At 39.3% G+C, this 72089-nt stretch overlaps 2 protein-coding genes across 5 annotated transcripts; one reads left to right on the forward strand and one right to left on the reverse strand.

Moving 5' to 3' along the window:
- The first annotated feature begins 12801 nt into the window (after window positions 1-12801).
- On the forward strand, window positions 12802-38164 carry PALS2 (protein associated with LIN7 2, MAGUK p55 family member). The gene is made up of 11 exons (XM_083884824.1): window positions 12802-12920; window positions 17563-17715; window positions 25928-26080; window positions 26591-26818; window positions 27981-28112; window positions 30090-30189; window positions 30704-30772; window positions 31790-31951; window positions 34499-34701; window positions 35130-35258; window positions 37575-38164. Exons 1-11 carry the CDS (start codon window positions 12804-12806, stop codon window positions 37749-37751), a joined length of 1623 nt encoding a protein of 540 aa, XP_083740950.1. The 5' UTR covers window positions 12802-12803; the 3' UTR covers window positions 37752-38164.
- A 7039-nt stretch (window positions 38165-45203) lies between these two features.
- On the reverse strand, window positions 45204-69184 carry GSDME (gasdermin E). 4 transcript variants are annotated; one of them, XM_083855807.1, is made up of 11 exons: window positions 68215-68314; window positions 67151-67285; window positions 66656-66886; window positions 65339-65531; window positions 57657-57789; window positions 56535-56655; window positions 51564-51752; window positions 49821-49948; window positions 49523-49709; window positions 48083-48156; window positions 45204-46852 (listed from the first exon to the last, which is right to left on the reverse strand). In XM_083855807.1, exons 3-11 carry the CDS (start codon window positions 66864-66866, stop codon window positions 46622-46624), a joined length of 1467 nt encoding a protein of 488 aa, XP_083711933.1. In that variant the 5' UTR covers window positions 66867-66886; window positions 67151-67285; window positions 68215-68314; the 3' UTR covers window positions 45204-46621. The 4 variants fall into 4 exon arrangements, with proteins under 4 accessions (XP_083711933.1, XP_083711930.1, XP_083711932.1 ...); XM_083855804.1 differs by having other exon boundaries at window positions 57618-57789; XM_083855806.1 differs by lacking the exons at window positions 67151-67285; window positions 68215-68314 and adding an exon at window positions 69085-69184 and having other exon boundaries at window positions 57618-57789.
- Window positions 69185-72089: the final 2905 nt, after the last annotated feature.

Consider the following 72089-nt stretch of genomic DNA (forward strand, 5'->3'; position numbering starts at 1 on the left):
CAATTCAGTAAGTGCTTACCAGGCTGCTGGGCTGGAGCCTTTTTTAGTGTGCCGCTGGATCTGTCCAGGGACAGGTGTTTGGGGGTCTACCTGCATGTGGTTTACTGTATTAGATCTCTTTCTTCAAGCTGTTTCCCCTTCCTGACTGGACTAAAAAGCAAGCTAAAGTCCAGCATGTGTCCTTGCAGCCCAGGAATCCTTACAACTTTGTACGCATGTGTAGCTGACTCTTAGAATGCACATAGCTGAGGTATCAGGATCTCGTGACTTAGGGAAGTGCAAGCCTGGGCTGCTTAAATGTATCAGCTGCTCTTTGAGTAGCGACAGTAAACCAGGTTCTCTCCCGAGTCCGGGACTCTTCCTCTACCACATGAGAAGTGGAATGTGCACAGATCTTCTGGGGGCCATGTTAAGAGGGTTTCTGATAAGTTGAAACAGAATCAAAATTCCATTTGGGTGTTTGGCACATCTTTGAGAAGAGTGTAGTGAAAAGTGAAAGAAATAGAGATGATTATTCGAAAAATAAGTAAGTAGGTTGATTTCCTTTCTGCAAATAGGAATTTATACTTCTGAAAATGCATTCCTAGGCTATGTTCCGTTTCAGACCTTTCAAAATCCTGAGGAAGAATGGGGCCATTTAACTTCAGTGTCAAGTTTGTAGGAGACAATGACTAGTCTGTCTATTTTTTACTACCTCTTGTGTTGTATAACCTGTCTGCTGAGATAGGACTTGGTTTTTTTTAATGACATTCATTAGTACTGGCAACAGTGGGATTTTGACCTTGTAACACCCAGAAAGTTATGGAAAAAGACATTTTTGCTCTTTCAGGTTTTCTTGGGAACTTAAAGGTAGTTTAATGCTAAATTATTCCACAATCTTAAAACTAGTTGCGTCCGAACAACCAATTTATCCATGGGAGATTACATTGCTCTCTTTTTGTATTGTTCTGAGGCCCAGTACTCTTCGGGGAAAGAGGAATTCAGTGGGGGGAGTAAGATAAGCAGAAAGAACCATGGATGGGACTGACTGCTCTGAGAATTCATTTGGTGTGAGGAGACAGTCCTCTCAACTGCCGCGCTGAAGGTGCCTGGCAAAGCAATTACTCTTTTCCAGGTCAGGACCTGGACTTCATAAAACCTTCTTGGGGAAAAGCTGATACTTGGAATTATTATTTATCTATTGCAGTGAAATTCCAGAGCTGAGGACAGAGACCCATGACCCCTAACCTACCGTTTGTGATTGTACATGGGAGGACTTCATTAGGCTGTTTTGGGAATCCTCTCCTTTTCTGTGGATGGCATTAGAAGTGGTTCTGGCTTCTGATACTCAGGTAACTGGGCTTTAAAAATTGTGCAGATCTGAGAGGTTTTATGGTCAGAACCCAACAAAGGTTGAACTAGTACTTGGTGTATACTAGTACTCTCCTCTCCTCTTTCTGAGACCCCTTAAGCAGTGTGGGAAACAACAGAACAAAGGACTTGAGTGAAAACTAAGATAATGCGGCTTTTATTGTTTCAGCAGAAATAGGTTTGCAGAGAGTAAGTCTATTGAGGATGTGTGTGAATGGCTTTTGAGAAACAGCAATTGCAGTTTAAAGTCAAGAAAGACATTATCTTACAACATTTTGGTTTTTTTCCCTCTGTAGACTTTCTTATGGTTCAGATGCAGTCAAAAAGCCAAGCTCCATCATGGTCTTATTTTTACAAGAGAAGCTATTATAAAAGAGATGATGTCATGTCGGTAAAAGTTTCAAACATCACTGCTTTCAGATTTACAGCAATTTGACTGTCTCAGAAAATGAGAAAAGCCTTGACAGATATTATACTTCACTAAGTTTTGCAGTGGTGTAAACTGTTCAAGAAGAAAAGTTCAACTGTCTTTGCATTTGCCAGTGGTTCTTTTGAAAAAACCCCACAAAACCAAAAAAAACCACCTCCCCCCTCAAAAAGAAAAAAACAAACCAAAACAAAAAACGAACAAACAAACAAAACCTCAAAAAACAACCCAAAAAAATCCCACCACCAAACAAAAAACAAGCCATAACACTTGAACTGAAAAATGTGCAAAATTTACTTAAAACCTCTCTGGTCTTGCTTCAGTTGGAGTGGTAGAGTACGTGACTGAAAATTGAGAAGTTCTTAGCAAAACTTAATGAAACCCATCTTGGTTTTCTGAGGAAATGGAGTAGAAAATTTCAAACATGTCAGTATGCATCACATACAGTTCTGAAGATACCCTTTGCTGTTTCACTGCCTGTGCCCACCTTATACAACACAGAACATTGTCATTCAGGGTTTACAGCAATAACTTGGAAATTGACTTGAAAGTGAAGATGGCAAACATTCAAAGAAAGCATTCAAAGTGGCAGTTTCCTTAAAAACATATAGTTCTTAATCCCAGCTGTCTCAAGACCACTAAAAATATTTTTTCTTTGTGTTATTGTGCCTAGATACTCTAAAATTGAAATTAGATTTCCCACTTTTCATTAAACACTTGGAATCATGAATAAATGCTGCTAAGAGAATGTGGGGAAGTAGTCCAGGAGGTAAAACACATGACTAAGGGCAGTGTGAGTAAAGTTTTTCAGTTCCCTTCAAAATACAAGTGTCAAGCTGATCTTTTTGTTCCTTTTCCAGGGTTCTTGAAAATACCCTTCAAAGGACTAAAGGAGCATAACTGTTGAGGGTCGTGAATAGGCAGTTGTGTAAATCTTGACTGCATTGAATTGAAAGAAAGGTTTAGAATTGAGTCTCTTCACTAGGGAAGTGACAGAGGTGTGCTTTGAGCATTCCTGAAGATCAAGTAAACCTTTAACATACCATATTTTGCCATTTCTTTATTAAAACACAATGGTTTTGTGTGGTATTTTTCACTGTTTAGAAACATAAGCAGTGTTATTCAGCAAACAAATTTGACAAAGCCATTTTCTATCCACTACATCACTATTAAACATTCCAACTGTGTTTTGGAAATTTTCTTTGTGGGTGAAGCTGTAGCTGTGTCTTTAAAATAAGCAAGAACTGTGTCATATGACAAAGGTGGGAGTTTTTTTTATTTTCCTGTTGCAAGTCACCCTGAACTAGAACATCATTAATTTAGTGAATTACTTTTACTACTTCCTAATAAGTTTGTTTGGGCAGAAATGGGGGTGTGTGCATAAGAGAGATTAGTTTAGTGGAAGTGGGAGCATTAGAGTTTAGGGATGAACTTCAAGTGAAGTTTTTTGGAAAATGTACTAGGTGATCAGGTAAAATTGAAAACTGAGGTCCTGGGACAGAGATAATTTCAGTTAAATGTTACAATTTTTGCAGATCCACTCCTGTTTGCAGATTCACTCCTGTCCTGAATTTTTTGCCTTCAAGGTAGTAGAAAATTGCGTGAAATTAAGTAGATGCTGAATTAACTGAACACTTCCCTGTGGAAGTGTTTCATGGTGGGTCGTTTCCTTTCTGTAGAAAAGTGGGCTAGATATAATAATAGTGTAATTAAATATCTCTTTCCTTTTTTATTAAAGAATATGTTGACGTAGTCTAAATATTTTCTAAAGCGGTTCAACTTACTTTGTCCTCCAAAAAGCTGTTTTGCTTTTCTGTTTTCTGCATATGATTTTACTGAGCAATTTTCAAATGCTTCTGTAGCATCCATAGTGGACCCTCAAAAATATTTTTAGGCCTGCACTGGTACAGTTCTAATTTAAATTGCCTAGTGTTTTAGCTTGGAAGGGATAATTCAATAAATACTTCACAGTGGCAGAGGCCTGAAACAGTGCATGCATGAAATGTTAACATATGGGTGTGGTTGTTAAAAGGGTAGAGGTGTAATTTTTAAAGTGGCTGCATTATAATGGAACAATCAGATTTTGAAAGTGCTGAGTTTGAATGCTATCATTTAAAAAAGCATTCTGCTGTTCTTACAGAATAATTCTGAAAATGTATTATGATACAGTGTTATTTCACTTGATATCAAAACTTTTCATCATAAAATTCTTAATTGTTAGAATTCCTCAGTGTCTCCTACACTTGTAGCTGTAAAAGGAAGTAATATTTAGAGCAACAATATTATCTGGATGATATGTGGTTTCTGGTGTGTTTTCTTGTCTAAGCATTTTCACTAAAGCAAAAGAGAACCAAAAACAAAGTGCCAAAAACTAATTTGAAACCAAGAGTAATAGCAGTGGGACAAAATATATATGTAGTGTTCTCACTGAAGAAAGAGGACATTTTGTTCAGTGACCGTTTGTAATTTTGGAGAAGAGTGAAGCTTGAAGTGATCCTTTGTACTGTTTTGTGACAGAGCAGTAGACTGAGCTGACAGTGTGACGTAACTGTAAGAAGGTCAAAATAGATCTCATTATCTCTCCGTGTCACTAGAGAGGGAATATTAATGGTGTCCTGCAAGGCACTCACGAGACTCTTGTCTGATATATTTTTCACACTTCTGACTGTCTGTATTGAAAAAAGATGCAGACTGGAAGAGGTACAGAGCAGTTATGCCAGGCCTGCTTCTTTCTCAGTTGGTATAGGAGAGGAGAAGCCTTCTGAAGGGCAGAAAATTGCCCTCTTTATGTTAGAGTAATGAAAACTGAGACATTGTTTGCCAGATGGAAAAAAAATTGGACTTTTTTTACAAAATGGGGGACCAGAAGGAATTGTTTAATCTAGAATTTCTATTAACTAAATTAAGGAAATGCCCAGGTATCTGAAGTGTAGGTTGGTTTTAATGATATCTTCCTGATACTGTGTTGAGTGATCAGGTGCCTTCAGACACAAGGATGCAGACACACCTGAGATGGACACTGCAGTGGAACCAACATCAGCTCTGGTAATCGGATTCATCATGGGTCTCTGGAGATGCAGTGCTGTTACTTTGCTACGCAGTGGAATATATCATTTTGTTTATTAAAAATACCTTGTTTTTTTGCGGACGTGCACAGACCACGCTACAGAACAGCTCTGTAGCCAATGTCCTGAACTATGGCATTTACACTGACAGTGGAGTAGGTTACAGTCCTTGTGAATTTTAGCTTGCTTTGAGAAAATGCTTGTCCAGTGTTCCGAGATGAAAGTGCAAATGGTTGGAAAAAGATGCTGATGGCCGAGCTTAGAGCAGTTGCTGCTGGGGTGCCTGGTCTCAGAAGTGGGGTACAACATGCAGCTCCCCTTATCCACTATGACACTGTGGATTGGGGACCAGCAATAAGATGAAAGTGTGTTCTTGGAGTGGAAGTCTGCTTTCCCTTTGGAAGAGTGTTCGTTTTCACTTCAGGTCTAATTTTTTTACTTGTGTGAAGAAGAGATCTAATTGAGGAAGAAATCTTAATTTCCTGCTGCCCCTAGGCTGAATAGGTGAATGGAATAAAACTGTAGATGGTTGTGCATGGCTTCCCCTCAAGTGTTTCACCAAGAAAAATGGTACAGTAAACTGATTCTTACATTTGCTGGGTTGGTTGGTTGGTTGGTTTGTTACACATAACTTCTTCCTGTGCTATATAACTGTCGTCTTTACTTATGTTAGCATTTTTTCAGTCCTGCTTTCTTCAGACTCTGTCTTACTGCAACAGATAAATAATACTGAATCCTGTGGCAGAAATGCAGATACAAAGCTTTGATTCATTTGTAAGAATGCACATTAGAGAAAGCAATACTTCAAAAGGTGTACTTAAGTTGTTGCATCTCTTTTGCTGGCATTTTCAGCTTCATAAAAACCGGCATTAATTACCAGAGGTACTGCAGAGAATGCAAGTCTCTTCATCCTGCTACTGTTTGCAAAATACCAGGGAGAATGATGGATGTGTGCAATAAGCTCAGCCTGTTGTATAACTTGAATGGAGTGCAGGATACATTCTGAAACTTTGTTGAATTTCTGTTATAACTTTTGAGTAAAAACTAGTATCTTAGACTGCCTGTCCCCTGAATGTTTTGCCTTCATTTAAAAACTTCGGATTCTCCAGTACCTGAACTACTAAAGTAGTTGAAGAACTAAGGGTAATACAGTCTTTCTTCACCAAAATTGAAATTTCTCCTGGGGCATGTCCTAGTATTCATTTAAAGTACAGTAGTCTTTACGTGACATCAATGTATACTTTCCTAATATCCATAGCTAAAAAGTAAAAACACACAAAAAAAAAAAAAAAAAAAAAATTCAGCCTTTTAAAAACTTCTGATTGACTTGCTTGTACATACTCTGGTTTGTGGGGTATGATGCTTGAAGATTGTCCTGCCTCAGTTAATCATTTCTGTGCCTGAAGCTTGCATCATTTTTTCTCTAAGTAAAAAAGGTCAGAAAACTTGGTAATATGTAACACTTATATAGGCTTATCTTCAAAGCATCTAGTTTAGTAAGTGAGCATCAAGTTAAGTTAATTGCCTGTGTACTTTATGAAATATTTTTCTTGGCAATCCTTTAAGAAAGAAAAGTCTGACATAATTTTCTTAATAGTAGATTTTAGTGTACCTGTCGTCAATATCTTGTTGTTGGTCATGATATATGTATTTAAATAAGACAGCCTTTTAATTCTGCTGGTTTAGGAGTTTTGATTTTTTTTCCCTTTTTTATCTTTGCTGAGATAACTTTTAAATAGTGCTTTTTTTCTTTTTTCAAAAGATGCAGCTGTGAGGTCCATCTGTTCGTCAGAAAATTTGTGCTTAGTCTTTTTTTAGACAAACTTTGCAGCCTGAAAGAAGTATGTCTGCAGTGTTCAAGCTGGGAAAGGGTTGTTGGCTCTTCCCTATAGCTTTTGTGACCTTCACAGTCATGAAAAATGGGCATGAACGATATAGTTGAGCCAGGTTTGATAAGGGTAGGGGCTGCTTGAGCTTCTATTTATAGCTATATTAAAATAGCTCCATCTTGGCTTGCCAGTAGACTTTGAGAAAATGAAGTTTAAAAATGAATTAACTTTTCTAAGCACTTATGTTATTTCTTTTCAGTGTGCAAAAATTCAGTGGGCAAAATTTGAATATCCAGAGGAACATTCATTCTTATCAATTAGGCTTTTCCTTCTTCCTTTAAAAATTCATTGCCATATGTGATTCTGCAGTCAGTAAAGTGTTCATGCTGCAGACAACAGCTTTCTTCATTAATCAATCTTACTGCCTTTTTAGAGGAGATCTGCTGTGTTTACTGGCTGAGGAAGAGGTCCCATTTAGAAAAGGTGCCTGAGGGATGGAATGCTGCCCAGGAATGTCTGAGTTAAGGTGTCTGTCCAGGGCTGGCCCAGCACTCCCTGCTTGGCAGTGTCTGTCCAATAGGAGGTGCAGAGTGTGTGTGTGGGTGTCACTGCCCCTGCTGCAGTCAGCAGCACGGGTGGAGTAGGTGACAGATTTGGGGAGGGGTGCAGGGCTGAACTGCAGAGCTGCACCACTGCTGCAGCACTCGCTGAGAGTGATCCTGCTCACTGCATGAGCTGCTGGCTGTGAAAACACAAACATGATGTTCTGTGTGCTCACTGCACAGTGCTTCCCCAGAGACTTTTATCTTAAAATATGGCTCCTGAAACTTGCTCCAGCAGTAGTAAGACAGCTTTGTCAGTCTTTCATATATTCTTGGTCAATATAGCCTGTTTGTGAATGAACTTGTGAAATATTCTTGGAATGTTAACTTGTTCATCTACTCCTTTTCTCTGTTCTAGACTGCCAAGAATGCTATAATTTGTGACTGGGGAGAGAGTGACCAACACAAAATAACTTTCTTTTCCTTTGCCTTATACATATAGCATATGACCATTATTTAAAAATTTTAAACACAAATGGGAAAAAGTTACAGTGTTGTCATTGGTTAAGCGCTGGTGAAGTTACAAATTAATCTTCTTTTGTTTGAGCTTATTGCGTGTCTTGTGAAACTTCAATATATCCCTCTGGAAAAGGTTTTAAATCACACAAGAAAATATATCCGAAGTTTATGTATGTGACAAAATTTTAATCTAACTTTCTAGATTTTGTGTGGAGTACCTGCCTCTCCAGTAGTCCTTGAGGTATTTATTATAACTTTCTACCCAGATGAGTAGGCCATGTGGAAATAAATATTCATGTTTATTTAAATATATTATACATAATTTTCTTTTCATTCCTATTATTTTGTAAGCTTGGAGACTAATAAAATGAAATGGAGCTAAAAAAATCTGTGCAAGGTGTTCACTCTGAAAAGCTTTAATTTTCCCCAGTGAGTGACACATTTGTCTTCTGTCTGCAAATCTGGAAAATTTATTTAAATGTATGCTTCCTCTTTCCTCTACATAGAATTAATAGACAAGAATTAGGTACTGAAAGAAAGAATAAAATCAAATTTGGTAAAAGAATCACAGCTGAGAGCTTGGCGAAAACCTGTCTTTTTCTTACAGTTACAACAAGAAAAGAGTTATCAGGGTATCTTTTACTTCTGTTTGATGTCAACTTACTATTGTAAGATACAGTGTGTAGATTAAACCTTTGAAACATCATTTGGTTGTCTGAAGAACTCTGTGGGAATTAGGAGGATTTAATTCTGGTTAGTAAATTTTGCTTCAGGAAGAGGGATTTCTGTATTCCCACATCTCAGGATGTGTGCTGTTTGCCACAGAGCTCAATTAAGATCTCTTTGTCCCTTATTGCAATGGGGTTCAAATGACAAACTAGTTTCACTGAATGTGGGGTCATATGTATAGTAGGAATAAATTGTTGAGTGCTTGTACACAGCAGACCAGTAAATTCCTGCTGAGTCTTGCTCGAGGCTTTAAACTTGCTGCGGTTATGAAGATGTTCTTTGAAAATTGACTGTGGAAATTAATTCTGTGTGTATTCCCTGTCACGAAAGCCGGAGGCTGGAGTGAAGAGGGGCCTGTTGTAATCTGGTTTGCTCTTAGGAGTCCTAGCTCAGACTCAGTTCTGTTGTCACCCTTTCCTAAAAATCCCTTTATTTCAGCACCTTGCCTCAATTGAGAGTCTGTTTCTGCTGCCAGGTGCCTCCTGGTGTGTCTGGAGGCTGTTGTCCATGTGTTTCTTGTAATACATTCGTGTTCCTAGGTGGTTTTCTTAACCATTGTAATGAGCCATGCCTATCTCATGATGTCCTCACAAAAGCAGATCCTTATATGTTGTGGTGAGATTTTAAAGTTTTCCCTAGAAAGAAAGGTCTTGGAATATAGAAATGGGCTTGTCTTCAGAGAGCGAGGGAGGTGAATGGTAGAGCTCTCAAAGTCAGTATGTTCTTATTATTTTCCTGTAGAAGATGGGATGAGAGAGGAAAGAGAAACCCAATTAGTTTTCCACTGAAGGAAAAGCATGCATTTCCTTTTTATTGTACACCAAAGTGCCCAACAATAAGGAGCACTTCTGATAACCTGGTTTATGCAGTTTCTTCATGTAGTCCTTAGTTCTTCAATATGCCTGACTTAAATATAAGTTCTACAGGGCTTTCTACCCCCCCGTGAGTAACTTCTATCAACATTTCAAGGGCAGATTCATCACAAAAGAGATGTGTGGCTCAAAAGGCAGGTTTTGATGGGATATTTAGATTTGGTAGTCTCAAAACTTCCTCAGTTCCCTCTGTTTCTTGCTTCCTAGGACCTGATCTTTTAAGTAAAACTTTCCTGCATAAGTACTTTCATCTTCAGCTTTCATTCCTGCTGCTCAGGAATAAGACAAGATACTTTTCTAAAAGTGCTAAGGTGGCTTTAGCCCTGGAAAGAAAAAAGGGAAATTGTTTAAGAGTGCTACTTGAAATTCCATGTATGTGTATCTACATTTTTCCGAAAGATCATTATAATTAAGCCTGGAAACAAGGTATCTCCTGTTGTTTGTTGTCTAATGGAATATTTTTTCCCCTAGAAATGAATAAACAAAAGTCTCTTGAATAGATACAGAAGAAGAGGTTCTGTAATACATTTCTCAAACTGTCTTCCTCTCCTCCCACCTCTGCCCTTAGTCTTCAGATAAACCAAATTGTTTGAAAGTACATGTGTGAATATCTGAAGCATATGTAGTCAGTATATTGCTTAGACTTTCAAAGCTATTTTCATATATGAACAAATACTAGCTTTTCACATTAAACAGGAACTATATTTGAAAGTGGCTCATGACTTGTATAATACTCATAAAACACTGAGGTTAAAATGCTTTGTCTAGTCCGTCAAAAAAAGTATCCATGTATTTGTGGTGTATTCTTTTTAAATAAATTTGTTGTCTATTCTGTTTAAATTTAAACAGACATAACTCGTTTTGGAATATGCTCTTGATGATTTTTTGGCAAATAACATTTGATCATGTTCTGAATTTTTTGCCAGGTGAGCGTAAAACAGTGAAACATGGTGAAGCATATAAATGTTCCTCTGCCTACCATGTGCTAGGTAACAGGTGCAAAGACTTCTGAAGTTTAACCTTTCTCTCATGATAAATTTTTTTTGTTTAACATTGTAACTGATTAAAATATAGGGGTACTTAAACGTATTTTTTTTCTTTTTTTTATTTAACTACTAAGAAAGATCTTCCCTTTAAGATGGGGAACTATCTATGCTGAGACAATATTGAGCCTCCTGTTGTGTTCAAACATAAACAATACAGGATGAGTAAAGGTGCCTTATCCTGCCTTTTTGGTTTGCTTTCTAATATTGAGGCAACACTATTTACAGTAAGAAAACTCTTGCCATTATGGCTGTGCCATGAGGGAAGGCAACCAACACAACTATAGGAAGCTGTTTCTGAGAACAACTGTTTTTGGTTTTGATGACCTGGAATGCAAATCTGCCTTTGTGAATTTTTTGAGCTCTGCGTATTGATAAAGCTGGTTGCTGTTTCCTAAGAGTGCTGAAATATACTTAAGTAGTTCTGATGCTAGATGTTTGTGAAATCTTTATTAAATAAAATATTAATTTGAAAATACTCTGACTACTTGCATGAAGACATTCTTCTGAAGCTTAATATTGCTCTTAACATTTTTGTTGTTGATAAACTTTTTATGTAGGGACTATATTTTTAAATTTGATCTATGGCAGAATTCTGAAAGGCTTAAGTAAGAAACAGGATGTTATCATGGAGATAATGTGAAGAATGTGTTTATTATAGATGTTTTTATCATCAGGTGATGGGATTGCAGCTGGTAGTTGATATGCATACTTTGACTTCAAGGAAGCTTTACATTTTCTCTGATTATTTATAGGAGAAAAAGTGTTAACCTGAAATCTCTTAAAAAGAATTTACATGACTGTTAAAAATGTAAAGAAAGCTTATTATTCTAATACTTGCATTATTATGCAGCACCTATGACGTAAATTGACCAGAAACATCTGCCCGCTTCTGCAGATATTACAGCTTGCATGACTACAGTGAAAGTCACGAGTCTGAAACTGGGAATTGAGAAAATGTGAAAGAAGGCAGTTGCATCTGCAGCTGAACTAGTCAGGATGTAGGACATACCTAGTTGGGGAAATTGTGGACTGTTTACACGGTAACTTCGTGACTTTATGTAATGTGTGACTGCTGACAGGATTTTGCCTGTTACAAAGTAGAAATAATGCTGCTTCAAAGTCTGAAAGCATAAAGTGTCATTTTCCCTCCTACTCATGGTTTCACAGAAAATTCACTTTTTTTGAAACAAAAAGTGTAGTTAAAACATGTAAAATAATGCAGGGCTTTTGACATGCACTGGTGTAATTTAAATGTGGCACATGAGTTGATTTGCTTGTTGAAAAGTCAGTTCCACTTAACATAAGGAATGGCCAGAATTTTTTTTCTTCAGATGGAATTTTCTAGAAAGAACTGGAATCAGAAAGTAGGTGTTGAGAAATGCAGTTTGTTCTGTTACTGTGCAGTTTCATAATAGCTTTCATTATAAAGCAGTGAGGAAAGTTAAGGGTAAATTCCTGTGTGGGAGAGAGGGCATATAGGCTTTTCTAATTCTCTTGATATATACTACTCTGCAACATGCAGAGCATTGCAGAACACAGTGGTTATTCCAAGACTTCTGAACTTGTTGGGGATCTCAGCAGGAGATTTTGTTAGTACACCTGTGTGTGTGTCTCTTTGGGCTTGCATATATAACTTGGCCTGAGTTGAAAAGAATAAAGTTAAGAACAAGAACAAATTCTTCTCACTCACCTCAATGACTTCAGGGGAGCAGACAGCTGGGATGGTGGCATTTTCTGACATTTCCTTGGGCAGCATTGTTCATTCTCAGCCAAGAGCAATTCTCTCAGCAAGTCTGAGGGTACTGGGCAGGCACGATGCATTTCCCCTTGTAGGATGTACTTCCCATTGCAGCGTGTATGGGAGCAGGTCGCTGTTAGCATCTGCACCATGGGCACTCAGGGCCAGAGTGCAGGGGGTCAGAACTGGCTGTAAAGGACTGCTGGGGGTGGACACAAGTGTCCTCACAGTAAGACCTGCCTTAGAAGCAAATTTTTGGTTAGAAAAAATTGGTTTGGAATTATGTGTTCATTTTAAAATCAGTGAATCTGCCTCTGCAAGCATTGTAAAACTCGTGGGTTGCTGTATGTATGTGTATATGAAGGCTGGAAGCTTCTTCTGAAAAAGATGAAATTAAAAGAGTACTGAATGACTTGCTTTTATTGTATTTGGGAGATTATGCATACCTTGTACATACTTTATACTTGTTTGTTTTTTCAATGCTTAGTAGCAAATCTTGGAAGGAATGTACTGGGCCTGGATTCAATTGGAAATTCTTTTTCTGTTGTGTCCCCTTGCTCTCAGTAGATGTATTTGACTGCTTAACATCTTTTAAATTAATGTTGTGGTGTTTCCCAGAGCTTTTGCTCCTTATGGAAGCCTGTTTTGGTCAGTATTTACTTTTTGTTTTTGTTTTGTCAGCAGCCATGCAGCAGGTCTTAGACAACCTTACTGATCTGCCAACATCGACAGGCGCTGAAGAAATAGACCTGATTTTTCTTAAAGGAATTATGGAAAACCCTATCGTAAGATCACTTGCTAAGGTACTTAAATTTGCTGCTTTGAGTGGAATCTGGAAATGTTTTAACTCTTACATTATTGTGTCAACATTGAGTGTGGATTGAGGTATCAACAACATGTTATTGGTGCATCTTATTAAAAGACTTGAAGGCCAGCTTGAAGGTGAAGAGTTGGTATAGTGTAATTTCTCTGCATGCTGGTTAATGGTTACATAGAAAAATCTAGAGGAAGATGAAAAATTCAGAGACTACAGAAATAATGTGGTTGCATTATTTATGAAGAAAAAATCATAATATTTGAAATTAGAAACAGTTGATTTTAATGTAGTCTTGTAACCACTGTTGTGTACAAAACCCATATGCCTTCTGACTTAAAACGTTTTTGCCAGAGATGAAAAGTCCCATGGCATAAAAAACTTTTCTTTTCATCTTTAGCTCAGAACTGCTTTCTCATATGCCAGGGAAATATTCTCTCCATGCCCTTTCCTGGATTTCAGCCTAATGCTTTTACTTTTGATTGTCAGCTCTCTAAAACATGGATTATCCTTGGGTTACAAAAATCTTTTATGTGTGGGTGGTAGCAATCAATTATAAATATGTAAGGTGATATTTGCAAAAAAAATCTTTGGACTCTGTAATTAAAATGTAGCTGGTCTTACCAATAGGAAGTGCAGTCAAATATTGTACATCACTTATATTCATTCTTAATCTTGCTTCATAAAAATAAGCTCCTTTCATGAGGAAAACCCAGTTAACTTAAATACAGCTGTCTTTTTAATAGGAATAGACATCTGAAAGCAGTGCCCTCTGGGCAGGTATGAAATCCTCTGTAAAGCTAAAGGATTGTTGTCCAGAGATTTTGTTCAGTATAAAAATCTGGAAAGGAAGACTTCTCATGAGAATTTATGTAAGAATTTACTTCTGTTTAAAAAATTGGTTTGAAGTTGAAGACATGGCACAGGAATAGTAAAAGCATTTTTTTACTCACGATGGAAACAACTTTAAGTATCTGCTGCATAAGTCACCTTTTATATTTATCATGAAGAAAATTTTCATTGGAAAGCCTTCTTTTCTTTTCAAGAATTAGTTTTTTAATGGCCAATAAAAATTAGATGGAATTTAATGACTAGCAGATGGAAAAAAAAGTGCTTGTAATGGAAACAGATTCTTAACTGTGCACATGCTTTATCTAGAATGCTTAAAGGTTTTAATTGTGTTCACATGGTGTGACTGCACTCATATTTTCTTCGTAATTATTTTGGAAAAATCCTCAGTCTTAACCAACAGTGCTAAATAAGGGTAAGATCAAAACACATTTGGTGAAGCGTATGTAATTCACATATGTATCTATTTGTCCCTAAAAATACACAAACTTACTTTTCTATTAGAAGAGCTGGTTTTACCAGAATTAGCAGTTCTGAGATGGTTACATTATTTAAGCAGAATCATTTCCAAGCAGGCCAGAAATGCAAAAGCTTTTTCATTTTTATTAGCCAGTTATTAAGACTAATCATTGTGTAAAGTATCCCAAAAAGGACAGTAGGAAACTTAGGGAAATGTGCCACAAGCCCTATAAACTTATTTTCTCCTTTTGGTCCTTAAATAAATGAGAGCAAACAATAAGCATAGTAGTCAGTTCATAGTATTTTGCAGTGCAGTTTGGCTGATCTTTTAAAACTGGGTTACATTCATTTCACACTTTTCCTGTATGGAATAAGGGCATAAAGGTAGAAATTAGAGATTTTTTTGGGATAGGGTTCTTTCACTGAACCTTTCCACTTTTCAGTAGGTGGTAGAGGAAGGGAGAGCTGTTACCATTGTAAAATGTTGGTTTTTTTTTTTTTTCCTGTCAGTGATGTTTATAGAGTCATAGAGTAGTTTTGGTTGGAAGTGGCCTTTAAAGGTCACCTTGTCTAACCCCCTTGCAATGAGCAGGGACATCTTCAACTGGATCTGGTTGCTCAGGGCCCTGTCCAGCCTGTCCTTGAATGTTTCCAGGGGTGGAGCATCTACAGCCTTTCTGGGCAACCTACTGCAGTGTTTTACCACACCCATCCTAAAACTTCTCTTCCTTGTATCTAATCTCAGTCTACCCTCTTTTAGTTTAAAATCATTATGCCCTGTCCTATTGCTAAAAGCCCTACTTAAAGTTTGCTCCCATCTTCTTATAAGTCCCCTTTAAGTGTTGAAAGACTGCTATAAGGTCTTCTCAGAGTCTTCTCTTTTCCAGACTTAACAACCCCAACTCCGTATCTTTCTTGTGCTGATCTTTGTGTTCAGTACTAACTAGTCTTTAGAATTAATATGCTTTTTGGAAAAAAATTGTTGAACTTGGAACAAGCATGGATTCTCCTCAGTTTTGCTACTGAACTATTATATCAAAATTCTTTTCTCCTAGATTGTTAACTATTGTTTTGAGCCTCAAAACTTTATCTTCTTTCTGCTGTCACACTATTGCTTTTAGCATTGTAGCACATACCTACAGCAGACCAGGTGAATGCCCAGCCCAGGCCAAGGAAACATTTTGGGAGTAATCTATAAGCATTTAAGTCCAGTATTTAAGATGTCAGATTTTGGGAGGTAAAAGCCTCGCTGTTTGAACATTTGGCAAGTATGATAAATACTGAATGCACAGAAAGGCTCAATTCAGTATCAATGTTTCTGAAATGTTCAATTGAAATTAAAAGAAAAATTGCAATATCCAAGTTAGGTTTTCCTGTTTGTGTACTTTCTAATTTATTCATACCATTCCATATCTTGTTACTCCTCAACATATTACAGGATTAGAGATTGTTCACTGATAAAACTTTTATGTTCCCCAGTATATACATGGCCTTGATTTTGGAGTGAAGGGTGAGGATATTTGTTATTTAGATTATACGGATAGTGTTAGTGGTGGCTTTTTAAAAACAATGAGTGAGAAAAAAGGTAACCCATATTCTCTAATATTATAAAGGTTTTGAGTTGGGTTGTGTTTAAAAATCACTAGATTTGTGTTTTTCCTTGCTGTAAAAGAAGGATATTGTTTACTGTATGTATTCTGTACAAAATAGCATTCCCTTATAAAGGAGAATGTGTGTAGGTGTTGAGCTTCCTATAACTTTGTAGTCACAGTTGTTTGGTTTGTGTGTGTTGGTGTTGGAGAATTTTTGAAATGCTTTTATGTTAAGTTAACCTTTCCAGAGTATGGTCATCAGGCCTGCAGAAATAGCATTTTATAGATATAAAGTACAATTTAATACTCAGATGATTTCAGGAAGCAAAGTTTTCTGCTTTTAACAAAATTTTATTATCTGTTTTAAAGCACTAATAAAATGGCAGAAGTGCTCACACCCCTTCAAATTATATCTATGGGAAGTATATATAGATGACTCTGAATTATACCTGTTATGTATTTGTTTTTTATATGCCAAAGCAATTGCTCCATTGTAAATTTCTTGTTGCTACAGTGTTGAAAATAACTTTTAATTGAGAATCTGAGTTATTTTTGGCCTCCTCTTATTCCCTAATTCTATGGTAGAGCAGTATCTGTAATAAATAAGTGAAGCATTCAGAGATGCTTCTCTTCCTGCTCAAAGCACCCACCTTTCAATGAATTTCAGTATCTGCAGAGTTCAGGAAAGGATTGTGTCTGTAGGAATAGCTCTAGAAATAGATGAAATATCCCAAAGAATCACAGGATGTTTGAGGCTGCAAGGGACCTCTGGGGGCCATCTGCAGATGGTCCAACTCTCCCTACTCAAGCAGCGCTACGTGGAAATGGTTGCCCAGGACCACATCCAGACAGCTTTTGAGTATGCCCAAGGAGGGAAGCTCCCATCTTCTCTGGGCAGCTTGTGCCAGTGCTCAGTCACCCTCATGCTGGAAATAGTGTTTCCTGATTTTCAGACAGAGCTTCCTGAGTTCATTGTATGCCCACTGCCTGCTGTTCTGTCACCAGTCACCACTGCATACAGGCTGTCTCTGTCCTCTGCACAGTATACCTTTTATACACATCAGTGAGATTGCCCTGAGCCTTCTCTTTTCCAGGCAGAACAGTCCCAGCTTGATCAGCCTTTCCTCAAATGTGAGATGCTCCAGACCCTTCATCATATTTGTGGCCCTTCATTGAGCTCTTTCCAGAATGTCCAGAGTGTGACCTCACTAAGTGCTGAGTAACACTCACTCTTCTCCTCTGCATTAACACTTCTAATGCAGCCCAGGATACTGCTAGCTACCTCTGACTCCAACTTTACTTCAGCATTTTCTTCTGTAAGGCAGATTTTTTTGTCTTAGAAGGTGCTGTTCAAAAGGTATTTGAATGGGAGGAGTCTGAAGTGTTTTTCTTGCAGACTCTGAAAAGATCCCATAGTTCCTTTTTTGCCCTTCTTCTAGAAGGTGTACTTGTCCAGGATTCCAAAGCAGGAAAGGTCCTGAGGTGCTGTATTGTTGATAGAGCAGTGCTTGGTGTGTATAGCACAGAGAAGGCAAGGACTTAAAAGCCTCTCTGGTATGTGCTTATAAAGTTTGTTGAGTCCTGTAGTTGAGCATGCAGTATCCTTCAGCAGTTATATAATTTTTCTGGCTTTTCTGCTGAAGATTGCACTGAGAAATTACTTGAAAAGTTCGTAAATGTGAACCACTTGAAACTTATTTACGTTATAGTCTCATGTATTTAATCTTACAGGCTCATGAGCGACTGGAAGATTCTAAACTTGAAGCTGTCAGTGACAACAACCTGGAGCTGGTGAATGAAATTCTTGAAGACATCAGTCCCTTAGTAAATAAGGATGAAAATGTTGCAGAATTGGTTGGAATACTCAAGGAGCCTCATTTTCAGGTGCCACCTTTTTACTGTATGTTACCAACTTACTGTATCAGTGTTCACATACAGATCTAGGAATAATAATGAAACAAAACCTGAACTATAACAAACAGTAATATGTAGGATTTTACTCCAAATAAAAGGTAAATCAGAAGCCATGTTACAAATAGGCATGATTTTATTCTTTGATATAATTTCAAAAATACCTTTACTCACTTTCTTAAATTCTACTGGAGTTTCTGTTATCAATCTGGGACAAGCTTTTACTTCCTGTATGACTGGAGTTTCCATAAAAATTCCCTGAAGCCTTGCTTCATCCCTAACATATTTCCAGGTGATTTCAGTTCCTGATCATGAGCATTGTGCATTTCAGTTCAGCTGTTGGCATTCATACTCATGTGTAAGACTTATGGTTTGTAGAGTGAACTTTATTCTTCTGTGGTCTGATCTGCACTGCAGCTGAAGCTGAGACTCTGCATCCCTCTCACTGTTGCTCTGCTTAAGTGAAGTGTTGACATATGCTTGTCAAAAGTAGATTTTTTCCATTTTGCTGTTTCTATGACCAGCTTCTGTACTGAGCCTCGAAGATCAAGGTTTGAAAATACTTTGTAGATTCTGGCCTTTCTAGGTAGGATTCAGTGGACTTTACTACTTCAGTGGACTAGTACTAAACTAAAGGTATTGTGCAGGAAAACATAAACAGCCTTTTCCTGCAGTGTAAGTGGACTTTTTTGGCAGACAGGTATGAAGTCATAGGCATTTTTGGGATCAGTTTAAACACACTTTTTTCCCAAATTTTCCATTAGATGTTAGACAAACACAGCTGTGAGATATGTTACTGTTTAACGTGGATAAACACTGGAAATGCTGTTGGTTGTATTGTGTCCTCTTGGAGAAGGGATCACTTAAAGAACTCAGCTTTTGGGGCAGTAGCTCTTCTGAGTACTGACAATGGCTCTACCTCTCCTGTGTTGGCCTCTCTTGTGCTCTTACTTGTCCAGAAAGGCACCATAGCTAAGTGATCAAAAACTATGATTTGGAGACTTAGGAGTGTGTAAACCTGCAAATCAGTCTTTGATCCCATAAAAGAAATTGATACTTGAAAAGGACTGGATGAGTTTGGAGGAATTGATAGTTAAAGTGCAAAAGGATTAGAACTGAGGGCCAACTGGTGCACTGATAGACCTGACAATGATCCATTGTGTTAGACAGAGAAAATAAAGCTGAAAGTCAAAGAGGATGATGAATCAAAAGATGAAAAGGGCATAACAATTGAAGTGCTGCACTTTGAAAGGCAAGGTAGCAATGATCTCTGGAGAGAGATGGCAAAGGCCAGAGAGCAGCTTGGGAAAAGGATCTTCGAGGTGGAAACTAGAAATGGCCTGTAGGAGAAAGATCAAATAAGAATTTTTGGGTGAATAAGGATCAAAAAAGAATTACTGGATGAATAGCAAACATTAAGGCAAACCCAGCATTTATTCCTGTTCAGTGGTCCGATCTACAGAGAGGCAGAATGTGATGTTGGTGTCAGGCACTTCATTAGTTCAGGCTTAAAAAACTTAAAGATGTAATGTAGAAGTTCCAAAACACCTAGTGAAGTAGAGTGTCAGTATTTATTCTCTTTCTTGTACCTTTTTTGTTGCTCGATATATAAGGACCAAACAGGAAACTGCATATATGCTACCTTAATTTACAGTTTTGCTCAGATTTTTTTGTTAGCGCTTCCTAATTGCATGTTAAAGGTCCATTTAGCAAACTTCTCTTCTCTTTCCTTCCCTGTCCCAGCAGTAGATATTTAGTGAAGACTGTAAGGCTAGAACAAGCCAACAGTGATACCTTCCAAAATGTGTTGTGAAGATTTAGTGATTTGTTGCTCAAACTTCTGAGTGAGAAGTAGTATCATCCACCTGTGGTTCTCTTCCGTGAGCTTATTCAGTTGTTTTTTTTATCCCATGTGAAAATTTGTCATTCATGGCATCCACCATCTGAGTGGAGACACTGCTCTTTTGGTTTTGAGACGGTCTCCTGTCAATTTCATTTAATATTCCTGTCCTCTCGTGTAGGAAGAAAGTGAACAGTTTTTCTTAATCAGCTTTTCCATGTTACTTGTGATTTGAGACCCCATTATGTCTGTCTGTGTCAAGTAAATAAATTGAAGGGAAGCAAAGCTGTATACAGCATGGATTTCTGAAGTGGTGTCATAATTTCCATTGCATTTCTTACTCATGGCCTAGAAGTTCCTAGTATTTGGTTTGCCTGTGTTTAACAGGTGATGAATAGAACAGAAAAGTTCAGTTAGAAGGGACCTATAGTGACCATCCACTCCAGCTGCCTGACCAATTCAGAGCTGACTGAAAATTAAAGCCTGTTATTAAAGGTGTTGTCCAAATGTCTGATAAACACTGACAGACATGGGCCATCAACCACCTCTTTAGGAGCCTATTCCAGTGTTTGACCACCCTGTCAGTAAAGGAAAGGTACCTCTAGGCTCAGGGAGAGCAGAGGTGGATTGCTTGTTAGGCTCAGTTTGGTTTTGTACTGTTTACATCTTCGAGATACCATTTCTGAGTCTGTCAGTTAATATATTAAACTAGGATTGTGTTCTCCTTTGCAGACTGTGTTGAATTTCATTTGCCTTGTTCTCAGAGTATTGCTCATGAGGTGCCTCTACAGGTTACAGTCAGTTGTTTTACTCCTTGAATAGTTCATCAGTATCAGCAAACTCATTTCACTTCTCATCCCTATTTCCTAGGTCATTTATCTGACATGTCAGTATATTGGCAGGTCTAGAACTGAGCCCAGATGCCTGTGGAAGTCAGCTGATTACATGAATTCTGAAAACTAAAAGCAGTATATTGCTGGCACCAATTTTTCTGTCTTCTACTCACTATTTTCTTCCAGTTGAAAGCCTTACTGCTTATCCTGTTATAGTTTTGTTTCTTTAAAATACTTCTACCAAAGGCCTTATGGAAATATGCAAACAACTCTTAACTGCCTTGTTGCCATGCTTTTGGTGACTCTTCCAGGGAATCTAGATTTGAGGAGCATGACTTCCTTTATTAAAGCATGTTGATGCTTTCCCGTGATCCATTTTGTCCAGTCATTCTGGGTTTTATGGAAGCTTGTGATTTGTTTAGTATCAGCATCACACTTACTGTTTTGCAGTTTATTGACTCTTCTTGGAACCCAGTTTAAATAGTCATGTCATGATTATTGCTTATATGCTGCTGCTTTTCCTTTAGTGTAGGGTGAGTCATGGGCATGTAAGAAAAATACAGTGCAACTCTAGCTGCAAAATCTGGACTGGTTAGAAAGGACAAAAAAGTATGAAAGGACAAAAAGTATCCAAAAAGTATCTCTCAAAAAAGAGAAAGTAGATGGTTAAGACAGGTAAATACTGCCCTGAGGACTGGCCTATTCATCACTCTGTCAAAATTGGAATTAATTTTAAAAAAGGTCTGAAGAAGCTTTAACTTGTATTTTTAAAATTTATTTTCTATGTGCCTGTTGTGAGGCATTCAGTCTCATTTGCAGAAACAATGAGCAGTTTTGGCTGCTGTGTATGGGCAAAAGCACCTATCTGCTTACTTCTTTAAAGTACATCTGCTGTGATTCTGTTCTGAAGGCAAAAATTAGGGAGAATTTTCAGCCCTTAATTTTGTACTTCCATTACGCATATGAAGGCAAGCAACAAGATCAGCTGAGCCAAAGTACTGATTTTTTATTTAACTGGTATCATGGTTATGACCACTGTAGAAAAACTTCAAGGACAAATTCCAGACCAAAATGTGGATATATCTTTTTTAAGGCGTGGGAAAACCAAATGTCTCCTCCAAAAAGGAAACAGAAAATTACCTAAATACTCAAGAAATAAGTGCTCTCATTTCTGCCTCATTTGGTGCAAGGAGGCATATTCCAAATTCTGCATGAAGGGAAAAAGGAAAAATACAATGTCAATCACATTTATAGAAAATGTCATTTGCATCCTTTCTCCAGTTCAGTAAAAGTGCAAACAACTCAAGCTGACTCTTTAGAAGTTTGATGGACACTACTGTGTAATTGGTTTAGAGGCTGACTTGGTATTTTACAAATGAATGGTGCCACTTTATCACAGCGTCACCTTACAATTGTAACCTGCCTTGGCATACAAGTATAAAATGTGATATACAAGGCATCAGTGCAGTAGTTTGTTTGAATATATCATTTAGTGCTTACAGGATTTAATTTTTTTTTACATTTTTGTAGAAGAGCATTTGGGAAGGACTGGAGTACAGGTGCATGCATGGCTGTATTATTACTCCCTTTTCTCCTTTCTCCTTTAATTTCCCTTTTTTTTTTTTTTCTTCCACTTTTTATAGTTTTTTTTAGTTTTAACTGAAGTTTTCAGAGGTCAAAGTGAGAACATTCTAATGAGTTTCACAGTATTGGTGGCTGGCCAGTAGGTCAGTATGTGTTGCAGAGCCAGCTGGCACATGCAGTACATGCAGAAAAGGCTGTAGCAAATCTTACCAGACAGTGGCTGGAGAGCAGAAGACAGGAGTGATGAGAGAAGTTGCCTTGAGGAAAGAAGAAGCAGTTGAAAATTTTCACACTGTTGGAGTGGTTAAACATGCAGAAAAATCACTTCCACTTGCTCTTCAATGGAAGAGCTTGTTCTGTTACTTTCACCTTCCAAACATTAGCCAAACCATTCATCCTAAGTAGATTCTGTTGGTAACAAAATACTTAATCTAAAAAGCAGCCAATATTATCTTCTAATAGTTAGGTTTATAAGGGCTAATTACACCTTTAAAATGTTTCCTTTAGAAAAAGTGACCTTAAATTGCCTCCTAGACAGATATTAATATATAGGGTTATTTTCCCTACATATTCCTGTGCTCTTCCCAGCCTTCTTGATTTTTCTAAGGTCATAAATGATTTCCTCGCTTTTCCAGAAGAGCCTTTAAAATGTGTTCTTTTCACATGAACGTTAGGGAGCTCTAGTCCATTTATTAAGTCTAATATTTAAACAAGGTTAGCACACATTTAGTGCATAAAAGAGGAAAGGAAATATTGTAGATCCTTCTAGGCCTAAAGTGTTAGAAAAGGAGTCCTAAATTCAAGACTGTAGAGTCATTCTACTCTTGTGTATTCCCTCCCACCACAGCCCCCAGTTTGTAACTTAATTGTTCTTTCGGATCAGAATTGGAGAAATTGTTACTATAATATTTAGGGCAATGCTTCATAACATGTTTAGATTATGTTGAGAATTTTTTTAGGAAAAACAAATGTTGAGTTTAACTTGGCTTCAGCCCTGTAGAGAGCCTTGAATGTTTAATGGTTCTCTGTGTACTGAATTTTTAATTATGTTTTAAAATAATTTTTTACCTATCAAATCTATGCAGCCACAGAAAACTCATGTAAAGTGATCAATATCTTCTAAGTTTATGGATTGTTTTTTGACAGTGTCTTGCATAAAGAGACCATACTGTCTGTCACAGGACTGTGTATCTGTTGTGTTTTTACCTCTTGTGATTTGCAGCTGTTCTTCTAAATGCCTTTTTCTGACAATTATTGGCATTTTTTCATGAGAACCTTTCTACAGCTGTCCAGTCTTGGATAGTCAGCTGATCCTGTTTACAGGAGGAAATTTTGTATAGAGGAAACTCTGAACTGTTTTATGGTTGTTGATCAGTCCATGTTGTTTTGCAGACTTTGGCAGTGGTTTTATAAGTGTTCCAGCACCGGTATGGAAAGGTCAGATGCCAGTGGAGCTCTGGAGTTGCAGGAGCATGGGATATCACTTTTTCCGATATCACAAGAAAGAAACAAGAGAAGTTGGTGTAACTGTATTTCTCAGTTCACTCAGCCACGTTCCCAAAATAAGAAAGTAACTTAGTGACAGAAAATGTTGGCGCAGCGGTACAGATGCAAGGCCCCCGTTGCCAGGTGCCTGTACTTAAGTGTTCTTCAGGACTGTAGGTCATGACCTGGCTGGAAACAGTGTCATAAAACTGGTACAGATTCTTGAGTTCCAGAACTGTGAGTTAGGTGTGGGACAGTAATAAGTTAACTATGCCTTAAGGAAACCAATAAACTACTTTTCTTAAAGAAACCACTTAGAGTTGTGGACAGTCCCTGATAGTCCTTCTGTGACTCAGGTATTGTGTAAAAAGTAGGAAAAAGATCCTTTGACTGAGAGATGGTTAAGTAGCAGTTTTATGAATTCATACTTATCCATAAAACTGAGTGGTTAAAGAGGATCAGAATGGGGAATGAGATCAGATTTAAGAACTAAAGAATTTTACGAAGCATGTTAATATGAAAAGGATGACACAGACTGTTATCTTAGTAGGCTTTTTGGACTGTGGATCAGGTTATAATCTATAAATTGCATTACCATTAAGGGGCAGAGAGCTGTACAAGCAGCTGCATGAGGCTTCATGAGAAATATAGTGGGTTGTGGTCAGAAACTTCAGGGACAATTTGTTCTAGCATGTGGCCAGAAGAAAACTGAAAGTTTCTTACTGCTGTATGTACTTGGTTTTATGAGTCCTAATCTGTAAAAATGTGTAGCTGATGCAAATTAGTTTCATTTTGGAAATGTAGAAAGATCCAAAAATATGTTGCTTGCAAACATTGGCAGAGGGATCTCTTCTCCTGGTTTCTGGACTGGATGTGTCTTGGATAGTGAAGAATTAGAAATTGCTATCATCTGACAGCTGCTTGATTTAAATAAATGATTGTTTTTTCTATTTAATTTGATTTGGTTTGTGTCCACAGTATCAGAGCAGCCACAATAAGCAGCTGTCTTTACAGTCTTAATGAAAGGAGCAAAATCAGTGAATTAATACTTCCTTCTAACCTAGAGCTGAAATATCAGCAGGTTCATTGTGTAATGGGCAGATTAAAATGACTGTTTAGGTTTGTGACACTTTGAGGGTTTGCATGCTGAGCTTAGCACTAACCTAATGTGGTTGCACAGCCTTTAGCTTAGAGGTGGCTTACAGAAGGATGGAGCAGACTGCACAGCAAATCATTACTCTGACCTGCTCCCTTGCTCTGCTTGCTGATAGTTCGTTGTCTTCCTCTGGCACGTGCGTGTCGGTATCAGTGATAGTCCCATGGTGCCCTCTCTTCTTGGCTTCTTATGTGACACAGTCAGTAATCTGCCTTAAAACCATGTCTGGCCAGTCACTGGTGGAAACAGAGCTGTGTAGTTGGAGGCCCAGTGGGCATCTCTTCTGCTTGCTGCTTCTCTCTCTGTATCCATCACTGTGACTCCTTGTGCTCCTTTACCTTGGACTACTGTGAATGATGGCTGTAGGGTGTCCCTTTTCGTCTCATAGAGTCACAGAATGTTTTGGGTTGGAAAGGACCTTAAAGATCATCTTGTTCCATCCCCCACCATGGCAAGGGACACCTTACACTAGAAGGTGACAGAAAGACAGAAAGTCTCCACTGTCTTAATGTCCAAGTTTGATCTTGGTTTACCTGCATGTATTGTTTGTATATATATATTCTTTATCTTAATATGTATGTATTCTTTATCTTAAGATATCTTTTATGAGAAAATCATGCCTAAATTACATTGTCTTCCAAACATGATTATATTAATTTGGATCTCCTCCTTCTACCTTGTATTTATGTATGTGGACTGGTGAAAACACCGTTAACTCTAACCTCTGCTCTTGTCTTCATAAAGTAAATCCTATCAGCTTGGATTCATTTGGTGCTAGAATTCTGCCTTGGCTTTATGCAAGCAGGAAGCACTCATTCTGCATATGGCTAGAAATCATTGCGTACCTGTCATTATCCAAATTACTATGGAGGAGAATTTTATTGCATTAAACACAAGTATCTAATGATGAGTTATCTTCCTTTTTTGCAGTGCGTTGTTCATTTACTGTAACCATTTGCTCAGATACTGTCTCATTAGGTGGAAGACTGTTTTAGGTGCTTCTTTTTCTGGCTTCTTCCCTTGTAACATAACACTTTACTCCCCAGTTTTGTTACAGTTCTATATTTCCTTAAGAAGCAGGATTTTTATTTACAAGATAGCATATTTGCCAAGGCCATAGACTTATCAGTTCATGTGAGCACTTGTGTCTATTTTTGCTTTATTTCACATGAAGTAAAAGTATTATGACCTCGTCCCAAAAGGACAGCTTCAGTGGTTATTCAGCACTAAATCCTTTCACAGTTATTTCATGACTTTAAAAAAGATTTTTTTTCTGTTCCTTTGCAGTCACTCTTGGAAGCGCATGATATTGTGGCTTCAAAATGTTACGATTCCCCTCCTTCTAGCCCAGAAGTCAATAATTCTTCAGTAAACAACCAGGTTGTTCCGGTAGATGCTATTCGTATCCTTGGAATTCACAAAAGAGCAGGAGAACCACTGGTAAGTAATTGAGAATGAGTGTGTCTTTGAAATGCTAGTGAAAACATTTGCATGTACCTGATTTCTTGCATTATGTTATAATTACTTCCATTATGTTGTGTAATTTAGTGGGTGATAAGCTCAGTATTGAGAGATTGAAGTAGGAAGGTACTTTGGTGTACTCCATCCCATTCTCTCCAAGAAGTAATGGGATAGTGATTAGGCAGTCACTGGGCTGAATGATCTGCTAGCCTAATTGACTAACACAACATCTGTTTGTTCCTGATATGAGATGACAGGATTGCATGCAAGCAAGAACAAGTCATTTTTAGCTTGTATGAAAACCTTGTGTGAAAGCACTTCTGTATCACCTGATGCTTCCTGTATCAGGAGCTCTTACACTGTAATAGCTGTAACTGTTTTCATTGGAGTGGGTGGAATATACCACACCTGTGTATTGTGCTTGAGATAATGGTAAAATGAAACTGAAATTCAGCCAGTGGTACACTGAGTGTCATGTACCTCTTTCAGGGAGTCACATTTAGAGTGGAGAACAATGATCTGGTGATAGCCCGAATTCTTCATGGAGGGATGATCGATCGGCAAGGTCTTCTGCATGTAGGTGACATTATTAAAGAGGTGAACGGCCACGAGGTTGGAAACAATCCAAAAGAATTGCAAGAACTGCTGAAAAACATCAGTGGAAGTGTCACTTTGAAAATTCTACCCAGCTACAGAGACACTGTCATTCCTCAACAGGTCAGTAGCACATTTCTGATGATTCTGTGAAAAGAACTTCAGCTTAGTACTTTATTGTGTAAGAGTCTTTAAGATTCTGGATTAGACATACTTTCTAGACATGCGTCTATTTTGTGAATATAATGCTGAGAAGAAGAATAAAATGTAGATACCTTTAATTACATTTTAGAAATGGATTTATTCACCTAATATGCCTGCCTAAAAAACTCAAATTAGTGTCTAAAATTGTGCGGCATTTGTATTCTACATATCAAGCATATCTTTGACCTTAAGTGACCTCTGATGACCTCACAACAATCACATTTAATACAGTGAAAAGTGTGTGTGGTTATAACATGGTTGGTGTCGAAATAATCCATTTTATAAAATTCGGAAACATATTTAATTCAACAGATGAGCTTGAACTTGCTGACTTCAGTGAGTACTTGGATTGTTGTTGTTGCTGTAGGCTGTCAATTTCTTCATGGCAGAAGTAACTTCCTGAGCTAAATCAGTGCCTTTAAAACACTGTATAAGATGTTCCTCTTATAGGTAGTGGGTCTTAATGCCTGTGACTATAACAGGCTATGCTTCCACTGAGTACAGGCTGAGGGAATGTGCTTTATTGGGGTAGATGCAGGGCTTCCTTTGCTCCCCAGCCTGGTACAAAAAGAATCAAAGATGTTTTCAGTTCAGTCATGTAATCCACTCTTTCTTCTCCTGCATAAAATTTGAGTCTTAAGCAGTTGCATCTCCTGTTACTTTTAAAACATTGAATTCATGGCAAAAATAATTCTTAAGATTCCACAAGCCTTGAATACAGTGCCTTGCATTCCAAGAATTTTGTTTTGTATTTTTAAGTAATTAAAAGTCAGAATTCTAATTGAGTTATATATATGCTGAAATGCAAAATTGAGCATTTTGTAATACCATGTTCAAATAGAACAGATATTTTTATTTTTATCATGAAGCTACTTCAGTCAAGGTTTGCACTGTTGATTATTCTGTCCCAGTTGGCATATATAACTTTTTTCTCTCTAGATTGTATTTTACGTGCCAAATGCAACTTGGATCATGTCAAGCCTTTTATGCTGTAGGTAAAGGCATTACTTCAGTTTGACTGATAGTTTAGTCAGAATGTATTTTATAATGCTTAAGCTTTGTTAATTTTCACACATTTCAGGTGTTTGTGAAGTGTCACTTTGATTATAATCCATATAATGACAACCTCATCCCATGCAAAGAAGCAGGTTTGAAATTTTCTAAAGGAGAAATTCTTCAGATTGTAAACCGGGAAGATCCGAATTGGTGGCAGGTTGGTAAAAAGATTAAAATAAGTAAAATAAAGAACAGAAAAGCATCAGTAGTTTCCTTAATAATAAATCCTTTAAATTATGATCTCCTCCCATTTAACGGTAGATACCTGAAAAAAGTATTTACACTGCAGTCCAATTTCAAGCTAATGTAAAGATATGAAGTTCAAACAGTAAAGGAAAAAGAATGTTTTAAATTGTATATGTAACACTCAATTTACTGTTAGTGCTGATGATTTGTCTTTGTTCTTGTATCATAAGCCTGCACATTCCCAAATCAGTTGAAGATGGACAATTTCTAGAAAAAAAGTCTTAGTTTGACTATAATTGTGGTAAGCCTTCCCTGACAGCAACTGTGGAAGAAGTGGACCCCTTCCTGAGTGCTCAGAGTTGAGGAGAGGGAAATTATATTGTAGATTTGAAAGGGGTGAGGATAGCTGTTGGGAGAGGCTGTATGTTTTATTTCTATAGTGGTGATCAGTGTCTGTGAGCTGTATCATGCATGCTCCTAGTCATAGTGTTTGCACTGTTTCAAATATTAACAGTTCATCCTGGTTTCAGGTGGTATTTCCACATTCAGTCTTCCAATAGAAATGTAATCCAGTGCTTCTGCTATGTTTATTTTTCCCAAGACACTCTGCACAGAATTAAACGTTATTAGTGCCTCTGAAAATGGGACAAGTGAAACTTTAAAACCCTTTTCTCAACCAAGATCCTCAAAACTGACATTTGAGGATGAGAAAAGAGTTTCACATTATTAATTTCCCTTTCTACCCCTACATTGCTCACCCTTTGCAAGGTAACAAGCAGAAAAGAGCCAGACACTACCTGAGAATAAGATATATGACTTCTTTAAAAGCAACAGAAATATTCTAAGATATATCAAGAGCTGCTGAATTTTGTTGCTTCTCGGTGACAGTAATAACAGAAAGAAAGACAATAAAAAGTGTGAGGGAAGGCTGAACATTTATTGCTGCCAACTTAATTAGATTCAGAAGTAGACACTCCAAAACTCTGGAGGAGTTTGATGTTTAGCTCCCATGCTGACTTCTGTATTGCCTTTCAAACTCTCCAATTGTAACTTGTGGGAGTCCAGGAGAAATAAATCTTCAACACTCAATCCGGCAAAATTGAAATGTGTTAAATCAGTATAGTGTATTGCTATGCAGATCATGCCTCAGGAAAAGGTTTAGATTTTCCTCATGCTTTCTAGAAATGCTAGACTGTTAATGAAAACTTCATACTGTAAAAAATCAGTTAGTCATAGATAAAAACATACAAGTCGAAAAGCAAACATTTCCTCTTAGCAAAAGAAGGATTTATTGCAGGCAAAAGATTTATGGAGAATTAAACACTTTATAACTGTGTTTGTGTGGGCTAAGCTTACTGAGAATTGAGCTTGCTATGGAATTATTTTATAGAGAATTTTAGCCAATTCATTACTTGGAATACTTAAGTTACTAAGATTTTAAATCTGTAGTCACTTAGTGCAAAAAGCTTGAAGGCACAATTAGGGATGTGTTACTGGCATTCACTGGGAAATGACAGTTAATAAACTGCACTGGAACCTGTTTGGAGCAGCTCAAGAATACAAAATAAGTATACTGAACACTAGAAAATACTGGGTTTTGTCACCTGAGACTTCAATGTCTGGAACCAGAGAATTCCACTTGGAAATTTTAGGCCAAAGTTTTATGCCTGCAGGAGCTTACTAATGTAATGGGAACCAGTAATGAAACTTGCATCCATTTTACTTAAATTTTCTGAATTTTAATACTCAGTAGCAAGGCACTATTCCTGTAAAGGAGAATTTAAATATTTACATCTGACTTTGAATTTTTAAGTCTCAGTAGTAAATGTATCAACACTCACCACTGAGAAACTGGCAGAGAAGACATCAGTCAACAACATGCTGATGAGAAAAATGCTTCTCACAAGTTAAATGCAATCATTTGGTTTTTGGTTTTTTTTTCCCCCAGGCTAGTCATGTCAAAGAAGGAGGAAGTGCAGGTCTAATTCCTAGCCAGTTCCTGGAAGAGAAGAGAAAGGCTTTTGTTAGGAGGGACTGGGACAACTCAGGTGAGACCTAATGAATTTCAGGAGTAGATTTTGCTCTGACTCCATTTGTTTTGCTTTTCCTTCATAAATAATAGAAAAAACTGCTGTGTGAGATTACACAGATTATTGTGAAATAATTTTATATTTTGGCTTTGGCTGAAGGACAAAGAGTGAAGTCTCTGTTTAGTGTTCAAAGATATATGAATCAGTTTTGTCACCTGGTGAGGAAAAGCTGAATGAGGTGGGACAAACAGTGTGCACTTTTTAAAAATTTATTGTATGGTATGCACTGAAATGTAATAAGCTAAACATTAAATTTTCAGCTGCTTTCTTTTCTAGAAAAATATTTTGTTCTCTCTGTATTCAGTTCTTTCTGTACCATTTCATGGGTTTGTAAATAAATGTAATTTCTTGCCCTAGGATATATACAGTTCTAGAATAGTCCTTATCAATTTATTAATTTAAAATTTCATATATTCATGTAAGCTTTGGAAATTAACAGAAATTGTGACTTCATCTAGTTTTTTATTTTTAGGGCCTTTTTGTGGAACAATAAGCAGCAAGAAAAAGAAAAAGATGATGTATCTCACTACAAGAAATGCAGGTATCTCTTAATATTACAGGAAAGCAAAGTTCTTTAGGCTTCAAAACTTTCAGAATGTAGTGTATCCAAAACTAAAGATTTGCAGTAAAATATTTGATTATAAGTTTGATGGATCAGATAGTTTTTATAGTTTAAAAACAATAGTGACCAGTGCAGACATGACTGTGCTGAATACATCAGGTGGTGAGTGGAAATCAGGAGAAAAACTGAGTGTTAAGAAAAAGAAGTGAAATATTTGTTGCCAGTGGGCTGAGGGAATATGATTTTTCCTTTCTGTTGAGCATTGGTGAGGACACACCTAAGTGTACTGGGCACCTCCTCAGTGCAAGACAGATGTGGACATATAAAGGTGTTGAAGGGACTGGAGTATCTCAGCCATGAGAAGTTGAGACAGGTGGGAATGTTCAGTCTGGAGAAGAGGAGGCTCAGGGCATGTCTCATCAATGTGTGCAAATACCTGAAGGGAGGGGGCAAAGAGGGTGGAGCTGTGTGGGCTCTGTGCAGAGTAGCCCAGGGACAGGGCAAAAGCCAACAGGCAAGCACGGGTTCTGAATGTGAGAAGACACAGACACCTTTTCTGCTCTGAGGGTGATGGAGCACTGGCACAGGTTGTCCAGAGAGGTTGTGGAGTTGTCCTTGGAGATACTCAACAAGTGTCTGGATGTGGTCCTAGGCATTGTGGTGGACCAGATGACTTCCAGAGATCCCTTGCAACCTCAACCATCCCATGGTGCTGTGGAAGTTCACTAATTGTTAGTCACAGTTTTCCCCTTCTGATCAAACACAGACTTGCTCCTTGGCAGTAAAAGTGAGAACCTGACCTTATGCTGCCCATGGAGGAATAACTACTCTATTCCCAAACCAATTTAAAGCAAGAAGTCTTGTATGAGACTTACTGCCCTCTGAGTAGTGTTCATATTCCTATGGGGTCTGTTGATAAATAGCAGAACTATTTAATTTTTTTTTTCTTACAGCCCAGAGTGTGTATTAAAGCTTTTTGTACATTTCTTAATGTAGAATTTGATCGCCATGAAATCCAGATATATGAGGAAGTAGCCAAAATGCCTCCTTTTCAGAGGAAAACCCTGGTCTTGATTGGGGCCCAAGGAGTGGGGCGAAGGAGTTTGAAGAACAGGTTTATTGTGCTGAATCCTACTAGATTTGGAACTACAGTGCCATGTAAGTTGTCAGCATTCCTATCATAATATCACTCTTTGATTAACTGGAAAGTACCTGATGTTTATCCTTGTGATTCAGTGTAGGAGTGATTTTGTCAGACATAAAAATTATATGGAGTGGGAAAACAAAAGGCTCTTCCTGTTTTCAGAAACTGAACTAACATATGACCATGAAAATATTTGTAACTAGAACTTAAGCGTTATGATGCTGTAGAAAACCAACTTTTGTTGGTGCAGTATTTCAGTCTGTGCAGTATTTCCTCAGTGTCAGTCACTATCCATTACTGAGGGGATTCCATAAGTTCCCAGAAGCCTTCTGTAATGAACAGCCAGTGGAGTTTCTCAGGTCTGCCTTCTAGTTTTCCACCTGTGGACTAGGCATTATAAATTTTTGGTTTAGTATTAAAAATGTAGGGGAAAGCAGCAAACTTCCAATAAAACTGAAGTAAGTGTTGGTGATATCCCAGATTTGTATAACTATTCAATATTTTAATATACCTAGCCTTAAGCACGTGGTCTTTCATTTTTTCCCCTACAGACCGCAGAAGAAATGTTCTTTCACCTGAAGCATGTTTTCTTGCCTTTCTTTCAGATACTTTGCTCATCCACCTTTGCTTTTTTACCTCCTCCCTCCTGTTTGACTGCTGACCAGAGAAGCCCACTCTAGCTACATTATTATTCTCCTGCCATGTACTTTTCAGAATTTCAAAACCAGTCTGTTCCCTTCTGTTTCTGGTGGGCAAGAAATAGATCTGATAATAATAGGAGGAGGGACAGGTCTGAAAGATTAACAGTGCAAGATGAGAGAACCAGTCTCTCTCATTTGCTGAATCCCTAGCATCAAAACTGGCCAGGGCACTTGGAATTGGTTTATGGACCTGATAACAAGGTTGACTTCTCAGTGTTACTTTTTTAAAGAAATCTCTCCTGGGAATTTCTTTATTTTATATTGGCAAAATAGTAAAAGGTTTTTTATTGCTTCTAAAACTCTTATTCTATTTCAAAAAAGCCTTCGGAATTACTTATTTCTCCAAAATGCTATCTAGATGCTTGAATATGTGTAAGTAATGCAACACAGGTGTTGAACATTCTTCAAAGACATAAAAGTAAACTCTTCCCAATCTGATAGTCTAACCATGCACATGCAATGTGCAGGTTATTGTATATAGAACCTCTTCTTTACTTTGAATTTTAGGTGGGATAATCAGTAAACTTAGTTTACTTAGTTGGTCTTTGATTAGAAGAAAATTCTCCAGGTTATTCATAAACAAATTTGTGTTGGATGTACTTTGGAAGATGGGAAATGGATGAAATTGATCCACTGTGCTACGGGGAGAAGTAGCACAATGTTCTCGGTGTTGAGTTCTAATCCAGCATGTGGTGGTGTGGTTTTTCTTCAGTGTGGATAACTGAACTGTTAAATCATCTCATAGCTGTAAAATGTTAAAGCTTACGCTCCAAAATTAATTGCAAACTGATATACGATTCTTTTTAATGTAATGTATTAACCTCTATAGTTTCAATCTTTCCATAGAATCTTGACTAAAACAAGATGTTTTAGTAATATATTTATTCTTAACAGCTTCAGATAATCATTTCTCCTGGTGCTTGTGTTTTCTGTAAGATTGAAGGATAGGAATTACTGGAAAGGACAGATTGCTTTCCACTTGTCTCAATAAATTGCACCAAATGATGATAGTATTACCAAAGGAATGCATTGACTGTTATGTTTAATATGTTCTAGAGTTAAATATGTTATGTTTAATATGTTCTAGAGTCTAATTAAATATAAGCAGTGGGTAGGTAATATGGTGATAGGACAGCAAAGCCAATAATAATCTGATGGTATATTTTATTTTACTTTTTTTCAATTTTTACTTTTTTTGCTTAAGTAATGTCTGTACTACACAGTGTAGCCAATACCCAAGATAGTTGATAATGATTTACTCAAATACTGGCTTTAATCTCTCTACAGGGAGATTTACCTTGCTTTAAAAGGGAAGTTGTCCTGAAAAGCAGCATTAGCTGGCCTCCACTAAGATTCTGCTATGGTGGCTGGGCTGCTTCTGATACTTAAACTAATTTTCTTTATAGCTAGCTCAGGTTATTCTACCCTGAACAACAGGGCAAATAGAGAGCAAAAGTTTTGGGGCTGGGATGGGGCAGATCTTCTTGTGCTCAGCTATTTTCACATGTACATTTGGTATTTGACAATTAAACTTCCATTTGATTTCCAAGTCACTTAAATAAATATTTATTAAGTGAATAATTAAAAAGATGACATGAATGAGTATTGTAAATGGTGTGAAGGAGTAAGACAAAGGAAATAGGTAAATGAGTGGGTAAGCAACATACAGGAAGGAATACCAATAAAGGGAACAGGAGGGGCTGTGCTCAGTTTTAAAATTTATCTAGAATAATGAATAAACCTGTACATGGAGGAATCACAGTTGTATAACAATGTGTATTATAGTCTCCATAACTTAGTAGGCAGTCCAGTCTCATGAGAATGAAAACATTCAATTTATATTTTAAATTTTTTGTTTAGTTACTTCACGAAAGCCAAGGGACGATGAAAAAGATGGGCAAGCATACAGATTTGTGTCACGGGCCGAAATGGAGACGGATATTAAAGCTGGCAGATACTTGGAGCATGGGGAATATGAAGGAAATCTTTATGGCACCAAAATTGATTCCATCCTTGAAGTTGTTCAGACAGGAAGGACCTGCATCTTGGATGTAAATCCACAGGTATATGATTTATAATGTTTTTATTATAACAAGTGTGGGATTATAATGCTAAAGAGGTGAAGAGAGAGGCCTTCAAATTTGAAGGCTTCCTATCTAGTTTCAAGGTTACAATTATCAACTGGATTCTTGTGTTTGTGACACTTATTTGGAAAGGGTTAGAAAGATGGAAAAAACCCAACTTAAATTCTGCATGACAGTGGAGTCTTGCAGAGTAGTAAATAATCTTTTAAGCCAAGGAAAGAACATTTCCTGAGCATTTCAAAAGGCAGTGCAGGAATTTCTAAAATAGAAATAAGAATCCTCCCTCATGTGTCGCTGCCCGTTGTAACAGATGAGTTTTGTGGTGTCCCTTAAGTAACAGAGAGATGTGGTGAGTCATTCTCAAACTTCAGTGTTTTTTTTTTTCTTTTCTTTTTCTTCACCTCTAGGCACTAAAAATACTGAGGACTTCAGAATTCATGCCCTATGTGGTGTTCATTGCTGCTCCAGAGCTGGAGACTTTGCGAGCTATGCACAAGGCTGTGGTAGATGCTGGGATTACAACCAAACTTCTCACTGTAAGCAAGTAGTTTCTCATTTAGTTTGCTTTGAACAAATTGTTCTTAGATTTCAAAAAAATTCTTTACCATTAATTTTTGATGGCATTTGTTCTGAAATGAATGTCTCTAAGAAAAGTTAGGCAAGACTTTTGCTGATTACCTAGTAGAAGTTAATCAAATACTATAAGGAAGATTGCTTCTTTCTTAAAAATAAACCTCTTACAGAGAAGTGTTGATTACAAAAATGACTTGTAACGTGTACTTTGGGAACTGTCACCTTTGATTATTTGCAGCAGACCGTAGATATTTCATGGTGGCAATTGTTCTTTTATGCAGACATCTTTCCTTGACTTTCCCATCTCCCTTCCCACCCAAATTTTTGTTCCCGTTTGTCTTAATAATACATGCATGTTTTAAAAATGGAATCCATAATGCTTGGGAAAGGTATTGCAGCTTGTGTCAAAAAAGGAAAAAGAAAAAACCCCCACAAACCAACAAAAAAACCACCCCCAAAATAAAACACAAAGCGCCCCCCCAAGAATGCAGGTAGTCCTTGTTTTCACTGCTGCAGCAGCATGTGCTGCACTGAGAATGGCTGAGAGCTGCCAGAATAAGAAGTGTTGAACAGCTTCCCCTGAAGTTCCTTGGATTTGGCATATAAAGTGAAGTGGCATGTTTTGTTCATTAGATCTTCCCTCCTTTTCTGAGCATTGTGTGTAGCAGAGGAAAATAAGATGTTTTCTCCAATGCAGCAAAGTATAAATACTCTGTGTGGTTATGAATTTTCCCAACTGCAGGAGCAAAGAAAAAAAAAAGCCAGATTGAGCAGTTCAACTTCCCCAACCGAGAAAAGCATGTTTTGCTGATGGCTCATAATGATAGCACTGCAGCTTCATAGGAATATCTTAAAATATCTTGAATAAATGCTGACAGGGCATTCAAAGCTATAAAATGGGGTGGGGGGGTGGTTAGTATTTTCACTAAATGAGTATATGATTTTTAGTCATGGGTTCTGGTTATTATGCATTCTAGTATCTCTCTGGGTGCTCAGTCATTCTTCTTTCCTGCCCCAAATGAACCCTGAATTTTATCGTGCATATGCAAGAAGGCAAGGTTAAAACTGTCCAGACAAGTATAAAAATAATTTCCTGCGTTTCCTAATATTGGATTCCCTAAGGGACATCCTTGCCTCTGTATTACTTCTTACGAATAATAAAGAGCATCATTAAATTTCAAATGTGCATTTATGTGTCTTTACAGATTCTGCATCACATCCCTGCACATGTATAGAGTGTGATTTGCTGTTTCATATTCTTGTGCTTCCTGAACAAAGGAAAAACAAATGTCATTTAAAGTAATATGGTTTGCTTGTTAGTGAACCTGGCTGTATTATTTCTAGCATCCTCACCCTTTCCATTACAAAAAGTCTAGCTCATTTATTTGTCTCCTCCATTCACTGTGAAGGAAAGGCTATTGACAAACTAACTTTTCCATTTCGGCTTTTATATTGACTTGAAAATATGGAAATAAGTACTGAAATAAATACTGTGAAGGGGGACAAATCTCATAACTGCTTACAAAAAAGAATGCTGTTGTGCAAAAATGGAGAGGACTTTTTAAAGAATGTAGGACTAGCAAAACACAAAACATGCTCAGAGGCACTTTATAAAGGCTTCATAATGTAGGAATGTAAGTTTCCTGCATATTTTGCAGCTCATGTCAGGACTACAGTAATGCAGCAGTAGTTTACAAATGAGGGATTGGTGTCAGGTGAGCTAGGCTGAAATGTTGTCTCTAAGAGCCATAAAGTATTCTAGAGCCTTATTCTTCTAGAAATTATCTTTCGTTTCATACTAATTTAAAATCTTGGATTTTTTGTGCCTCTGTGTAAATAAAAGGGGCACAAATAAATTTACAAAACTGATTGACTCAGTCATTCCTAAAGCATTAACTTTATTCTGGTTGGATCATCAACTGCCCATACAAAGGGCAAATTAACTGCTCATTGTGCACCCCAGCCCAAGTTCACATGCTTGTATTGATTCTCCTCAAAATCGCAAGATTGGCAAACATTTGCTTGCCATATTTAACATTATTGACACAGCTCAGAACTTTTTCAGCCCTTTCAACGTATTTTAGCTAAATTTCTGTGTGAATTTACTATAAATGAAAACTTTCCTTATTTTAAAAATATATTTGGTACCTAGCTTTAAGTAGTCAGTTGCAGTATGTACTGAAGGAATCTTCTTCTGCATCTGTAAGGATTTGCCAAGTCTTATCTTTAAATCTTTAGTAAGATTTAGATTCACTAATCCTTAAAAATCTCTTGCACAGGACACTGATCTGAAGAAAACAGTGGATGAGAGCGCGCGGATCCAGCGAGCCTACAACCACTACTTTGACCTGACCATTGTCAATGACAACCTGGACAAAGCCTTTGAGAAGCTGCAGATGGCCATCGAGAGACTGAGGCTGGAGCCACAGTGGGTCCCCATCAGTTGGGTCTATTGAGCTGTTCCAGTGAGAGCTTAAGTAACAAATAAAGTCAACAGCAGCCAATGTGACGTGTAGATACTGATGATAACCTACAGCACCTGTGCATTTTTACTCTGTGTATATTCAAAAGTACACTGTTCTGAATTTTTATAAAAATGTTGAAGAGAAAGTGTACTTAAATATGTAATTTATTTTAATTTTTCTAACTTTTTACAGATAACCTTTCTATTCATATCACATGAAGGAAATGCGTTTAAGCATTTTTCTATGTTTTGGTTTAGTACCTTTGCCTTTTTCATCTAAGAAACTCATTCACTTCAACATTTACATCTTGGTCTTACATTTTCACTGTGATTAAAAAAATGATACTTGAAACAATTTTTGTAAAATTTGTTAATGTCAGTGTTTAACTGATAAAAGTCTATAGCTCTTATTAGGAAAGAACACTAATTTCTTTGGGTTTTTTTTTCTTCTTTAAAAAATAATAATTTCATGGGAACAGAATTTTAAATATTAAAAGCAGTAACAAAAACACAGGTCCATTGCTCCAGCTGCTTTTAGCTTAATGTTGGTGCATTCCTGATGTTTCGCAAGTTCTTGATATCTCTTGATTTAGATAACTTTTGTGTAGGTTCCCTTATATCTGTCTCCTAAAATAACATAGAGCAATACCTTGCAAGCTGCTTATTAGGCTTTCTTGGGAGCGAACCTGTTAGCCCATTACAGTTGAAGTACTGACATTAGAAAGTCATATGCAAGGTAATTCAGTGCAATTTGAATAATGGTGAAGTAGCTTGAGAGAGAACCTGATAACGTGGAGCCTTGTTGGTGACACTTAATGTTTAGGACTATTTATTCACACTTGTGAAAACACATTGCTTAAAAAAAGAAAAAAAAGGCATTTTCTTTTCGTAGGACATTGTTCTGTATTTGTATAGTGATCTGTGGCTTCATTTCCTGTGACATCTAGCTGGGTTCTAAATTATCTTTTAAATATTCGTGTATGATCAACTGCTGTATTTTATGAGTGTTGTGTAATGGCATTTCTGTGCTTTTTCTTACATTGGTTTTAATTGCATTTTTCATTAGGTAGCTTGTGAATTGGAAGCTTACTGCTAAAAAGCAATGTTGTTTATAAGTTTTTTCGTTTACAGTGTATTTCCTTTTTAGTGACAATTCTCCCCTCAGTAGGCTCATTGATAAAATTCATATTAGGTTCAGGTTTATTATCAAAACTTAAGCTGATGTAAATTTCTGCTTAATGAGAACAGAAGGAAAATACAGCTTGTTGCTCAGATGAGCTCTTTTGTGACCATGTTTTATGTAACACTGTCAGCTGTTGTATATAGTCACATTCACCATCACATACCAGGTTAGGTGTCTAAACTGAAGTCATCTGTTTAATTCCTCTTCCATCTGGTGACAGGCACCTGGCTTCTGGATGATTTTTCAACACCAAAGTGTGACCTGGAATGCTATCAAAAGGCATCTTCCTCAGAACTATTTCTGGAGGAAGACAGGCTTAGACACTGTAAAACAGCATTGCTTCCTGGGGCTCTCAAAAGACTTCTGTGTGCACAAGGAAAAGAAAAAATGGAGTGGAAAATGGAGTGGAAAAAGTGGAGAGGAAAACTGTGTTTAAAGAAAATCAAAACACCCATATACAACAGATGGTTTTTACACAGCCTGTAAAGTTGGTTGTTGTGGGGGAAGAGCGGCAGAGGACACTTGAAATCCCAGTGTGTGTGGAAAATGTTAGTTAAACTTCTGTATAGCACAGGAGATCTTTGTGGCTCTTAATACTGAGATTTCAGTCCTTCAGAGGGAATATGAAATTCTCTAGGGAAAATTTGTACCATTGCTTTTTTTATTGTTATGCTTTCCAGGATGTGTTTTCTCTGGTTTTGTTTAAGTTTGGCAGAGCTCTTAAATGTGGCACCAGCATGGGACTTGTCGTTTTCTTTCCCAGGAGACAAGTTCTGTGATCCTATTGCTCAGAGGCTGCTTTGAGAAGTGGATGGAGTGTTGTGTGTAGCAGCAAATGGTAGCAGGGCTGTTGCTTGGCTATTTCAGTGGTTTGCTTTTGGCACTCTGTGCTGGACATGACTGAACTGTGTTTGTGTACTGTGTCATGGGAGACCTCCATATGCTGTAAATAAGATGTGCTGTCTGGACAGATAAAATGCCTTTTCATTATGAGTTAGAAATATACTGAAATATACTCTTATTTGTGATGCCAAAAGTGGGCTGAGTTCACTCTTCCCCAGTGAATGGAATGAGAAGATTCTTCAGTTCACTCACCACAGTACTTCATATTGGAAACATCACTTATTTTCATCTTTTTTCCATAAATTTACTGAACCAAACACATGAAACACAGCCACCAAGGTTTAGTCAGGAAAGCCTCTCTCTGCTCATTCTGTTTTCATCCCAGGGAGAATACTGTCAAGAGTCTGTCCCTAGTTAGCAAACTCCAGAATAGCCACATATTTGCTAAAGCCTAAAGCTTCAATGTTTGCTACAGGTTCACACAATGTGCTTAGATCAGGCAGTGGAGTGTTGTGGCTGAGCTTTGGGTGGTGGTGGTGGTGGTGGTGGTGGTGGTGGTGATGTAGACGGCAGTGAGCAATTCTGCAGTGCAGTTCTGGAGCAGAAAGAGAAGGTGACTTGCTTGGGTTGGCACAAAGATGGTGTGGATGTATCTGCAGGTCTGATTTGGATGTCTTCGTGCCAGGCTGGGGGGGAAAACAACCCAAACTCAAGCACCACACCCTCTGCATCTGCTTGTTAAATCTTGAGGGTTCACACTGGAATGTTTAATGGTGGGAGGGGGAGAGAGGTTGCTTTGTTTCTTTGTGGTAGTTTTGGGGTTTGGCACAGTCAGATTGTCATCAGACACTCTGCTTAGTTTGTCCCCACCTGGTAGAATGACTGGAATGTGAATAACAGTTACTATCCTTTAAAAAGAATGTTCTTGGAGGTTCTTGAAATGCTGGTATTGTTTTGGTCACATCCCCAGCAGTGACAGTCCCCTACCTTGCCAGGGTGTGTATGCTGCATCAGCTGTGGGACCAGGGCCTGTACATTGTGCAGTTAGGGGAGACAGACAATATGAAAGGCTCATTTTGAACAAGTGAAGACATCTCATAGAACACCTGTTTGGAGTATTTTGGAGGAGTTAAAATAACTGGGATTTCATGTTACCTCATTCTGTACTAAACATTCATTTTCCAGATAGTAAGAGGAAAACTTTACATTGACTGTTAAAGATTACAATAGGTGTGTCTGAACGAGGTGAAGATGCTGCTAAATGTTTAAGATATGTGGTATGTATCACAAGATAAATATTTAAGTAGTTTAGAAAAGTAAATTATCAAATAGTTGTCTGTGTATATGTATGTATGTGGATGGTAAAACAAAAAATGCTCATGTTGGTTATCACATTACTAAGCTACCATGACTTAATCCAGAAATGTACCTGCATGTGAGACTTTAGAACTGGTACACTTCCCTACCTGGTTTATTGTGTTTACTAATGTATATTTTTCTAAATATACAGATATTTCAATCTAAAAAAAATTCTATATTTATCTGTAATTTCTATCTGTTTTGGACAGTGCATGAGGTGCTGTAAAATTCTGTACATATAGAGACTTATAGAAGAAACACTGTAGTTGCCCTGTGAATGAAAAGTTATACATAGAAGTACCATCAGTATGCCAAGACCTGTAAGTTATTTCCCTGAATTCACCAAAATTTCACTTAAGCACGCACCAGTCTCAACTCTCCTGTAAATACAGTGGTGCACTGTGTACCCAGGTGATGACCTTGCTGTCTCTTAAATGTTATAGCAGGTCTGCTTTAGGTTCTGCATCATGTGACAAGATGCAGTCCAACTTTAGTGGGATAATTATAATGGAATACATAATTTTTCATCGATTTATAAAGCTCTATCAAAATGTTCTGGAAATCTACAGTGAAGGTAAACATGGAGCAGAATCACAGATCTTTGTAGGCAAGGAAAATAGAGTTCATAACCAGTGCAGTATCCGTGACTTGTGCCGTATTCTCGGCTCAGGGCAGCTCTGTGTACTTAGTTGTACAAAAGCTTTGTGGAGCAGGATGGCTGATCAGCTCATTGCTTTTGAATTTGTGTTTATATAAACTGTCACATCTTGGCTGAGCTCAAATTGTGACATTTTTTTTCCTCATCCTCTCTACTCACTGCATCTTCTAAAATCATACCTAAAGTGACTTGCTTACAAATTGCCTGCAGCTCAGGAAGTCACCTGGGTTTGGTTTTGTTTTCTGAAGAGGGTGATTCAGCTAAGAAATAGGAAAACTTCTCTTTGAAACACAGAAGATCCCTGGCTAAGGTACCCCCTTGAGCCCAACTGGCCTCTGCTGTGCTCAGGGACCAGTGGAGAGCAATCAAGCAGAGCACTCCAGAGATCAGGAACTGGGTTCTTACCTGTCCTTATGCATGAGCCAATATTGTGACCATAAACTCCCTCCACCTGTCCCATGGTTTCCCATCCAGGGGCTTCCTGTAGCCTGCTTCTAGCTCACACTGAACCCTGAGGCCGTGTCCCAGTGCATGGACAACGCCTCCTGCAGCAGCTGCCCCGTGGCCCATTGTGCCTGTGGGTGCAGCTCTCAGACAGCCAACAGCTTGAGCTCTGTTGCATGTCATGCACATCTGTACAGGCTGTTTGCTTCCTGCAGGGCTTCCTGCCTCACCCAAATTCCAAAGAGTTTAAGTACCACATGGTTATTGCCAAACTTCAGGATGCTACGTTTGCAGAAGTGGTGAGATCATTTTATTGGTGTCTGTGTGGTGGGTACTGGATCAAAGACTCATAGTCTGCTGGGCCTCTTGCCTTAAATACCCCTCAGCTCCCAGCACCCTCCTCTCCCTGCAATAAAAACCTCTCCTGGGCCACTGAAAAGGTTTCTATCCTTGAGGGTACTTTAATTTCCTGTCTCTGGTGGACTGTTGTGACTGACAGTGCTGAAGTGAAGTCCTGGCCCTTTTTTTTTTTTTTTTTTTTCCTTCTCCTGTGTTTCTTCTTTTTTAGCCTGTACTTCTTAGTTTTCACATATGTTTAACAGGCTTGCTGATGGGAATTGTCTGGGATTCTCAACTTGTGTCTTATAGAGGAAACAGTAGTTAACATCAGTATTTAGGCTGGTATAACTAACTGGTTTTAGGCCCAAGAGAGATCCTAAAAATAAAAATGGAAAACACTTGTAAAAGAACCAGTTTTGGTTATTTTTACAGGCAGCTTTCGTTTCTAATCATATTAAAGGCATGCTTGTGCCCACACACAGAAACACTCATATATATAAATAAAACTTGGGGTAAATGCTGGAAGTAGTTCAGACAGTGTCTACTAATTTACCTGAATTCTCTACAGTGGGTGGGATACTATTCCACAGTCACACTGTCAACTGCTGAATTCTCAGTTAATTTCCTGGTACTGCAGCTGGGATTTACTGGTACAGGCTTAAAAACAAACCCTGGCTTGGTGAAGGCTGTTAGGTAGTTTTACCTACAAATGGAATTTATTCAGCAGGGGTTCAGCAATATTTATATTTTGTAGAATAAATGACACTTGAAGTAAATTAATTTTTTTCTTGGTGTTTGGAACTGTTTCTTACGCTCATTGGGTATGGAGTTCCTTTTGCTGCTAGGACAGTGGTCAGGTAACAGTTAAAGTAGTCCTGGAAACACTTTCTCCCATTTAGCCTTTTTTAGTCACTAGCTCCATGCTGATGCTTTTCCATGCAATTCTGGTTGTTCCCATGGCTGAGCCAAGTGTTGGTTACTCCACAAGCAGCCAACATTTACCTGAAAACAGTACAGCCTCTTCCAAAAACCCAACCTCTGTTACCTGACCTCTCACATGATCCACAGCATAAAGCAAAATGAACGGCGCTGCTTTGTACAGACAAAAAAGGGTATTGACTGACTTTCGCTGGCTTAAGTCTTGTACACAATTATGGATGGAGATAACTGTTGAAATCTCTTTTTTCCCCCTAGGAAAATGCATGTTGAGCATCCCTTCCTCACCCTGTTTGCTGCCCATGTGTAACATTTGTGCACTGTGGTGTAGGGAGGGGACCTGCTTCTGTGGGGTTAAAAACACAAGAAAGTTTGCTGCTCTCCAACCCCACACCAGGCTAAGAACTGTAGGATCTTGGTTGTGTTTGGGTTTAAATGTGTATTAGAACTCTGTCACTGTGCGTTTCCTTACATTGCTTCTTCTCTCAACTGGTTTTGCCAGTTGGAAACTCATGATTTTCTGTTTTGTGGGGGTTTTTTTATTTCTACAGTATATTAAATTAACCTGGATTTGAATTTGTAAAACTTTCAAAACTGTTCTCCTGTAAAAAATAGTTTCTTTAGCTGAAAACTTCCTACAAGAAAAAATCTTAACTATTAGCTTAATTTTTTAATGTAAACCTGGAAATTATTTAGTACCTAACTGTTTGAATACAGTACTGTAGTGGAGGCCTAGGATATGGGACTTGTTAGCATTGTGACTTCATACTGATACAGTCAGCTACTATGTGGGATGTTTTTAAATTGTGACTTGTTTTCTAAGACCCCTCCCACCTTGTCTTTTTCACAGCTAATATTTTCACAATAAACACAGCCAAACATAAAAATGTTAATGTACAAATGATGAAAATCTGTTAATTCCCAACAAAATATTTTTGTATATAATAAAGATTTAATATTGAAAAAATATAATTGGGTTTTTTTCTGATTTCTCTCTTGGTCAGTCTGCATTTGAGCCATATAACATATCAAAGATCAGTCTTTGCATCCACCTTTTATCTTTGGGTCTCAGTGCTCCACCTACATTAAAGCAGCTTTTCAGTTGGTCCTGTTTATCTTGATGTCCATGAATGTGCCAAATCCCCGTTCCGTGCACAGGGAGACCTTGGGGGCTCTTCAGCCACCCTGGGAATGTTGTCATTGCTGAATCTGGGCACTGATTTTCTGAGCACTGCAGCACTAAGGGAGCCCTTCTGCTGGGCCCACACTGGAATGGACCCATGGACAAAGCCCAGGGGATTTGGACTGAGCAGCTGGAAGGTGTCAAGTGCTGGCTACTGGCAGGGAGGCAGAGCCTGCTGCCCTCTGGAGGTAGCAGGGAGCACATACTCCTTGGAAGGCTGCTGGCCTCCTCCTGCATTATAAACATGGATTCTCCAACCTTCCTCCTGGGAAGCCAAAGGGAAGCAGTATTTTGGGGAGGTTAAGTCAGGGTGTGAAATCAAACCTTTTATGGGACAAGCTTCAGCCTCCTCTGAAGCCCCCTACAGGTCTTTTACCACCTCCTTTCCTAGGGAAGACCACATCTAAGCTTCAAAAAGCATTTTCCATGTGAGGCCAGCCTGGAGTTGCTTGTTTGTCAGAGATGTCCCCAAAAGAAAAAACAATGGAAATTACATGCATAATTTATTCTATTGTTTTGACATAGCATTTAATAGAAAGTTTTGGTAATCTCATTACAGAGGCAATTTTTAGTAGCAATGGGCAAAAGATGACTTTCCTGCTTACACACCGCTCCCAGAACAGGAGTTCCATGCTTCCAGCCTCCTAAAGGATCTTTCCTTCTACACCAGCACAAAGTTCAGGCAATACCATCAGCTTCACTGAACTGATGAGATGCAGAAATGCCCACATCCCAGTGTGCTGAGCTATCCTGAGCTCAGGGAGTGGAGAGGCACCATGGTGCTGTTCTGCAAAGTCCATGTCCTCAAGGAAAGCTGAACTGACGTGACTTTTTAAAGGCTTCTTAGACAATCTGCTCAAGGCCATGTGGGAATAGAGCAGGAAACAGCAGAACTCCTACACACTAGCTATGCTGCAGTGCCAGGTTAATGATCACCCCCACACAGGTGCCTGCTTGTTTGTCTCTCAGCCATCCCATGATCTCATCTGTAAGCACTGATAATCCACCTACTTGGAACATCATCTTCCCAAGCTCACATTCACAGTGATCTCTGCTGCATCTCTGTTCCATCCATGATTACAAAAAATGATGATGAAAAAAACAGGCATTAGTAAAGCACACAGTGCTTTACCAATAGTTAGCTGTTAGTCAAAGAAACAAGCGAAATATCTGCGCTGAAAATGTCATACGGGTAAAATGATCATTTTTGTGGTGGGCAGCAGGGGACCCTTCATGTGCACACACCAAAAGGCATTGCCTTACCTCAAAGTTCAGAATGCAGTTTAAACTTGCTGAAACTTGCTAACGTGAGTAAAAACATACCAGAAAACAGAAATGCTGTACAGAGGTATAAATCCCTGAAGTGGTCTTGCTGGTTGAAAAAGACGCTTTGTTATTTCCTGCAGTGTGCAGTTCACATCCGTAAAAGCCAAACAATAATTAATAAGAGAATCTTATCAAGTACCTTTCTAAGAGCCCTTCATTGCACTTGCTCCAAAGTGAAGGCATTCTGCACACCCAGGCTTTAAAGGAGCAAAACAGTTGCTGCATTGCAGAACCCTGGGTTTCCAGGGCCTGCCTGTTTGCTTGCTTACAAAAAGCAGTTTGTACTTTGCTGTTTTCTCCTGTGCATATTAATGCAAGCAATCCAGCTCTCACTGCCCTGCAGATCTGACACCTACCAGAGCAGCTATGTTCAATTTATCTTCCATGCCTCTCTTTTTTAATTTCTCCCCTTCATCCCTTATTTATGTATTTTCCACTGAAACTGCAGAGTCCCCTGGTCGCCCTAATTCCTGGCTGTGCTGCCCTAAGTACCAACAGAACAGTTCTACTGCTGATCCCAAACACACCAAAATTATAGAGCTACAGAAGAAACAACAGGCTAGAGCAAAAACTGGGTACCCAGTACAGCTCCTATACATTGCCACCTAAAGCATGAAATCCACACAGTGCAACATAAAGAACAAGTGGGAAGAATCTCGGTTCTTTCATAGTTACAGCTTTTACAGAAGACTCTGCCATTTCCAGATTAATGTTTGATGAAGCAAACAGCCTTTGCACGACCTCAAATCTTCCTCTGTCAGTGAGAGTGGCCACCAAAGGACTGCTCAGCACCACAGTGCCATCAGCTGCAGCGATGTTAGGCTGTATTCATGAGAGACAGCAAAGACAGAGACATTAAAACATTTTCCAAGCATTGCTGTTCCTGCCATTGCACAGCTCAGTTCTTTCATACAAAACCACTGGAGAGCTGACAAGGCAGCAGCAAAAGGTCAAGACTCTCTTTACTATTAGCCCTGACAAGTACGACGTACTGATCCAGAACCAAAGCTCTGTGGCAAGCTTTAAGGAGAAACATGTCTCCTACTGTGTCATTCCCTGAGTTCAACTTCTCTCACTGCACATCACACTTAACTATCACTGAGCAAACAGAAGAACTCCCCTTGCCCCTATGCATTTAAAGGATTTTACTGTTGTTTCTGTAAGTGACTTTAAAAACCTTTAAAAAAATCACAGAATCATAGAATGTTTTGGGTTGGAAGGGACTTTAAAAGATCATTCAGTTCCAATCCTCTTGCCAGAGGCAAAGACACTTTTCACTAATCAGATTATTCAAAGCCCCATCCAACCTGGCCATGAACACATCCAGGAATGGGACATCCAACACCTTCTCTGGGCAACCTGTTCCAGTGCCTCACCACTCTCATAGAAAAGAGCTTCTTCCCAGTATCCGATCTAAACCTACCCTCCTTCAGTCTGAATCCAGTCCCCCTTGTCCTGTCACTACATGCTCTTGTAAAAAGTCTCCATCTTTTTTTTAAGCTTCCTTTGAGTACTGGGAGGCTGCAATTAGGTCACTCTGAAGCCTTCTCTTCTCCAGGCTGAGCAAATCCACTCCTGTTATTCTTTCCTCACAGGAGAGGTGCTCCATTACTCTAATGCCCTGCACCATTCCTTCAGCAGTTTCAATAAATGGCCTCAGAGTTTTGAGACTTCAGAGTTTGCCAAGGCTCAAGCACTGTTGTTATCAAAGCGAAATTTCTGTTTCCCAAGGAGAGATGACTACTGTTGCTGAGACTTTAAAACAGTGAGACTATTAGAAAAATACAACTGGAGCTTAAGTTACAATTTTGTTTTGCTCACAAGCCATGAAATCTCCCAAATACAGCCATGTTGAGAAGTTAGGTATCTACCTGCAGTGAATTACGTGCTTTATTTTCCACGTCAGACTCTGACCTTGCCTAAGCACTGCCTACAGCCAAAATTCCCACTGGAGCTTGACATTTTTTTCTTTTACTGGGGAGAAATATGGCTGAGGACACAGCCACTCCTGCTGCTGTGCCCATCAGCCACAGTCCCATCTCCATTACTCACCAAACAACACAAGGCTGGAACAATGTGAAGATCACAGCAGGCACGCAGCAGGACAAGCGTGTCATCGGGCAGCTCTGCAAAGGACACAGTCACAGGCAAAGATCATTTCCAGTGAACCCTGCAGCAGGCTGGCTGCTGGAACAGGAGCTTCATCAGGGAGCTAACAGGTCCTCCTCAGCTGGATGTTTGGAAGAGGCTGATCCAGCCCCTTCCTGCTGGCAGAACAGAATGGGATGGGCAAAGGGTCTGACTATCTCTGTCCTTGAGAAAAGGCACTTGTTAGAAAAGGGGGTTTTCTGCCCATTATCCTTGCCTCCTCCCTAGGTATCTCCTCAGTGTTTAACTCCAAGTCTGCAGGCTGGATGAATGACTTAGACCTTGAATAAATGAAGAACCTATGATCTCAAAATCTATACAAGATGCTATATTCTACAAAACACCATTTAAGAGGAATGGCACAGCTGAGGCTGCCTTGGGGCTGGGAGATGGACTAACTGATCCCTGTGGTGCCCTTCAACTCTGTAACAAAAAGGCTGTAATTCCTACCACGAGCAACAGGCATAAAACAGCTTTTGAATCTAGATCCTGCTACACTTATGCCTGGACTTTTAGCAGCAGACATGTCCAAAGTCAGGTAATAATGCAACATACTCAATTAACCGTGCCCTGCTGTTAATGGCATCTGACAATTGTTACCACATCAGCAGGTTTCTGTTTTCTATTTCTTTTCTCTCTCCACAAATGAATTAAGCTCTCCCACCTGGGTCCTGTGCATATATGGATGCACACTGACATTTTGCTGCAAAGTGCCACAATTTACACTGGACTTCCCTTCGTTATCTTAATGTCAGGGAAATCTTTATATACAAGAGAGAAGAGAAAAATCCAGGGAAGTCTGTCTTGGACTTTGCAGGTAACTTTTAATTAACACTGTGGTGCCAACTAGATTGTGAGGATGGCATTTGTTTGACATTTATGTTTAATCTCCTGTTTCAGCAGCTGCAACACAACCCTCTAATTGCAGTGTCTCTGTGTTAAACTCATTTTTGCTAAATTTAGCTTGCACTTGAACAATGTATGCTGTTACACAGGAGACAACACCTAATTTGTAATTCTCAGCATTTAGGCGGGAAGGACTCTGGCATGCAATAAGTACAGAAATTAGCTTGCCAAACTGCAAATGCTCACACTCAGCAGAAGCAAAGTTGAGCAGCCTTGGGGGAATGTGTAATTTACACACAAAATCTGTCAGTGATTGAGGGCTGAATTTAATTCACAGCCAGGAATGCTAAGCATAGTATACCAAACTCATAAAAAGGGAACAGAACAATTTATGTTCATGCAGCTCACCAACTGCTCAAAGACAGCCATAAAAGCTTTAACATGGAGGGAGCTTCTAAAAGGAAAATGAAATTTTAAAAAGGGCTTTTTACAACATACCAGATATAGCACTGATAAGAAGGTGAGCAGCTGAGAAAAGTTCTTCATCCTGGGGCTGATATTTCTGCAAGAGCAGCTCACTCTGTAAACTGCACCCTAAGAGCTGCAAGAAGTCAAGGAGGTCTCTTTGTTGTTCAAGTTTTAACTCCTCCAGATCAGGCTTGTCTCCTGCGCAGAGATCATCGAACTGAAAGCAAAAGAATAAGCAAAGCTTCTTGAAAAGAGAAAAATTCAAGTGAAAGAGAAGTACTATTCTGAAATTACTTTTAGGAAGCAACCCAAATGTTCTTCATCTTACCATGTCCCCCAGGGCAGTCACCATTTCTTCATGGAGCAAGAGTTCACAGAGGGTTTTATATAAAACTCTTTGCTTGTCTTCTGGAAGCTTCACAAAGGGCTGGAACTGGGTCTTCAACCGTGACAGATCTTTCTCAAGAAAGCAGCAGAAAATAAAACTAGTTATTTCTACACAATGCCAGTAAAAACAGGTAACATTTTGCTATGTGTTTCATAAGCTCATTTATCATCACCCCTTAACATCCTGATTTCCACCAGCACAAGTTAAAATGCAAGGCTTGAACAGATCTGATTTTATTTCCTAAGCAGCCAATGAAACCTCAATGAGAACATAAGAACAGCTACCAAGAATCCACATTTTGCTGTATAGTATTTTTAGTATTTCAAAAGTCAATACTTTAATGTTAACCAACTAACTACATCTTAAGTCTCCCATTTCAAAGTTTATCTCCAGAGAATGTTCATCTATATGGCAAAATGAAGAGTACTCATTAAGTACAAGGGAGTGCTCTGCATTCATTTTCTCACAATTCAACAATACTGAAATTAAATCTTTTATGACATCAAATTACCACTTTGCTAAAAAAATATGAAGCTTTCAAATCAATAATGCCAACTGGATTGTTGGAATGTTTTTTTTTTTTCCAAATTGTGGGCATACAAATATTCTCAAATTTGTTTAAAAGAAATTTTCCTTCATGTCACTCCAGTTAAGAAACATGCTCTGTTTAAATATGTCCTTTATAACTAAAAATTTTCTTCACTGGGGGGAAAAAAAAAAGCCCAGCCACATGCATAGAATTTTGTTTATCTGATGCAATAGTATGAATTTGTCTATACAAATAACAGAAAATGAAATGTACTTCCAGATTTGTTAGTAAAAACTATTTTTTAAGCTTTTTAATTTTCCAAGAGACAGTGGAGGTTAAATTATTTAAAGAAATCTCTGAGCCTTTTGAGCAAGAAAAGCAAATAGGTATGTCAAGATAAAACAAAAAATAGAACAGTGGCATACCATTCTTTCACAAGTGTTTTTTATATACTGTTTATTGAACAGCCATTAACCAAGGGTGAAACTTAGAGACAAGAGAGGTGATATTCATCAGTAGAACCAGCTATAAGAACTCTACCAAGAACTGATGAAAAGCACATTGTGTTCTGAGGCCTTGACTGGTTTTCCCTTTTTTCATTCCACCAGTAACATTCCTGCCTCTTCTTTCCACATTCCTACAAATGAAAACTTGTACCTGGGCCATTACACCAATTTGTAAATTTTCATTTAAACCACATTTTGATTTTCTCAGTTATAAAGCTTCTCAGAAAATAATGAGGCTAAGTGAAGGCCAGGGAGATGTCTATTTTTGAGACTTAACCTGTAACTGAGAACCTTTTCTGAAAGTATTTTTCAAATCATGAGAAACTATTTTCAGTGACACTTTCCCAATGAAAGTATGTATCATCAGTAAACTTGCAGAGGTTATCTGAAATGTGAAAGAGTGGTCATAAACATCTGACTTTGTAGGACGATATTTATGACAGAATGTTCACAGGAAGGAGTCCACCGCATACACTTACTGCAAACTGATTTTTTATATTCTTTAGGTGCATTCCCCCAAGAGTTCCTGGTAAGAGCAATTAAAATGAACTAACAAGATTTCTTACTTACTATTGTACCAGATTATTTCTGCCTATCAGGTTATTTAAATCACTGTAATATAATCATGTAAAGCATTTCTGGTAATACCTTGTTTCAATATACTTATAGAAGCATCACTGGGAACGAGGTTTTTAGCCCCAGAGTACATCTCATTATCAACAGCATCTGGCTGATAGAGGAACGAAGCATCTCTGAATTGAACTGAATGGGGATAAGCTGAGCCTTCTGTGCCTTCTTTTTCAAAACCTCCTTGCTGTTCATCTAGCAGACAGAACTCTGTAATTAGAAATTCAATCAAAAACAATAATTAATAAAATACACAAGCAATTACACAATGAGATGACAGCTTGAATTTTCTAGTGTTATCGCATGCCATTTCTCCATGTCTTGTCTCTTCCAGATGTAGAGAATGCCAGTGGTTGCTGTGCACGTGAATTACTGAGCATTCCTGCAGCCCTGAGGTTTGGTACAGTGTGTACAGACAGAAGACCTGTGGTGCAGCTGCCTCCTACAGAATGTGACACCAGCTCCTGTGAACTAAATTAATATAGACAGAAAATAACATGAAAACTTCCCACTGACACTGTAAACCAGAATGCTGCATACAGGAGATGCAGGTATGAACTCCTGATGTTGAATCACAGAATATGCTGAGTTGGAAGGAACCTTCAAGAATCATCATGTCCAACTCCTGGGCCTGCATGGCACCATCCCCAAGAATCACACCCTGTGCCTCAGAGAGTTGTCCAAATGCTTCTTGAGCTCTGTCAGGTTGGTTCTGTGACCCCTTCCCCGGGGAGTGCATTCCAGTTCCCAACCACCCTTTGGTTGAAGAGTCTTTTCCTGATATCCAACCTAAACCATCCCTGACACAACTTTGGGCCATTCCTGGCTGAAGGTCACCTCAGAGAAGAGATCAGTGCCTGCCCCTCCTCTCCCCCTCCCAGGGAAGCTGTAACTGCAGTGAGATCCCCCCTCAGTCTCCTCCAGGCTGAACAGACCAAGTGCCCTCAGCTGCTCCTCACAGGCTTCCCCAAGGCCTTTCACCATCCCCATTGCCCTCCTTTCCCCCTCCAACAGTTCCATGTCTTTCTTACATTGTGGCACTGCACCCAGAGCTGCCCCCAGCACTGGAGGTGAGGCCTCCCCAGCCCAGAGCAGAGGGGACAATCCCCTCCCCTGCCCCGCTGGCCATGCTGGGCCTGATGCCCCCAGGACAGGGTTGGCCCTCCTGGCTGCCAGGGCACTGCTGGCTCATGTTTAACTTGCCAATGCCCAGGACCCCCAGGTCCCTTTCCATGACACTGCTCTCCAGCCTCTCATTCCCCAGTCTGTACGTTTTCTACCCACTAAGAGATGTGCGGTAATGCAGCAACAGGATCCATTCATGAAGGAGACACATCCAAATTCTCTGAGATTTATAAGAACTCTTGAGAGTCCTTTACAGAGCTTCTGTCAGTCATGGCACTGACAGACTCCTCTTTCTCAGCCAAGCCACAGGTCCATCCTCAAGGCCTCCAGGTAAGTGGACAACAGACATTTGAGAGTCTCTAAAGGACATCACCCAGGGATGTTCCTTAACAGAATCACTCTGCAATAACTGTCTGTCTACAGTAACTTCACAGAGGAAATAACATGCCCTGGCTGGATTGCCCTTTCTGCCTCACCTTTGTGACAAGCACTGGCCAACCTCAGCCCAACAGAACTGTCCTTGTCCTGCCATCCCAGTGCTCCCAGCCAGATTAAGTTCAGGGCTTCCTGGAAGGTACAGGGAGCCTTCATGAGAGCTATGCTGAGAAATCTGGAGTATCAAGTTCTGTGCTCATGTGTCCAACACTGTGCCCTAAAGATGCAGAACACAGTCAATAAGTCCTATGCATGTTCTGATCCCCTTTTGCAAGGTTTGAGACTCTCTGCAGCTGGTCTGAAGAGAACACAGGCAGGCTAGCAAGAGAAACTCAATTTTAAAGTAATACCTGACAGCAAAGGGAAAAAAAAATGTAACTAATCAAGCACAGTGCTCACATGTACCAGGCACAAAGCCTAAATATAACCTTTCAGCAGTTTTAAGAGTCTGTCTCACTAAATTAAGGACATTCAAAGCAGATGAGAAAGCATGGAGAGCACTCTATGAGCAAAAAGCTTTTTCAAAGGGAAAGCAGACAAAGAAATCCCTACCATAGAGAAAGAAAGACGACAGACCTTTACACTTGCATAACCCTTCACGGAGAAGAAGGAGCTACAGAGGAGCAGAAAGCGATTAACACAAGCTAAGAACTTCCCAAAGCAACAAGACTCTGGTCAGCAGGTGAGGCACCACAAGGCCAACTCAGTCATATTACTGTCATTGAAAGTAGCAAGGCTTTCACATGAACCCTGAGGAGGAAGACTGTGCTAATGAACTGCCTCCCCTCCTGAGGCAAAATGATGCTAATAAGGGAAATCAAATTTTTCAGATGATCTTAAATCTTGTAATAGGACTCAATTCACAGGAAAACAGAGGACTCAAAATTCTGTATTAAGAGGACTGTTAATTAATTCTGTATTAAATTCTATTACATTAATCGATGACAAACCTCCAACAGTGCAGTTAGAGCTTGTTAGTTACTCAGAAATGTTAACAAAAATGCAAGAAAACCAGAGATGGTCAATGAAAACAATCAAAGAGACTCCTTTATGTGAAAAAGTGGATATATTGGGACTGTTTAATTTTCAGACATTTAAGAAAAAGCAAACCACACATATATAGCAATGAACAGAACAAAGCAAATCAACTGGGTGCTTTTATATTCCCTGCTTCGTAAAGCAAGAACAAGAGGCATTTCAGTGCAACTTTAGAGACACAAAACTGCAAAGCCTTAAGCAGAAACAGCTTTTACATGAAGTAGAAAATTAGCCTATAGAAATCAAACAGAATGATTACAGGAAAGCACAATGGCAAATGGATCAGAAAAGGATTAGATCCTTCTTTTTTTAAATTTTATTTTATTTATTTATAAAAATACCCAAATATGTCCAGTCACATTAGTCAGAACATTTAAAAGAAAATTTATATACCATTCTTCCTAACAGAGTAACTCAGGTACTGGCAGTGGCAAAGAAAAAGAAACAATAAAAAGCTTACATGCATCTTACTCCATAATTATCAGTGAAGAGAATCCCATTAGGCTACACCTGCTACTGGTCACTTTCAGTCTCAGGAGGAAGGACTTCATTAGTCCTTGGATTTAACTTCAAAGGCTATTTCTATTTCTATAAACAGACACTGATTCCTGCTGCTCAGACATTAACAAGTTGAAGTTTAGGCTGCACCATACTTATTCTTGCTGGCAAAGCCCTAATTTTACTGTCAGTTCCTCCCCTTTACCTTCTCAATGACACTCAGGTAAGGGAAAATAACACAAATTTAAAATGAAAAAAGGCAGGATATAGATTGTTTAAGATAAAACATGAAACAAATTGTGTTGGTTTTGAAGCTTAAAAGATGTTAATATAAAATATTTTTAAAAAAGTAGAAAAAGAGCAGAGAAATACAGATCATTAAAAACATCCATGTATTCTTAGTTAGCTGGACATCATAATTTCATGTAGAAATCATCTAAGTAGGCTATCAGCTATATAGCTATGTAGTCAGACAGCCTTAATTGCACCTCATTACTCTGAATTACAGTTCTATTATAACCATGACGTCAACATGCTCTGTTACTATCTCTGTGTTCAGTCTACATCAGAGCAATTCTACTTTTCAGAAACTTTTTACAGGTTACATAATATTTACTTCTATTCCTGAGCCTACAGACTTCCTTAATATCAGAAGGAGTATGGTGGAGAGTTAATCTTCTGCATTTCTCATCCAAGTAGTAAAGCACATCCTGGATTCAAACCTCAACTCTACTACAATTATTTCTTCAATGTATCTCCTGTTTCTCTTCCCTTCCCAACTTCCAGCTCTACTAGCTGATTTTATTTCTCCTTGCATAACATCCCCTGAAAGCTCCTTTAGGTCCATGAGTTTAAATGAGGATAGACAAGAAAGAAAAACCCGAGTGATTGTGCAGAGCAGAGATACAACTCCTCCCAAAGCCAACTTCAACATCTTTTTTAACCTGAAAACTATTTGACCTGACATAAGTAAAACATGACCAGAAAACATGACAAGGGCATTTCTGCAACCACTCTGAGGGCAATCTTTAAATGAAAGTGTAAGCCAGAAAAGTTCAAATTGCAGTCCTGTATGGATGATTCTGTTCTTAACATGACTGTTGTCAAAACATTCCTGGTTGACAGTTGATTTACATTCAGGTCGCTCTCTGCAACAGGTGAAAAGAATAGCCCAGGCCAAGGGCCAGCTGGCTGGAAGCAAAATTGCAGAAAAAGACCTGGACAATAAATCCGAGAGGATCAACAACATGCCCTTGCAGTTACTGAAGTTTGCTCCCATATTTGCCCTAAACCAGAACAGCTGCATGCTGGGCTGTACTGACAAGACTGTAGCTGGTGGATTGATGGAACTGAATTTTCAATTTGGGAGAGCGCATTCAGAGTGCTGTGTTCAATTTTGGACTCTCGAGTACAAGCCCCACATTCACAGACTAGAGCAATCTAGCAAACAGCAGGTATTAAGGAAAAAAAGTTCACCACCACAGTGGTCAAACACGGTAACAGGCTGCCCAGAGGAGTGATGGAATCTCTGTCTCTGAAAATAAATCAAAACTTTATAATGGACAAGGATATGAGCAATGTGATCTAACTCTGAACTTAGATGAAAGTTCAAAAGTTGTCCCTGCCTTGAGCAGAGGCTCAAGCTACAGGATCTCCTGTGGTTCCCTGAAACCTAAGTCATTCTGAGTTTACAGTGCATTCAAGCAAGTGAAAAGGCATTACTAAATCAGAGTTTTAAAATTACTAAATCAACATTTCTAGCACAACTAACTGTCAAGGGAAAGGACCCCATACAACACAATCACCTTCAAGCACAGGGGAAACATAAAAATCACTGTCTGACAGCTTTGTCCACAGCTGAACTGTGTGTCACAAAAAACTGAGCTTTTCACTTACCAAACTGGCCATTCTGCTTTATAAACAGTTCGATTACACCGTAGGCAATAGTGGTTGCAGGAGGAATTTCAAGGATCACGCTAGAATCCTTCACCAGACTTCCACTTTCACTTACTGAAACCTACAAGACAGATTTATTCACCATTTATCTGATTCAGCTACTGCACAGCTTAAACATGTAATTAAGGTGGAAAATACAGAGGAAGAATATGCTTTATTCTCCATGATGTCTCATCAAAGCACACATTATATCTGGCATCTGAGAAAGGAATTAGATGAAGAGTGAGGTAGAAACACAATGCCAAGGGCAGCTCTCACACTCTTAGCTACCCTGTCCTAGCATAAAGTAGAGCTCCAGGCACAGCTTTTGCTACACATGAAGCTCCATGTCACTAGGAAATGGGCACTCACTTCAGTGTCCTGCTTTGCTCAATTCTACCGTGACTTTTCTTTTGCCCAGCTGGAGGCTGGTACCAGGAAGGTGGCACTTGCAAAGAGGGTTGTTACATTGCAACTCTCAGATTCCTGCAACTAGAGACACACTGTACACAAAAATGATTCATTTCCAGCTTTTAAAAAAAAACTTGCAATGAATGATCGTGTTTTGACTTTGGTAATTCCTTCTCAATTCATATGCAATTTTTCAGATAGCCTCATAATGCAGTTAATCTCTACTCCCATGATCGAAAACAAATAGTTTCCCCATAAATGTGAAAACTCAGTAGACACTGAAACCATTTGTGATGAACAATTACTTGGCCTTTCAAATAAATTTGATTCAGCCATGCATTTTGGTATTCAACTTGCAATGAATTGTTTTAAGTTTGCTTTGTGTTCTGCTGTAGGCAGGAATCCACAGTTTGATAGTATTGATGGAAATTACATTCCAGACTCATACAAAAATACGGCATCTTTTGCCAGAAAGGCAATGGAAAAAAACATTTTACCATACAGAATTTTCACAACCAAGCACTGCAGTTTGTTCAGCACATTAAGAAAACACGAAAAATACTCAAAGTCCATTTGGAGAAATCATTTCTTCCTAGATAATGTGCAAATGTTCTATTCTCTGCAGATTTTTACCTGTACTGTTTTTGCAGTGCACCCCATCACACCACCGACCTTTTCCTCTGTCTGGATACGTTCGGATATCGTGCACCTCTGAGTTGTGATTATCTTTTCTCTCAAGATGCACAGCACTTCACGTTTTCTTTCTATTACTTGTTGCAGTAAACTGCTGTTTAGATCTATTGTTCTGAAAAAGAAAATACAACATTAACAATACTCTAATTGTGATAAAAATCCCAAAACAATAACCACCACAGTTTCTTAATTGCTTGAAGAAGCTTTTATTGTGAAACTGACAATGGTTTCTGTATGAGTAGCCTCCTGAAAATCATGATGTCCTCTTTTGTAATTTGGCAGCAGTAAATATCAGTATTCCACAGCAAGTCCTCACATACATATTGGATTCTTGATTCCCTACTCTGAGCAAAAATCGAAGTTGTCCAGATACTTTCTAAGCAAAGAAAAAAAGCATGAGGGAACTAAAGGCAACTTTAAGCTTCCTGGGTAATACAAAACCAACCAGGTCAAGCTCTGGACACTGGACTGAATCCTCTCCTACTCTGAGCTCACACTGACATTACCATGGCCATGGCTGGGGGACACAATGACAGCAATGCCTCAGTGCCAACCCTCACTGCTTCCTATGGATCTGTTTCAGTGCTCACTTAAACTCCAAACAGGCTGAGTGGGATCAGCACTGACCAAGTATTTCAAAGGGCCAAATGAGAAAATACAGAAGATTTCATTGATTTTGAGACTGGGGATTACTGAAAAAATCCCACCTGCTTCAAAATCATGTGTTCTTCATTGGTATAGACTCAAAATTTAAAATTGGTAACCAGAACTGCTACAGTCAAAAGAAAAACTAACTGTGGGGGAGAGCTGAAAACTTCAGCCCAGGCACCAACTTAATAAACCATCCCTACTTCACAGCATGATTCAGCATCTGTTTAAATGCTGCTGGAAAGCATTCTAACACTAGTTTTTTCTTAGAAGGAGCAGAAGTCAGAAAGTGAACTCCGAGAAACAATACAGGAGGTTTATTTTCTAAGAAAATGTTACAAAGTCCACTACCTTGTCTTTTGGAGTGTTAACAGACTTTCTGATAACAGTTAAAGCAACTTCTTAATTGTATTCAATTGATTAAAATGTGTCAATTATATTATACTTTTGCAAAATATTCACTGGAGGTCCTCAGATGAGATGTTATATTTTTTATGAACAGGAAATCTAGCAAAACTGTTGGAAGATTAAAGAACTGCTATCCCTGACTCAAATTATTCACCCTTTTCTCCTCCCTTTTACTGTAAATGGCTATTCATGGAGCTAAATGGCAATTTCCCAAAAATGTGACAGAATGACATGTCTGACTCCAATTCATTTAAATCGAGATATCTCCACTTTTAATTAAAAAGTTTTAGATTTATTAGATTCTGGAGTTTTGAATTTATGCAGTCTGTATAAGTCTGAAGTCAGCTGGGGTTTTTATTGAATTAAAAATATCCTCAAGCAATTTTTGATCTTTGGAGAGTTACACGCTTATATGAAAGTTCAATCAGTTGGAATGAACTGTCTGAAAACCTTAAAGTTGATTGTTTAGACAAGGGAAAGAAAATACCTCTGAAGCAATGCAGCAGCCACTAGAAAAGCATCCCCAAACATTCCTGATATTATTAATATAACTTCTTTTCCTTTGGTGCAAAGTCACGCTTTATGCTTGGAATGCAATGAACCTTTGGATTAAGCAAAAACTGAAGGAATGTCAGGCACCACAAACATCATCGTTCTCAGAAGTGTCTGCCAAGCCAGAGCCATTAGTTACAGTCTATCAAGACTATCATATACTTCACAATAATTATTTATGTTTATAAAGTGGTGTGCTATGCATCTTGAAGATACAAATTAATGCACTAAGTACTTGCAGTTTTAACATTTGACCGAGGGAGCTACAGGGGAAAAATACAGTGAAGAAGCATGAAAGAAATTTGTCATTTGCTTGCACGTGTATTTTTTGACTGTTTAAGAGAATGACAAATTTGCCAAATACCCCCAAAATTTAGAGGAAAAAACCTTCTCAAACAATCAAAGGTAGAAAAAATACCTACTAACTAAAGATTTGCTATTTCTGAACAAGTGTTTATTGAAGAAGCATATAGAATATGACCTAACCCTATGCAAATGAATTATCAAAATAATTCAAGAGATGTTTTCTTCCATCTGTTTCTACAGTATTCTGCCTGAAGCAGGACTGGCTCAGACCCTGGCATGCTCCTGGCTTTGAGGTCCAGATGCAGAAGCAGCAGCAGAGTTGGCAGAGCAGAAGAGTCAGAAGACTGAACTTGCAGAGAGGGGCAGTGAACAAATCCTGGAGGCAACGCTGGAGGAGCTGCTGCAGCACTGAGGGCTATGGAGTGACACTGACACACAGGGACAGAGTTACCTGCTGCAGCAGCACTCCCCAGGCAGTGCCACCTGGGATCCCCTGCACAGAATGTGAGCCAGAGACAGCCACTGCCACAGCCCCAAGGATCAAACTGCTTCAGTGGGATGTGTCCCACTGTAAAGTCATCAGAAATGTTCTCCTCTGCCCAACAAGTTTACTGAGCTCCAAATTCAGAGCTTTCAAACACACAGCCTTACCCACGGCTACAGAAACTTCTTCTTCTAGGATAGCCCAGTTAAGGGCTCTCCTCTAGACTTCTGGCACCAAACATCATAAAACAGAACTCTAGGGTTGCACGTGGCACATCATGAGTTATTACTGGGGCACAGCCTGTTGAAGGCAAAATATTCTGCAACTCAAACAGGAGATTACATGAGGTAGGCAAGTACCCTGCTTATCTAAATTATCATTGACAACAGTCATCAAGAGCAAACCACAAGGTTAAAGTTTGACAATTAGAGCAAGGCCTCAAGTACTGCAGGGCAATGGCCGCTGAGTCTATGACTCTGTTTTTGCAAGAACTGCACTTACAGGCCAGCACAATGCTGAATCTAAGAAAATATGTGAATAACACAAGATGGCCGAGCTAAATCCCTGAGAATACATGCATGCAAAGCACGTGAACTGTATTGCATTTTTTAATTTTACAGATCATGTTTCAGAGCTTTTACTTCTGTTCTACAACCATGGCTCTTACCACCTCTTTCACTCTGTACTGTACAAGAGCCCCCACTAACCCTGTGCCATTTGTACTGCATCACCATCACCCATCCCACTCCAAGCAGCTGAGCTGAAGCACTTAAAAATAACACTACAGAAAATATAATGAGATGTTTTGCCAAGTCCCATTGTCAACACACAGAGTATAAGCCTGTATAAATAAAAATTATTTAAAAGATACAAATTATGGTGTTTTGCTTGATTGATTGTTCTCCATAAACAATCTTCCTGAGGTCAATGATTTCCTATGCTGGAAGCTTTTCAGGTGAAACATGTACATAAAATAATTTCTTTGAGTTTTGGTCTCACTCCACATTTAACTAGATTAAGCACGTCTACTCTCCTATAATGCAAAAGACTTTGTTCAACTTCATTCAGTAGTTTTCTCCTCTCATTAGGAAAGCAGTAAACAGTACAGGCACAAAGGCAATCTGGAGTCAAAAAAAGAAGAAGGAAAGGCAGAAACCAAATAAAGACAAGAAAAAGCAGACACCACCTGGCAACATAGCAGGCTCTCACAGTTAAAACAGAGAGCATGAGCCTGCTCTAAACTCCGCTGCTGATACTGAGGAGTCTTTCCTTTAGGCACAGAATTTGACCTAATTTCCCACAAAGGAGAGGTCATAGGACCATTTTTCCATCAAATCCTGTCTAACTGTCTCAGTAACCCAGCCACAAATCCTCAAAGCAAGGTGCTTGCCAATTTCCTACAAATGCCAAGAAGAATGGGTATTGCTGTGAGTACTCTCCATCCTCACATTGAAATCAGCACTACTGCCTATCTGCACAGATTTTCACTAGTCCAAACTACTTTCAAGTAAAAAACCTTTTCAATTCTGTACTGGGAAATGTCACATCAACACATCTCCTCTCCCAACTGCAAAGACACAGGCAGTTCATGCTCACAGCCTCTTCATTTATTATGTGCAATAGTCTAATGCCTTCCATTCAAATACTGCTTGTTGCAAGTGAGAGCCTTCACCCAGCTTTGTTCCTGCTCTAACAGAGACCTCCAGATGAGCGTCAGAGACTAAAATCTACCAGATCTCACTCTGCCATTTTCCATTCAAGCACAGATGCATATTTCTTTTGTTAATCCATTTCAAATACAACCTCTCTGACCTACTTCTTACAGAACACAGCATCTGCAATAGCTTATTGATTGCATTTCACTATTTTCCCTACAGAATAACCTGACACGTACTTCAAGAACATCTTCCCTAAGAATACCAGCGATTTCTCAGACTGCAAGTGACAGGTAGTTTCTCTATTTTCTATCTGACATGCTCCTTATTTTTTCAATCACAGGCACACACAATTGCTTTTATTCAATCCTGTCTCACAACACTTTGTGACTTCGTATTACCTCATGTAGCAGCTTGGGTAGAAAACTGAATGGTTTTCTCATCATGCTCATAAATGCTCCAGGAGTTTAAACAATAAATCACAAAATGGTCTGAATTTCCACTGTACTCAGATTAAGAACAGACACTTATTTTTGTCTCAGTATGGACAATAATATGCAGTTTCATTAATTCGACTAAAGTGCAATATGCAACAGTATGAAAGTATCTTTCAGCCATGCCAGAGCATGCTGAGACTGTGTTAAAAACACTTACAATAAACTCTTTTCCTCATATGCTAATCATAGAGTTAGGAATCATTCACACGAAAAAATGGAAGTATGACAGGCAATTTTTTCTGCAGCGGATGTGAACTAACTGACTGCTATCACTGTCCTCCTAGATGGTCTCTCTAAATCACCTTCCATGACTTTTAGTGAAATGGTAAAAACAAACAAGCAAATTTGTTAATATAGGAGAAATACAGGGATTATAATATCCTTATAACCTTTTTTACTAGAAGGAAGAAGACAGAACAGTTGAGGATGGTGAGTCATCTGGTCTAACTTCCCTGCTCTAGCAGGGCCACCTAGACCTGTCAGCCTAGGATCAGGTCTCCAAGGTGGGGAACTCCACAGCCTTCTCAGGCAACCTGTGCTCAGTCAACCTCACAGTGAAAAAGAGTTTCCTGATGTTCAGAGCCTCCTGTGTCTCAGATCATGCCTACTGCTTTCTGCTCTTTCTGGTCTCTGGGCACCACCGAAAAGTGGCTCATCCAGCCCATAATTCAGCTTCTCTAAGAGGACCTTATGGCAGACAGTACTGAAAGGCTTAAAATAAAAGATGGAATATACTCTTAAATCCATGGCAATCCAAGTGAGCCAAAGGCACAGGACCCTGTCCCACAACATGTACGTATCAGTACGTTACAATGCTCTGTGAACTAGCAAGCACTATGTAATACAAAATCAAAAAAAATGTAAAGGGAAATATGCCAAATTTGTGTACCTAAAACTATCGTTTAACTTTATTTCAGGTATTGCATATTATGTTAATAAGTGTGCTCTGCATTTACAATGTCACTGCTTCTGCAAACCAGGAAGCATCTCATCCCACATCCTTTAGCTGTCCCTCTTTTCTAGAAAAATGAGCCCATGCAGCACCTGCAATCTAATTAAAAGATCAGTAGGATTCTCCTTCAGAAGGTTCACCTAAGAAGTGACAGAAAACCGATTTGCTGCCACTGAGCACCTTCAGCTTGCTCAACTCTGAAGACTCACATGACTTAGCTCAAAAGGCACATCAGCTTTGACTTTTTACAGTTTACTGCTACTCATCTGCAACTGTGACTTAATCAGCCTAACAGAAGAACATTTTAAAAATGCAACTTAAGTAGGTTATATATGCAGAAATAATAAATGAAGCAATGATTGATCAAACGAGTACAAGTACCACATGTCATTAAATGACATCAAGAACATTTTGCTGCCTTGCATTTCACAAGGCCTGACAGGTAAACATGCTCTTATAAGAACTGTAATGCTTTCCATCCAAAAATCACTAACTTGTAGGCATCAGCACTCCTGAATTCCACGTAATACTCATTAACGAGATGAAAGCTTGAAGCTCGGACACAATCAATCATAAATCATACAATATTTATGAACAAGTAAGTAGAATTTCATCTATAAGGCATTGCCAACAATTTCCAGTGAGCTTCTGCATTACACTGGAGAAAAAAATAAAAATTCTGCTATCCTCATCATTTTCAGTGACCTAGCAGAAGGCAGACTTGACTCAGTTTCAATTATACACTGTGCATCATAAGCTTTAATAAGCTATGAGCATCTTTTTTATGAACTAAGACCTAGTGCCTTGCATAAAGTGGCATGCACATCAACTTCAGTTACAGTCACACATAGATCAGCACAGAGCTACTGATTTTCAACAGCTCAAAGTAACGTATTTCTGAATAGTTAGTTACATAAAGTATTGTAACAACAAGATGTGCTGATTTGCTGTGGGAGGATTCTTTTTGTGATCAGCGTAGGTAACTTCAAGTAAAAGCTCACTAATCCTAAATCGAAGTTACTCTAGTTTCTTTCTCCATAGGACTCTATCTAGTTCTAGAAACAAGACTCTAAACCTCGACTGACACTATTTTCTTACTAGACATAGAATAATTTTACAGGCTTGGTACACACATTTAGCCCAGTATTCGCTGCTTTTAACAAGGCATTTAGTACAAAGAGAGCAAGGTGCCTTATTAGAATAAATTTGTTGACTTGTGAATGCTCACAATAAAAAGAACATCATCCATTTGTTCCAATGAAAATGGAGAATTGATTATTTCGAGAACATCAGTGTACCTCAAGCAAATTTACACTGCTTCTGACAACTTCTGCACTGATAGCAAAACCTCTCATCTTTATCTTCAGAGCATCAGCAAAGGCTATTTAAATTCATTACAGCCCCTGCTAGACATCTAGAGTACAATGCTGTCACCAAGGAAGCACCCTCATCTGCTATGAGTCATGACCTGCAATAGAGAGTAGACCCCTGACTTGTCAGCTGGTTGCCAAATAGGCTTTGGTCCATGACACTCTCATTGCAATGTGAAATAGATCTGATTTCAGAGCAGGACAGGAAGTGTTGTATATCTTGTAAAATGAAGAATATGGTTCCTTTCAGTTAATACAGTGTACAACAGGAAGCAACAGATCTATATTTTGTTCAGCTAGCAGAATATGCCTTAACTATGCTTTGCTATTCCTTTAACTTCAAATAATCCCTTCTAGCATGGTCACTCACATACACGAAATTACAAAGCCTGCTTACAAGAACATTAGAAGTTCTGAATTCAATTTCCATATTCGATGCCTCAGTAACAGAGAACTAATTCCTTTTTTTCCAGACTGTTACCTCAGTACAGTCCTCCAAAGAAGGGAGGTTTTGGTTCTTGTCCCAGGTGATAATTAATGCAAAAACATAAGATGAAATTAGAGAGAGATGTTTTTAAAACACAGAAAGTCTGACTAACAAGATTTCAAAAAAAGGAAAATTTCATTTTTGTAGATATGATTTATTGTGAATATAAAAGCTTACAATAAAAATCATTTTCAAACTGTGGCAACACTACAAAATCAACTGGTCAGTGACCACAGCTGGCCCAAGTCTTTTCAGCTCAGTAATCTCTCTTGGCCACTATAACACCCACAGTAGAAACATACCTGTCCTTGACATCTTTCATAAGCTGCTGCAAGTCAATCTCCTGCTTCCTCAGGTTTCCAAATGAAGACTGGTTTTCCACATGGCCCTTCCCTCCAGCTCCCAGGCTGATCTTCACAAATGATGCTTCAATACTTCCTTGAACAAAATCTTCAAACTTCCCCATATATTTTGCAAAGTCAGACTCCACAATCACTAGGAAAGCAATAACAGTAATTTGTGTGAAGTGCTGAAACCATCCTTAAGTGATTGGAGGAACAGATACTTACAGAAAATATGACAGACAAGTTAGTGAAGACAATGAACAATATGAAGAGGTAAATAATGAAATTTACATCTCTACAGCTCTTGCATCTGCTCTCTTCATCCTCTTTGCTCTACTATCTTTTGTATTTTGCCATTTTAGGAAAGCATAAGGTGACTGAAGTGCTGAACTCAAGACATTATGAAATATTTATAAAGAATGATTGAAAGTTATTTCAGCTACAAAGAAAATGACAAAGCAGACCTGCTTGTACAGTGGTGCCAGTATTTTGGCATTATTTTGACACACCTCATAACAGGGCTGTCCCAAAGCTCACAAAAAAAAAATGGAAAAATCTAACTGGTTTAAAATAACTCTGAATTTTATATACCTAAAAAGCAGAGAACTGACTCAGAATCAACTAATTTTCCAAGCCAGCTACAATAAACATCTTAGGTTAGGGACTTATTTTCCTATACGGAATTATATTTCTGGACATTTTCAGATGGGATTCCATCACAATCATCTTAAAACATGGGTGGGACTGCTACAGCTGGATGAAGAAAAAAGTACAAGGGTCAACCTTTTTTAACAGTCTCTTCGTGCAATACAAACAGAATGGGTGGTAAAACTCACTTGGCCTGGCCAAGCATTCCCTGGGCTAGTAACAACAATAAGATGTTGTTTATTCACTGCTTTTGACCTAGAGCACACTACAGTTTCACTGTACTATCCCTTACAACCTCCTATAATATTCTAGGGTTATTCCTGTGGCTGCAGACAGTATTGTTATTAAACAGTAGGACTGTACAGCTTGACAACCTTCAGCACTCAATTTAATACTCTACCCAGGCAAAACTTTTTTTTTTTTTAAACCCACATTTATTACTACCAGTTTTAGTTACGTAAATGGTCAAGTGAGAAAAGATCCATTCATCTCATTCCCATGGATGGAGGATTCCTTCAGAGCACTCCTCTGAAAGGAGCCCTCTAATAACATAATTGAGAATAATAACAAAACAGATTAGGTATTGTTTTTAGCTGCACTAATAGTGCTGTCCAAGTATGGCTTTACCTGGTTTTATTGGTTTGTCTTCAGTAAGCACATCACTCAGGGTGACTGTTAAGAAATGATACTTTGGCTTCTGCCAGCACCAGAATCTCCTCTTCTTAGTCACTAAGCTCAAAAGCTGCAGCTTGTCTGACGCGTTCAATTGGGAGACAGGGATCAAGTCACCTCCACTGTCAGCTTCTCTCACGAAATTCTTCGTTGCTTTTGCAAACATCGTGGGGAATCAACTAAAGCCTGAAAGAACACATTCGTTTTCAAACAACTACAGTACGGAAGTATAAATATTTACATTGTCCTTTCAAGAAGTTCTTCACAGAATTGTTATTAACCAAAGAACACTGAAGTGTTTTCACCCTATCTTCTCCACTCTGAGCTGGGAAGGAGTTCAAATCACTTGTCTCAGCCTAAGTTTTCTCAGTAACTAATAAAAGAATTCTACTTAAGAGGAATATTCACAGGTTGTTAATCTGTTAGGGAGGAAAAACTGACACATCTTACCTGAAATTCTATGAAAAAGCATCTACTAATGAGCACCCCGTAGAGACCAGCTGTGATGAGGAGAGCACTGGGGTAATGGTAGAGGATTTCTGCCTCCCCACAGGATCCTTCTTTTATTACCTAACATAAAAATTACTCCACATAAAGAGTAAGTTATAAGGCAATTAGGTATTACTCACACACTTTATCCTGGTCTTTTTAATAGGGAGTAAACACATGGAGGGATAATAACAACTGTTCTAAAAAAAGCACCAAATAGGTGAGCTGGAATCTTCGTTACTAAGTTTTGTTTCTGAACTACACCCCTGGAAAGTTTCAATTTTTTTTTTTTTATAATTTATTTATGAACTCTTTTTTACCTTCAATGGTTTCCAATTTTCTATTTTTCATTTGCATAACTACAGCTAAATTGAACATACATTATTTGCAACTGTTATTCATATCCCCTTCACAACTATATACATTATCTTACTGTTGCTTTGCAATAATTTTAATTAAAAATTACCAGCATCTCCTATCGTGTAAGGTTTTCCTTATCCCCAGGAATGTATTTTACTGTATTTACAAGGAACGTTTTCCAGTAAAGGAGACTGGCTAAAGTCACAGAAGAAATGGTAAAAATGACAATTCATAGGTGCTAAACACACAATTCTAATAAAATTAATATTTGATCTTTTTAAAGAATCTAATTTTCTAGTTTTTCAACTCTGTTAACTCTCCAGAATCAAAGAGGTTTGTTTTTTTTTTTTTTTTTAAATCCAGCAGCATTTCTTTAACTCCTCCAGTTGACACTGACTGGAAAGTTCAAGTAAGATCATAAGATGTCTCAGCTGGGTACCCACACTTTCATGATTAATTACCTGTCTTGCTCCACACAGATCTTAGATTTGTCATTTACTAACACAGGCTAGAGTAAGATAGAACAGACTTCAAACAAAAAATGATACTGCAGTGAGCACTCAGGATTATTGATAGAAAATGGAAACCTGAATATAGATTATTAGTGCTTGGACCACATATTTTAGTATTAGGAAAAAAAAGCCTTTTTGCAGATGCAAACTTACCTTTTCATTAGTTTCTCCCAAATCCCATTTCAGATATTTCACACAGTATTTACCAATTCATGATGAGGTATTTACTCCTAATGAATCCTCTATGGCCTAGTCTGCATATCAAATAAAGGGTGTTTTCCAACAACACCTGCATCAGAACGATCTGAGCAATGTCTCAGTCACATAACATTTTACTGAAGTCTTCTGGGGCTTTCACTGTAACTGCAGCTGCAGCAAACCCTGCAGCACCACCTCAGCTGTGAGCACTGGGAATATTTCCATTAACTTTCTTGTTCTCTGACTTTTTCCTAAACTGAACTCAAGACTGATTTTTGGCATTCTTATACGTCTCCTCCTTAATTTCCCTGGTTTTAACCTCAGAACACTCTTAACAGAATAAAGCAATGCAGATCCACTGCGGCAGCAAAGAAAAAAACCCAAATAAAACTTCAAACCATAACTAGTTTCATTTATCCACAGGACTTCTTTTGCAGGAGTCTAAATTCCCACTGCCTGCATTAGCTGCCTTTGCCCAGCATAACCTTTTACAAACATTTCTGTACTCTACATGACTGCTCACTCACCCTGATCCCCTTGCCAGCTCACATGGGCATAGTCTCTTGGAAAAAAAAAAAAAAAAAAAAAAAAAAAAAAAAAAAAAAAGCCACCAATTTCTGAGTTTATCATAAAACAAACTGAAAAATCAGGTCCTAATATCTGGCATTCTAACAAACTCACTTAAATCTCATGAGAGGAGCTACTGAACCAGTCTGTAAAAGTTCCAATTCACAGTGTCTTGCCTTCACTCCCTATCACCACTCTTGACCAACAAAAGGAACATCCCGGAAAGAGAACAGAGTGCTTTAGTGGACTAAGACTCACCAAGCAGGAGAGATGGGGCAGTTTTCAGCCTCAAAATGATGGCAATGCCTCCCACACTTTGCTGTGCTGGTAATGTCTTTGCAGGGAGCATATTTTGCTGGTGTAGGTGCACCTGCAAATCAAGAATATTCTATCCAAATTCCTGCTTATTTCTCTTTGGATATAGCAACTTTAACACAAATTTGACAATGCCCCCAAATACCTTGCTTCACTACTTCCCACAACAGAGCAATTATTCCCCCAGCCAACATCGGTGGGTTAATACAACCGCAAGGCTCAACAGCATCCTGACCAAAAGGAGATGGAGTGGTTACAGACCCAGCATTAAGAAAACTCTGCCTTGGGAGCTTCTTCTCTGGAAATTTTAATAGAGCTGTGCTTGGTCTGACAGAAAAAAAGGGAAGGTATCAATCTGCTAGGAAATGCCTGTCAGAGTGAATTCACTCTTGCAGACTGACAGCTAGGCATGAAAGCAGAAAAGGAAGTAGGAGGACCTTCCTTGTCTACCAAAAAATCTAAAATTAGCCTGAACCTGGGCTACAGGAGGATTATTTAATGGCAAGGATGAGATCAAATGAAGATAATGAAACCAGTATCACTGTTTACCTAAACAAACAAATCTGATCCTGCTTCTTTCCTTCTCATCCTGCTTCTGTCCCACTCACTACAGTGAGACATTAAATCCAAAGCAACATTTTATGAGCAAGTGTTTGCCTCTGTCAGTACAAAAGAAACTGAACAGTTGCCTGGTATTTCTTACTTTCTGTATCTTTCACATAAAATACATTTTTTTTTTTTCATTTAACATAAGATTACACAGCACACTGGGCACGGCACTCAGGGAATTTGGTAGTACGGGGACAACTGGATTGCCAAATGCCAGCACACATTTTCCTACAATCCAAGCTGTAAGGAAACATAAAGCCTGAAGGGCAGAGAGGAGCCGCAGTGCTGTCAGGCATTAACCACCGCCTAGGAATGGTAATGGCCTAGGAATCCTGGAGTACCAGTCTGGATCGAACGGCAACTGGAGCACGGAAGTGACGATATACCTGTTAGGTGTTTTATTAAAAAACATTAGAGTTACTCTCTCACCTCCTTTCTAGATAATTAAAATCAAAAAGCAAAGAAGCAGCCCCCATTAGTGCTAATACACAGACTAGCAGCGCTGCCCACACAACGCGTTACAGCCTTTGAACGCACGTGGTCCCCAAAAACACCTCCAAAAGGTTTCAGCCGAGGGCGAAGCCTCTGTTTGTTCCTCGAGGACTCTGCAGCACGTGTCTCCACAGCCGGTGCCGCAGGCTCGGGCACCCCGGGGAGCCGCGGCGCCTTTCCCGGCCGTGGGCGCCGTTCCGCGGGCTGCCCGCGCTGAGGGAAGGCCCCGGGAGCGCAGCCCCGGCCCCGGAGCGCAGCCCCGCCCGCCTCTCCGGGAGCGGCTGGGGCAGGGCAGGGGAGCATCGCCCGCCGAGCCGCCGCCCAGAACACCTCACGGGCACTGCGGCCACCCCGCTCCCCGCGGGGCGCGGCGCGGGGGCCGCAGCGGCTGCTCGTGTCCTCGGCAGGGCGGAGGGGCAGCGGCCGGGGGGAGGCGGGCAGGGCAGGGCAGGGCCCGCTCCCGTACTCACAGCATTCCCGGCGCTCCCCGCCGCCGCCGCCGGGGATGCGGCGCACTCCGCCCGCGGGGCGTGACGAGCTCGCCGCGCCACGGGCGAGGGGCCGCGGGCGAAGCGCAGCGAGCAGCTCCCGCAGCAGCGGGGGCTCCGTGCGGTGGCGGCTCGGCGCGGGCAGCGCAGGCCCCGCCCGGGTGCCCGGGCCGTGCGGGCGGGCGGGAGCCGGGCCCGGGGCGCCGCCGCCATGTTGGGGCGCGGAGCCGCCGCCCAGCTCGGGGCCCCGGGCGGGGGCTGGGGCGCGTCCTGCGAGCCCTCGGGGCGGCTTCTGCCTCCCTCCCCATCCCTCGGGGCGGCTTCTGCCTCCCTCCCCATCCCGCCCCTCTGCCACAGCTCCCGGGGGCGTTGGCCGCCCTGCCCTGAGGGCTGGAACGAGGGGCTGCGAGTGTCGCTCTGTGTGGGGCAGTGGTTGGTCCTCCACGGCCTCCCCGCGGCAGGGCTCAGTGTGGGGCAGCCCTGCGATCGGGACCCTGGAGAATTCCCGCTGGGCTAGGACAGACCCCTTTGTATGGCTGCACCCTGACAGATAAGACTGGCAGCTGTCTTTCCCTGCAGCCTGACAGCGATGTTCTGTGACACGAGTGATAAGGACATCTTTGTGACAGTCTGTCAAGCCCGGCTCGGGTCGCCCGTGGTCAGAAGTGCACGGGGCCAGCGCCAAGTCTGCTGGAAGCACCAGCCCCGCCACGATTTTGGCTGTGAATTGGCGACTGGGTTGGCACTGCGGACCTTGGGAAGCCGCCGTGGACCCAACGGGAGCTCCCAAGTCAAGGTGCCCAGTCCAGGGACCTTGAACAGCAGCACTATGGAAAATGGGAAGGATGGTCAGTCGAGCTTGGGGCATGTTCGGGAACTGCAGTGTGAAATACTGAGCGCCGGCACAGCCTCTCAGCCTTCTGAAAACAGCACAATGAAAAAACTCGGTTGTTTATGATGCCAAAGGAGTGGTCCAGTGAGAAACAGATGAGTCTGCAGAAACCCTAAGAGTAGTTGTTTCACGATAATAAATACCAAATAAATCTTTTTCAAGTGAACCACGCCGCAGGCTGGGTACTTCCCTTGTAGTTCGAACAGAGAGCATTTGAGGCTGAGGGTAAAGTCACAAATGTCACGTCAACAGACCTTAATGGAATAACATCCTGACTTCGGAACAAAGGGAAGGTGAAAGCTTAATGTCTTTAAATGAACAGCCCTGGGTGAAAGGTGTCAGTAAATGCACATAGCTGAAGTAGATTTATTTCTTCCGTTTAGCTACATGCAGTATCCAAGCCTTCCAGTGAATTTCAGCTGATTTTAATCCATCACCCCTTTCTGATTTTCCCAGGTGACATCCTT

This window comes from Zosterops lateralis (assembly GCF_965231275.1).
Source record: "Zosterops lateralis genome assembly, chromosome: 1".
In the NCBI taxonomy this organism is placed as follows: domain Eukaryota; kingdom Metazoa; phylum Chordata; class Aves; order Passeriformes; family Zosteropidae; genus Zosterops; species Zosterops lateralis.

Coding starts and splice junctions, on each gene's coding strand:
- PALS2 (XM_083884824.1), top strand. CDS start 12,804: ATGCAGCAGGTCTTAGACAACCTTACTGATCTGCCAACATCGACAGGC. Junction 28,113..30,089: donor AAGATCCGAATTGGTGGCAG/GTTGGTAAAAAG, acceptor TTTTTCCCCCAG/GCTAGTCATGTCAAAGAAGG. Junction 30,773..31,789: donor TCTCACTACAAGAAATGCAG/GTATCTCTTAAT, acceptor TTCTTAATGTAG/AATTTGATCGCCATGAAATC.
- GSDME (XM_083855806.1), bottom strand. CDS start 66,866: ATGTTTGCAAAAGCAACGAAGAATTTCGTGAGAGAAGCTGACAGTGGA. Junction 57,790..65,338: donor ATGAAAGATGTCAAGGACAG/GTATGTTTCTAC, acceptor TTTCTTTTTCAG/AACAATAGATCTAAACAGCA. Junction 46,853..48,082: donor TTCCAGCCTTGTGTTGTTTG/GTGAGTAATGGA, acceptor TCATGAATACAG/CCTAACATCGCTGCAGCTGA.